The 72089-nt window shown below is 40.7% G+C and overlaps 1 protein-coding gene and 2 long non-coding RNA genes across 3 annotated transcripts; all 3 read right to left on the reverse strand.

Annotated features, from left to right (window-relative positions):
- Positions 1 to 10518: 10518 nt before the first annotated feature.
- On the reverse strand, positions 10519 to 13772 carry LOC307131343 (extracellular calcium-sensing receptor-like; the record flags this gene model as incomplete). The annotated part of the gene is made up of 6 exons (XM_079824942.1): positions 10519 to 11432; positions 11534 to 11657; positions 11760 to 11987; positions 12197 to 12988; positions 13165 to 13456; positions 13558 to 13772. 6 exons carry the CDS (start codon positions 13770 to 13772, stop codon positions 10519 to 10521), a joined length of 2565 nt encoding a protein of 854 aa, XP_079681068.1.
- Positions 13773 to 26941: 13169 nt separating this feature from the next.
- Positions 26942 to 36995, reverse strand: LOC307131368. The gene is made up of 3 exons (XR_013817163.1): positions 36925 to 36995; positions 29211 to 29264; positions 26942 to 27032 (listed from the first exon to the last, which is right to left on the reverse strand). It is a non-coding gene; the product is annotated as an uncharacterized lncRNA (long non-coding RNA).
- A 121-nt stretch (positions 36996 to 37116) lies between these two features.
- LOC307131367 lies at positions 37117 to 45226 on the reverse strand. The gene is made up of 3 exons (XR_013817162.1): positions 45015 to 45226; positions 37836 to 37900; positions 37117 to 37175 (listed from the first exon to the last, which is right to left on the reverse strand). It is a non-coding gene; the product is annotated as an uncharacterized lncRNA (long non-coding RNA).
- Between the last annotated feature and the right edge of the window lie 26863 nt (positions 45227 to 72089).

Genomic DNA, 72089 nt, shown 5'->3' on the forward strand with positions numbered 1-72089 from the left:
TTAACTTATTCCCGGATTATTGAAAGTCTTTTTTATTTGGCCATATACTGTATCACTCTGCAGTCTCTACACGTGAAGTAAAATAATTTCAAGTTCATTTATTTATTTGAAAAGTAATGTATCTGTAATATGATCATGCATGCTCAATTTATAAAAGTAAAACTAAACCATTTATTTTACATGTTTTGTAGCCTTCCTGCTCTGTTAGCGGACTCTTCGCAAAGTTAGCATAGACATAAAAACAAACATCTAATACTCTATAAGCAACACTGGACAATTGGATAAAATAATATTATTTCTCGCTATATGTGAACAAGACTGAAATTATATTATTTTCTGTATCTTTTCTGTATGCCTATCTGTCATTTTCGCACATGAATGGTTCTTTCATTGCGTTGGTCATAATTTATCTTTGGCTGCATCTTCCTAATTCGGAATATAATCAAAGATTACATATGTGGACGTGTTCAGAGAAATTAGCCATTGAAAAAATATATTTTAACTAGCCTACAAGTAGGCTAAATGAACGAAATGACTGATAGGACGAAATTCACTGAATTCAAAGTCGTCAAGTCAGTAAAATGAATCTACAGTAGCCTATCACTGCTGCGTATGGGTGAAGTTACACACAACACAACGTGTATAAAGAGAGCTTATTTTATCTATAATCAAGTGCATAGCAACCATTATAGCCCGTGTTTTACAACTATTTGAGCGAATGCAGACTGAGTGACATATCATTCATAAACAGACTACATGCGTCCCACAGCGCGCAGCCTCCTCATTGCTTCTCTGCATTGGTTATTGGTTATGACACAATAAAGTGCTCTTTTCATCACACACCCCCACAGCAAAAACCGCACATTGCAACCAGTTTCACAAAATTGTTTGGTGCCATATGATTCCAAATTTACGGGGGCCAGAAGGGGGGCCAAGCTTGTTGACACAGGGGCACCGGCCCCCCTGGCCACCCCCCTAGAACCGCCACTGACAACACCACAATCGCTTAGACGCCATTCTGCTCCAGCGTATCAACAATGGCGGACTGATGACAGCTCGCTCAGGGCGGGTCTGTGTTGAAACGCTGCTGTCAATCAACAATCGTAGGGGGGGCGTACACCGTGTAACGTCACACGGTCAGATGGCTCGATTTGAGACAGGGGAAAATATATAAGGATATTAAAAAAAAACACTGGATGTATTTTTATCATTATAGGATGGTTGTGTACAGGCACTGCCAACACACATTTCCGTATAATCAACTTGTAAAAGTGCATGTACCATTCTATGACCCCTTTAACGCTTTAACATCACCTGTGTTTAAACTACAATGCTAAAAAACGCATGAAAACGACAAGCTTTCGTGACTGCGCAGCACAGCCCGACACGTCACATGAGCGTAACTGCAACAAAGACATATTAACGTTAGTCCAAAATCGTTACCAGTTGACATTTCTACTGTTTAATCGTGTCTACCATCATATCGCTCACCCCATAAGCTGGATATATATATATATATATATATATATATATATATATATATATATATATATATATATATATATATATATATATATATATATATATATATATACTGTATATATATATATATAGTTTTAGTCCACGACCACTTGTTATATTTATGCCTCACCTTGAACTTCATCTTCTTGGTGCAACCCGGCAGCCTGATTAGTCTCCGTGATTGTGTTGGTTGTGCTGCTTGTAGTCGCAATATTGGCATTGACAAATTTATCCAGCGATCCTCTCAGTGACTTCTGAAATTCTTCTTTCTTTTTAATTCTTTTCCTTTTCTCACCACCCGACTCGTGTTTACGAAATCGGTCGCGCTCTCGTGCAGCACCCGACATTTTTTCCTCAGTGAGGGGCTCACAGTGGCGCGACCACGCAGAACGTCATATCGAAATTTGAAAAATAACAATAATAATTTGCTGATTTTTTTTCGACGTGGCCTTGATTATGCATTATTGAGAGACAGTAGGAATTGTATTTATTATCGATGTTGGGTGGAAAAACTGTAATAAAAAATAGACATAAAATTCATAAAATGCAGGCCAGGCGCGAGGCCCTCTAGAGGCGCGAGGCCCTGTGCGGTCGCACACTTGGCACAGCCCTTGCGACGGCACTGAGTACAGTAATGGCTGAATATGTACCATTTGTATCAGTACCACATAGATACATGCAGAGAGGGACACGGGTACCTGTGTGTTTGTGTGTTGGGGTGTGTGTGTGTGTGTGTGTGTGTGTGTGTGTGTGTGTGTGTGTGTGTGTGTGTGTGTGTGTGTGTGTGTGTGTGTGTGTGAAGTTGTGTGTTTTGAGTAATGCCAGCCATCCATGCTATGCATTTTTTGTTGCAGAAAATCTTGGACATGGATGGAGCTGCACAGCCTCATGAATTGATTTACATTGATGAGGCTGTTTCAACCTCAGCAAAAGTAGACGACGGGGTCGTAATATAATTGGCCAAAGGGCAACTGTGCACGTCCCGGGCAGCATGGGGAAACATCACAATGTGTGCCAAACATCAAGCCAAACTAGGCCCCTACAATACGCAACACATACTCCCGTTTCTCGATGCACTTCATGATGCAGTTATACAGGACAGATCAGAGCAGCCCATGTTTGTTGTTGTCTGGGATAATGATAGGGCTGCTCTGGTCCGGGACTGGTACACCAACCATGATCAATTTAAAGTTGTATACTTGCCCCCTTAAACGCGATTTCTAAACCCTATAGAATCATTTTTTTCCGCTTGGAGATGGCGCGTAAATGACCGACGACCACATGCCCGCATGCCTCTACTACAGGCAATGGAAGAGGCATGTGGAGACATTGAGGTAATGTCAATCCATGAATGGATTCGACACACAAGGCGTTATTTTCCCTGTTGCTTAGCAGGAGAAAATATCGCTTGTGATGTTGATGAGATCCTATGGCCAGACCCAAACAGACAATTGCCCTCTTTATCTGTATTTACAGTAGTGTATTTTTGTTTTATTTTTGTTCTTGCGTTACTGCATTTACTGTACTGTGAAGTATAGGGGAACACTTTATAATAACGACACGCTATGAAGCATTAGTTAAGCATTAGTAAATTGTTAATTCATCATTTATAAAGCATTAATAGACATTACTAAGCAGTTTATAAATACAGCTATAAATGCTTTATGCTTGATTTATAATCATATCTATAATTTGTTTAATAATTGTATTTTCATACTTTATAAATGATCAATTTATCATTTCTAAATGAAGTATTACATTATTTAGAAACCAGTTATTTAGGAGTTGTCAGTGGTTCATCAGATAATTTAGAAAGTGTAAGTAAATGATTAATAAACTATTTAAATGTACATTTATACATCGTATTATTTAGACATATAGTAATAGTTACTCAGTGTGTTAATAAATGCTTTATTAACATGTATTTCTACTGTAATTCATGATTAATTCAGGTAGTTATAAAACATTTAGTAGTTGTCAGTTAACTATTTCTGTGAGTTTATCTAAAGTGGGGACTATTTATGCCTCGTAAAGCTTTTACAAAGGAGATATAAAGGCTCAGTTCTCTTCTGCACTGCTGTTCTCTAATGTTTTAAAGTTACTACTGTTTTGACACTGCAAAATATTTTATTATATTATTATTGTTTTATCTAAATTATATTTGTTGTATTTTGGCACTCCTGTAATCCAGTGTAATCCACTGGTACATTTTTATTCAGCAATGTTTACATTTTACAGAAATTTATTTTTATAACAGATTGCAGAGGCTTAATTTTGACTGCAGTTATGTTTTCTGGCGGTCTACAGGAATACTATTTTATATGACATTGAAGAAGTTTAATTTTAATTTTATATTAAGTTACTAGTTGTACAGTCTCCATTTTTGCATTTTTAAATAAATATTTATATGTGTTATATTCCTCTGTGTTGTGTTTGTTTCCTTTTTTCTGTTCAGAAGAGAACTGAGCCTTTAAATCTCCTCTGTAAAACTTTAGATGAGCTCACAGAAATAGTTTACTGACTAGTAAATGTTTTATAACTACCTGAATTAGTCATGAAATCACAGTAGGAATACATTTTAATAAAGTATTTATTAACACACTGAGCAACTATTACTATATGTCTAAATAATAAGATGTATAAATGTACATTTAAATAGTTTATTAACCCTTTACTTACACTTTATAAATTATCTGATGAACCACTGACAACTCCTAAATAACTGGTTTATAATGACCGATAAATAACGGGTAAATAATGTAATAATTTATTAATTATAAATTGATCATTTATAAAGTATGAAAATACAATTATTAAACACAGTATAGATATGCTTATAAATCAAGAATAAAGCATTTATAGCTGTATTTATAAACTGCCTATTAATGCTTTATAAATGATGAATTAACTGTTTACTAATGCTTAACTAATGCTTCATAGTGTGTAGTTATTATAAAGTGTTACCGAAATATTTAAAACATGCTGTCTTTAAATTGTTTCTTCATTAATTTGGAGAGTAACTGAAATTATTGCAATATCAAAATATTAAAAACTCCAATGTGTTTTTAATTGCGATTGTGTGTGTGTGTGTGTGTGTGAGAGAGAGAGAGAGAGAGAGAGAGAGAGAGAGAGCTTATGTCTGTGTGTCTTTGTGCGGGTGTGTGTGTGTGTGTGTGTGTGTGTGTGTGTGTGCATGCGTGTGTATGATTGTGTGTGTGTGTCTCTGTGAGTGCATGTGTGTGTTTGTGTGAGCATGTGTGTGTGTGTGTGTGTGTGTGTGTGTGTGAGAGAGAGAGAGAGAGAGAGAGAGAGAGAGAGCTTATGTCTGTGTGTCTTTGTGCGGGTGTGTGTGTGTGTGTGAGTGCGAGCGTGCGTGCGTGTGTATGATTGTGTGTGTGTGTCTCTGTGAGTGCATGTGTGTGTTTGTGTGAGCATGTGTGTGTGTGTGTGTGTGTGTGTGTGTGTGTGTGTGTGTGTGTGTGTGTGTGTGTGTGTGAGAGAGTGTGTGTGTGTGTGTCTCACCCCTTTATATATTTTTTCTGCATTTGTGGCTGATTTTATTTGCCAAATTATATACAAATACTCTCTGTGGCAGTCATACCTGTATGTTTGTGTGTGTGTGTGTGTGTGTGTGTGTGTGTGTGTGTGTGTGTGTGTGTGTGTGTGTGTGTGTGTGTGTGTGTGTGTGTGTGTGTGAGCATGTGTTTTCTACATTACATTTGTGCTCAAGTACCAGGCCTTCATTTCTGTGTGAAAATGTTCATATGTATTGTTTTTTTTTTGTTGAAAAAAATTAATAAAAAATTGTGCATTTACCATTCAATTTTCAATTGGGGTCATATTGATAAAAAAATATATTATCACGTAATGCTAACATTAACGACCATTTTTGATTAAGGCAATGTATGTTATATAATACATATATATATATATATATATATATATATATATATATATATATATATATATATATATATATATATATATATATATATATATATGGGTAGATGACAAATAAGGGTGAAACAGCATTTTTTTAAACAAAGTTCTAAATTGCTTGAGAATTGTATGAATTTATAAAGTTCAAATACTGTTGTTTTTGAAACTGTTAGAGGTTAGCAGATTTTTTTTCTCATTATGTCATTTATTAAGCTTTTCTCACAGCTCCAGGCAAAATATGTCCTGCGGTGTGACATGACATTACTATAAAATTCAAATATTGAAATATTATTAATTTCAAATACAAATCAGGTATGTTTTAAGTTTAACAAGTATTCTTAAAGAATGATCATTAAAATTCTGCATATATTTTTTTTCACAGCTGTTTTTCGATTATATTCTTTGCTTGTGCCATCTTTTACCACTCACTCCAGTGGAAATATTGTGTAAAATTAGAAAAAATATTTGAAAATGTTTATTATTTTTTTATATAGTTATATTATGCAATGTTTTCAAATGCATATAATTATGTAAGCTAGTTAACATTGTAAAAGTCGTTTAATTGTGTTTGAAGTGATATCACACCACAGGACATCCCGTCACACCACAGGACGAAATGAGACACTGTATGAACATTTATGGTGAAATTTATTGAATACTTTTGTAACAAACAAATTAATTTGCATCTCTATTTGAACATGAATGAAAATACAACATATCAGTACAATCTTATTACTTAGTGTATTAATTTGAACTAAAAACATAGTGAACAAGACATACTGAATTTTTAACATTTTGGAGGCGTCAAATCAGACCCAGTCATAAAGACCATTCATTTCTATTTTAACTTAAAAGACTAAACAAATATCTTGTTTCTCAGGAGAAAGTCATTAAAGTCATGCTAAAACAATTAAAAGCGTGTTAAAATCATCAATTCAGCTCTTTAAACAAAGATTCCAGTGAACAAGAGAAATTTGACATTCTGGAGTTGTCACTAACAAAAGATCAGACCATAAACATGACAAGCTGTTAGAACCAATATTTTAAACAAAAAAAGATGCATTCAAAATTATTTCATAGGAGAAATGGCAAACTTATGTGTTGAACATGAGCCAGTCCATGTTCGTTAACTTCGCAACTCGACCATGGGGCTCAGGCTCTGAAATCTTACCAATTATGTCACTCCGCGAGTAGTAAATGGTATCTTCTTTGCCAGGCCACTGGAAGGCATTCTTGTTTCCATGTTGAACCATACAGTTCACCTGTATTTCCTCTCCCTGAATATTCAACACTTGGCCCACATACCGCTTCTCATCATATTTTACTATGATGAACTTTCCCACTTCAAACACTTGGTCTTGGTCGCTTTCAACATCTTCATCCAAGAAGGACAAGGTAGGGATAGGGGTAATCTCTTGAGCTGGACTGTCACCAGCCATTGTGACTTTTGTAACCTTGAAGCAGCCACACACTTTTGGGTAGCTGCAGAAGCAACTTACTACCCTATGAAACACCTCCCCTGGTGTTGTAGAGAAAATCTGGTGTGTACCTAGTATGCCTTTCACAGCAGGGAGCACAGGAGGGAGCAGTTTGTCAAATTCTTCTATGTCCTTTTCCTCTATCCATTTCATTTGGATTTTCATCTCCTCTTTGCCGGACAAGAAGTCAAAGAGGGCCTCTGCAGTTTGCAGATCAGCTCCCCTTTGGACAGCCTGATCTGCCATCCGCTTCACACAAGCTCCAACCCCATCAGGAGCTCCTTTTCCGTGGCCCCGTTCACTGTAATTCCATGTGAGACACTGGAACCCCCAGGTAAATGGCAGCGTACTCATTAGGAAACAATTTGCCTTGTTGCGATACTGTGTCACAGGACCATCACTGATGAGGTGGAGTGACTCAAACTGTGTGTCATGCTGCATTTGGAGGTCTTCAATGACTGGCTGTAAGTGAGCCCATACAGCACGCTCATCATGCCTCAGAGATTTTGAGATGGTTGCAAAGCTCTGAATGGCCATTTTGGTGTAGGCAACCACTGTATGTATGGTTACTTGGTTTCGATTTCCACCAAAGTGGAAAGATTGAATTTCTGTGTTCAGTTTGCATCCATAATTTTCTGAGAAATCAACGTGCAACACCAAATCATTTTCTTGCAATTTCTCCTTTAACTCCCTCATTTTGGCTGATTGGTGCATCCAATTGAATTGATGGGATGCAATTGACTCCAGGTCACGCTGGAAGGTCTCTGCCATCTTTCCCAGTGTTTCCTCAACCCCTTTTTTAACCCAGTTCGTGAACACCTTTTCCCCTACAGTCACCTTCACCCGCTCCCACTGCTCCCACCTAGCGAATTCATCAGGATTGTGTGAGTTGAGACGCACCTCATCAAAACAGCAGTTGGTGCACTGCCTGTACATACATTTTTGTTCCTCTGTGTTTAGTAGATTAGACAGGCTTTTGGTTGAAATCATGCCTTTAAAAACCAAAGAGTCAATCAGTAGGCGCATGTTTTCATGCTGGAAGCATGCACAGGTATTTCTATCTGTTGGCCTGGTCTCTGTTATGTGCTTGGGCCTGTAGCGAGCAAACTGCCGGTACGACATTTGCATTGTGAAGCTAGATTCTTGGTTGTATTCAGAGTGTAGCTCACTCATGGTTTTGGTCAAAACCCGCCGCTGTATTTTATTGTTTTTCCGGCCCACAGTATCCCTTTTCCCTGCCAAGAGCCTGCTGTTTTCATCCCTGGAAAGAAAGTTGGTGACTTGCTGTTTTTTTTGTGTCGCAGCTCTTTTCGTAGAAGATCTGAGGGTAGGTTGACGTGCTTTCTTAGCTTTATTCCAGCGATGCTTTTGAACCCTCATTTTACTATTGGCTTTTTTCATGCCATTGAGCATTGCTTTTAGCTCCTTGTTTTCTCTTTCCAGCCTCTTAATTTTTGCTGTCAACTTGGGTGGACAAACCTTTTGGTGGGGACTTGGAATTGGGGAAATAGAACCATGAGCAGGAGAAAGATGAACTGGACTAAAGGACACATAAATTTCTTCGGGTGATGGGGGAGTAATATCCAAAATGGCTGCCAGATCCTCCTTCTTCTTTCTGTTCTGTGCCTTTGTCTTCTTCCATTCCTCACGAAGCTTTGCTCTCTTATGTTTTGGGAGGCTGGCTATATTTCGTGGTTGAATTTCTCCTTTAGCTTTCTTTTCTTGATATCTGTTGATGTAACAGAGACAGCTGTTACATGTTTTCTATACAAGTGTACGTCTTAGAGAATGTTTCACCAACTCAATTTCCCTATTATAAACTTATTTACTTTCTCCTTCTCTCCCTAAGGATCTCCTCATGCCTGGCTTCATCCTGTGCTAACCTTTCCCGGTACCTCCTTGTCCTTTCTTTGCTCATGCCTAAAAACTGTCAAAAATCACTTTAAAAACAATGATCAGTGACTGTTAACATACACATACAACAAACAAATGAAAACAGATATATATTTATGTTTAATGTATAATATAGGTATATTATGTATAATGAAGACAGATATATATTTATGTTTAATATATGTATAATATATATAATATTTACAATATTTGTTTAATATATATATAGAGACAGATATATATTTATATGTATGTTTAATATTGCAAACATAACAGACTAGAATCTAGCTAGACATCTGACTTAATTATGTCACACTACAGGACGGGCTGTCACACCACAGGACTCTTTCACCTTTGCCGCCATTTTGAGTCCTTGCTATACAAGACTGACCTTGGGCCTTTCAGTAACTGAATAAGTTCATTGTTTTAAACCTGAATATGATTATTTTTTTTTAATATTTTTCTTTTTTCTCGAACTAGATCAGTCACACCACAGGACTATCAAAAATGGACACGTTCATGGTCTGACAGAAATGATGAAATTTATCAAATTAATAAGAGATTAACACTCACCTTTCAACCTCTTTAGCACATCCAAACATCTGGGGGATTTCCTGGTAGGGGGCTTGAGTAAAAGACCCTTATGGATGTCCATGTAACTGCCAGTACAAAAATCTAATATCCTATGTCACACTGCAGGACAGCATTTGTGTTTCAAAACTAAATGTACTTTAAATATTATTTTAGTACTTTTTAGCATTTTGAAAACTTAAGTTAATTAAGTAAATACATACAAAATAATGCCAAGGCATTTATTAGCTGCTCCAAACATATCTGCTTTATTTTACTAATATTTACATTTGATGAGTCATCAATGTTACAGTCACACCGCAGGACATTTTGCTATTCACCTTGAAATATGAACAACACCAAATACATTTTACGTCCCAAAATCATAATATTGAAATAAAATGATGTTCTATGCACCACTGGCATGTGTTGTTTTAGTTGAGAAATGCAGTTCAGTAAACATTTACACTTAATTACAGAAAAAACATGCGTCACGTCATCTGCCCATATATATATATATATATATATATATATATATATATATATATATATATTACCACAGTAATATTTAACCAGTCCGTAATATTGCTGAGGAAAGAATCATGATTTTGGGGTTATTCGTGGTCTGTTGAATGTACTTTGTTGATGCATTTACAATTTTACATTTAATTTTAATGTTGGTTGAATGGTGAGTTAACAATGGTTGAATGTTGAGTAGAATAATGTCATCCCATTTTGACCATAAAAAAGTGTATTATTGCCTTCATTGAGTGAACATTTCACTGATTGTTTACAGTTTAATGCAAGTTACACCCATAATTTGCTCAAAGTGTCATGGGGCGTAGGTAAAAGGTGAATATGATTTACCTGTTGAGAGGGGGGGTTCATCTAAAAGCTGAATGCCAGTTTATGTGTGTATACAGGTATTGGATAAAACAGTTATCCAAAACAGAAATGTTATTTGTTTTATTATGTACCAACATAAACTTTAAAGCTGTTCAGTAAGAAACATGCCATCGTCATGATAATAATCAGCATAACTTGGTTGGTAAAAGTATCTATTATTGATATTTGATCTACATAATTCTCAAATATATTTTCTTTAAATATATTACTCTCACAGAGCACTTGAGGGTACTTTACTCATCAAATGCTTTTTAGAATTCTTGTCTGGTTTCAATAAAATGATATAGCATTTAGGAACAAATATGCAAAATAACATTCCATATGTTGAGGCTAAAATGGCAAATATCTCCACTGCCACAGTAAATTTTCCTGGAGAACTAGCATAAGCTGGTATAAAAGCAATCCAAACAGCACAGAATATGAGCATACTAAATGTAATGAATTTGGCTTCATTAAAGTTATCAGGGAGTTTGCGAGCCAGAAAAGCTAAAAAGAAACAAAGAATAGCAAGCAGTCCAATATAACCCAGCACTGCCCAGAAACCTACAACTGATCCCACATTACATTCTAGAATTATCTTTTCTTTGAAGTACTTAAGATTTTTAAAAGGAAAAGGGGGTGATATTGTTAACCAAAGCACACAAATAAGCACTTGTATAAGAGTAAAGGCAAAAACACTGAGTCTCTGTTGAGGAGGGCCAAACCATTTCATGACATTACTCCCTGGAAGTGTAGCCCTGAAAGCCATTAATACCACAATTGTTTTCCCCAGAACACAGGAGATACAGAGGACAAAAGTGATGCCAAATGCTGTGTGACGCAACATACAGGACCACTCAGTGGGTCGACCAATGAAAGTAAGTGAACAGAGAAAACACAACATTAATGAAATAAGTAGCAAGAAGCTCAATTCTGAGTTGTTGGCTTTCACAATTGGGGTATTTTTATATCTGAAAAAAATGGCTGCAATTATCATTGTTATGAATGCACCAACAACTGAAATAGTTGTCAGTAAAATTCCCATTATCTCCTCATAAGACAAAAATTCTGTTTCCTTCTTAACACATCCATCATTTTGCAGATTTGACCAGAAGTCTTGATGGCACCGCAGACATGTTACAGAATCTGTTATTGGATGGGATTATTAATAACAGAAAAAAACAATGATTTGTGTGTCTTATTTTCTTTCTTTATGGAAATAGTTTAATTTTATGGAATAATTTTACCTGTAGTGTTACTGATCTCTCCCTCTGTGCATGGTATGCAGTCATAACAACATATAGGTTTTCCTTTCTTTACAGCCTTCCTAGTACCAGGGGGACAGCTCTCACTGCACACAGACACTGGTACCTGTGACAGAATAATTTTTTTTCATTGCCATTTACAGAAAATAAAATTCAGATCATATTTTTTTCTTAATTTGGTGTAAAGTCCACACCGCTTTTTCCTCACCTTTGTGGAATTATTTGCCCATAGAATTGTTGCCATATTGACAGCTAAACGATCCATCCCCAGAAAAGAAGCATCATAAAGTCCAACAGTAACAAATTCGTAGTGTTGTTTTCTACTTGGTTGCCAATTTATTATCTCATATTTTGCCACTGGATCACCGTTTTCATCAAAGTAAACCTCTTCGCCATCTTTAGTTTTGAAATGCACCTTTCTCAGGTGCTTCAGAAACTGTAAAAAAAATTGACAAAATATTAAATATTTAAAGAAGTAATTTACTAAAAAAAGTGTTTGACACCATAAACATCTAAACTCAACAGAATATATATACTGTACATATAGTGCGTATTATGAAATTAAATGAATATGCAGTGTACACGTGTACATCCTTAGAGAATATTGTACTTTATATTGTAGTTGTAATTAAATAGTTAACCCACTGTTAAAGGATCAGGCTGTTTTTGTGAGGCACATTTTTCCTTGCAGCCCAGAAGGTCATGAAGTGTATGAGCAACAGCATATACTCCTTTGTACACATTGCTGAAGATGGGCATGAGTGACATGTCTGTGAATAAGTTTTGCACTTGTGACAGTTCCTCCTCGCCTGTACATGCAGTTGTGGACACTGAATCGTTCTTAGTGAAGTATTTACACTGAAACAGGGCTTCCCAGAACTCAGTAAAAATAGCACCTCCTGAGGACTTCAGTGGTTTTATATCTAGAATGAATTCTTGCAGACCTGTCACTTGTGTTTTGGGAATAGCCAGACCAATTGCTCCTTGCAGAATGTGGTGCTTATCCATACTGGCAATGACTGAATCAGAGATCCAAGCTTCAGTACCTACCCACTGGTAACCAGTAATATTATATTCAACAAATTTATGCAGCAGAACCTCCAAGTCCCAGTGAGCAAGAAATCCAACAATCACTCGTGAAGTGGAGCTTTTAATCTGCTCAATTATCCTGATTACTTTATCTTCAGGGTAGGTTCTGAAAAAAGGAAGAGAATATTCCAAACAGATACCCATTTGTTCAGCCACCTTTGTGAAAGTGGCCATCCCACTGTTACCATAATCATCATCTGTTCTTAAGGCTCCCACCCAGGTCCATCCAAAGTGTCTAACCAGTTCTGCCAGTGCCCTACTCTGGTAGTGGTCACTTGCAATAGTTCGAAGAAATGAGGGATATTTGACTTTGTCACTGAGACACTCACAGGTTGCATAGTGACTGATCTAAGAGAAACAATACATTAAGTCATAACACATCCAGTATAATTACATTCATTGCATTTATCACCATCTATTATTAGGTTAAAACATAGATTGCTAACCATTTTTTTTTTATATTTTTTAATCATTTAAAACACTATATTTTGATAAATTGTAAAATGTGATGTATAAAAACAAACCAATGGAAGCTTGAATGGTCCAATACTCTTTGATATGGCCATGCATGCTGAAGAAGTTGTGTCTCCTATAATGGCTTGCACTTCAGCATGCTTTGTGCAGGGCCCTTCAACAGATGTTTTCTCATGCCCATTTGTAAGTGCCATAGCTGCTCGAACACCAACTGCCACTGAGCCACATGTGTCATAGATCTTGTAGCCTAATGAGACCCCAGGTAGCAAAGTGGAACTGTTATTAATTTCCTCTATTGCGAAGAGCATGGACTGTGCATACTGGAAGTCTCTGAAATTAAGACTTGTTAAAAAAACAAAGCAATTTTTTTTATTATTAATCATGTAGCATAGCATTTGTATTTACAACATCTTATAACATACTGATTCTCAGATTTTACTTACCTGGTGCATTTTAGTGGAGGTGGCGTGACGGAATATGTCAGTTGCCTGATCTCCCAGCTGCTATGGAAAGAGAAAACCCCTCCAACTATGATGTCCCCATCTCTCCATAGCTCAGGGTGTACAGGCTCTCCTTGCAGAGTACAGACAGTTTCATTAGCTTTAGAGAAGGTCATGATGGCTATTACCATTTGCAGCAAGGCAACCAGTGACTCCATTCACCCATTGAATAAATATTATCATATGTAAAATGTCTCAGTGCTGATATTTCAGCTAACAGAAGGACTTTGAGGTTTTTATAGATCTTAAATCTGTTGGGAAATGACATAAGTTAACCTCTTTAGAGGAGGTGCCACATTTTGACATGAACAAAGTATTCTTGGTGATTTTTTTGTATGCTGTGGCCTTTAGTTAGTACCCACCCAGCTAACAAAAATATGTTCTTAGAGAATGTTTTGCTAACATTCCTATTAAGTTATGAAAATTTTAATTCTGTTTTAAACGTTCAAAACACATCCCATTTTTTAATGTATTAAGGATGTTTTTTCTTGGTTTATGTGGACAGTAGAGGAACATTCCATTCTATCAATTTGAAAATGTTATGAAAATGCTATTTTTGAATGTTTTATGAATGTTTTTAGCCTGGATGCCAGCCGAACTTAGCCCCGCCCACAACATTTTTACTCGGGCAGTTCGGTCTGGACTTGATCGGTAGAGAAGTAATTATGCCCGAACAGAAACTGTTCGGACCAATGAAATTGTCAGGGTGGGCTTTAGACGATGATGGACAGATGATAAACAGTATAGTAATCATCCACGTCACCAAAGGCGCTTGGGTTGAATTTGTTCTAATCCTAAACGGAGAACTTGTTCGTATATGCATTCACCTTTACTATTTCTCTCAGAAATGAGGATCGTGTTGGTAAGTACTCTGTGTATCCTTAAATTCTTTTTTTACAACACCGGCAAAGATCGTTTACACTCATCTTTTTCTTCTAACGTTAGGCTACTTATTCCAGCGTGCGTGCAGACAGGGTTGCCAAGTTTTTACAACAAAACCCGCCCAATTACTAACGTTCCTCAAAACTAGCCAAAAACAAGCCCAATAGCTTTCCAGGGGGATTCTCCGGGGAAAAAAGGCATTTGGGGGGTAAAATATGTGTTATTTTGGCAGGGCTGCCTGCTAAAATTCGCATTCCTGGGTCTGTATATCCCATAATCGGGGTCGCTTCAACCGGTAAACTTGGCAAAACAGTGCAGTTGAGTTCTGTTGACATTTGACAACTAACGTTATGCGTCGCTCCGTTGCTCTGATTGGTTGTAGGTCTATCCAATTGAGGTCTTTCCTGGTTCGGTTGAAACACGCCCCATAATCACAGCCCAACGGAACAGTATCAGACTCAAATTCTGACTAAAATTGAGTATGACGACGTCAGGCTAGAATGTTTTATGAATGTCCACTGTTCACGTTCAATTGAGGCAGATCATTTTAGCTGGTGAGAAGACATGCACATAAACTATGATGGAAACACATTTACTGAATAAATCCCTCGATACGCAACAGCAACAACAACAACAACAACAACAAAAAAAAACTCATGTGACTTCCTCAACAGAAGATGTGATAACTGGACTCATTGGAATTATCATAGGGTATGGTTGTAACATTTTTAATAAACTTTAACAACTATCCCTACCCCAAACAGCCATAACAAAGCTAACTGTTTAGCATGTGTGTTTGAAGTTAGCATAAATACAGAGTGTGGCAGGAGAGATCTGAATATAGTCGCGCAAAGGGCGCAACTACTTAAGTTAGAATAAATACAACTTTAAGAAAACCGACTACGCGACTCTGATGTCACACAGAGAATGATTAATACACTTATTAAAGCACGCAAGTTGGTTGCACTAGTAAGGAACAGAATGACGTGAAAATTGTACAAAAGAGTTCTTTATTAATACAAAAATCACCTTAAAAATACTCTGAACATATCAGACAAGACACCATCAGATCATAATGTTATTTTGTCAGAAGAGGAATACGTTATCACAAAGTCAGTCACCACAACTTAACATTTTCTCAATCAAAAGCTTTGGGCTGAGGGCTAATGGGCCAGGAATACAGCCACACAATTCAAAGTAAGTTCTTATCACTCACACACAAAATCCGTGTGTCTCACTGCACACAGCACCCAGTGTTCAAAATACCACCAACACGCGGAGAAAGCAAGGATTCCTGGCTGAAGCCCTCAGCACCTAGCAAAAGAAGCCTTGCAAATGCTCGTACACACAAAATCAAAAACAAGAAATCACAATGAGAAAATAAACCAAAAATAAATCAACTCAGTATAAATACAAAAAAAAAAGAAACAAAACAACTTAACAGCACGTCATTCAACCCATATACAAATAAAAATAAATGAAAGAAACAAAAATATGTTATAGGACAACGGTGATTCCTCGCAATAAATACTAGAAGGGAAGGATCTTGAACACCTTAAAAAGAAAACAGTTGTTAAACACCCACATGAATGCCCAATGTGTTCTCATCTCAGTCAAAAAGAGACTTACCCGACGACGGAATCAGCTCAAATCACTCTGAATGGTAACACTATAGATCGCTTGAATTCATTCTGATCCTGCAGCGTCGCATAACTGATGTACGCCTGAAACAAGCTGCAAAAATCATACCCACTCGTCAGATTAAAAGCCTAAACCGTCTACACAACTTGCTGCAGTAACACTTACCAAGAAAATTTGCCTTTTCAGAAATACACAAAAGCTGGCGTACCGCTGCAGTCAAACCACCAGCACGTTGGGAACGAAAGGGAACCCCCGAGGCAATCGGAGATGACGCATGTCAACAGGGAGGAAAGGAGGCCAGCCGGAACTGACGCGCCACAATAATTAAAGGGGAATTTGTAGACGGCAATCTTTTCTAATAAATAAACGTAGGAGGAGAGCATCCGGTCACAATCGCATCAAATTAAACTAGAGAAATAGCTACATCAGATCATGTAAGTTAAATAATTGTACCTACAATTCAATGATTGCTAGGCAAAAAATAATATAACGGGTCTTAATCTGCCACTGGGTTATCAAACAGGACTTGTGCAGGACCAGAGCATGTGAGCAGAGCGGTAATATTTCCTCTGGAGCGAAGTGCGCCTTTCTGAAGATTACGCTCCACCTACTCAGTCCACTCAGGGCCGCTCAATTAACCCAGAATGCCCTTGGTGACATGCTGGTTCAAAAATATGAAAAATAAATGCTGCCCACAACTTCCATCATTAATGAATAACTACACAGAAACAAATGAGTAATGTATCTACCCTTACAAAACCATGGTTTTACAACACATAAAACAAGCAAAGAAAAATTATAATGAATAAATAACATGGTTATTGTAGTTATTCCATGGTAACCACAAATTAACCCTCTCGAGCGATCGTCTCTTTTTTTCGGTTACACTTTATTTCGATAGTCCACTTTAGACATTCTACTAACTATAAGTAACTTTGCAACTACATGTCAACTAACTGTCATTAGAGTATTAGTTGACTGTCAGTAGACTGGTAGGTTATGGGTAGGTGTTAGGGTTCGGGTTAGTAGAATAAGTTGAATTGTAGTTGCAAAGTTACTTATAGTCAGTAGAATGTCTAAAGTGGACTTCAAAAAAGGACCTCTAGCTTAGTGAATATTTGTCTCACAAACATGAGACATATGTCTAAAGAAATGTCAGGTTTCAAACAATGTAAACCAAATCCAAAACAAATATGCTGTGTTTATGTAATCTGGTTGAAAAGTGATAGATATCAGTTTTTCGCGAGCCACTTCATTATCCACTAATGCGACCACACCCACGGAGCATACACTCTTTCAGATTCAAATACTGACGATCCAGAGTCGACGCCCACACATCAACTCATACAAACAAAAAGTGAAGAGCTGTAACGTTACTTCTGCTACATCGTTTTGAGGTGTTGAGCTATAATTCTCCTCATGAAAAGCTGTTCATTTCTTAAAGCAACGGTTTCAGGGCTGATTGTAAGGTAGGCTTTATTCTGTTAAGTTTATTCTGTTAGCATCTGTGAATATTAAACGCACAAAGACCGTTTAAATATGAATCCTGCTGCAACCTAAGATGTCATACACGCAAGACTGTTTAGACAAGATTTACTTGGCCTGTTTTGGACAGATTATAATGTGTTTATTGTAAAAGAGCCTAGTGTCACAGTGTAGCAAGGTTCAGGATAGTGTAGGAAGGAAGAAGACAGGGTCGGCTCTCAGGAGACTCGGGTAAGTTTTATTTCTCTTATCTCTGATCCAATAACACATAAATATGCCACAGCGTTCACGATAACTCAAACTTATCAAAACTGCTTCAGACACTCTCCAGAGCTCTTTAGGTTCCTCCTGCTTCCCGAGTCTCCAGTCAGTCTCTCTCCCCCAATGTGCTCCTTGAGCTGGTTTTATGCCATCTCCACTCCCATTAGTGGAACAAGACACAGGTGTTAATCATTTGAACTTGATCCACTTAGGCCGCTCTTGTCTCCCAACTCTCTCCCGTCACAGACCTCGCTAAACCACGCCCCTCCAGGCACACACAGCAATAAAGCTTTTATTCACAAATGTGTCCTCAGATGCTATAAATATAGTACCAGTCAAACGTATTTTTCTTCATATTGATGTTTAAATATTATAGCCTAATCACCACCTTGGAATTATAAGGTTCTATCTGCATTCTGACTGGTTTGGAGATACCCATTATTCAAAAGTCTTGTGGACACATATCTATTGTGTGTTTTGAGGCCTTAATTTTAAAACATTTTTTTTTTTGTTTTCTCAAAAACCATACATAAACATTTTTCTCTCAAAAATACAAGCATATACATACATGTTGCTCACATATTATGCTCTCTCACACACACACACACACACACACACACACACACACGCACGCAAAAACACACATACTTGTTTTTGTGGTATAGAAGGACTTTGATGGCCAAACCAGTATGGTGGTGGTATAAAGGGACACCCCTTTCCCAATGCCCTACAGTGGTGATAAAACTATCAAAAATTTTGTTTTAATCTGCAGATCACAAATCTGACATTCAAATATTCTATACACACAACAGAACAGAAAATATGACAATATGATATTTTGGTGGTACACAAGGACATTCCCGCCCATCCTGAAATGTTCCCGCCTATGACATAATTGTGATTTTTGGGGCCCGACCGTATTATGAGGACACTCGTTTTACAATACACAAAATATGTCATTTCAGTGGATTACAGGGACCAGTGTGTTTTACAGGCACATGACCACACACACACACACAAATGCGACAACACAGTGTATTACCAAGACTTAGGTGATTTAAGAGGACTGGATCTTAAACACAATACACAACTGCACAATCCAACATTACGAGGGCCAGTGTGTTTTACTGGTACATGACCACACACACACACACACACACACACACTAACCTGAAAACACTGCGTATTACCAAGACTAAGGTGATTTAAGAGGAATGATCTTTAAACACTCCTCCTTGAACTGCCACCTTAACGTGGTGGAGGGGTTTGAGTACCCGAATGAACCTAGGAGCTATGTTGTCCGGGGCTATATGCCCCTGGTAGGGTCTCCCAAGGCAAACAGGTCCTAGGGGACGGGTCAGACTAAGAGCAGTTCAAAAACCCCTTATGACGACTAGGAAAACGAGGACCGTGACGTCGCCCGGTACGGCGCAGCCGGGGCCCCACCCTGGAGCCAGGCCTGGGGTTGGGGCTCGTATGCGAGCGCCTGGTGGCCGGGCCTTCCCCCACGGGGTCCGGCCGGGCTCAGCCCGAAGGAGCGACGTGGGGACACCTTCCCGTGGGCCCACCACTCACGGGAGGGACCGTAAGGGGCCGGTGCGGAGAAGATCGGGCAGCAGTCGAAGGCAGGAGCCTAGACAACCCGATCCCTGGACACGGAAACTGGCTCTTGGGACATGGAATGTCACCTCACTGGCGGGGAAGGAGCCTGAGATTGTGCGTGAGGTTGAGAGGTTCCGACTAGAGATAGTCGGAATCACCTCTACGCACGGCTTGGGCTCTGGAACCACACTCCTCGAGAGAGGATGGACTCTTCACCACTCTGGAGTTGCCCATGGTGAGAGGCGGCGGGCTGGTGTGGGTTTGCTTATAGCCCCCCAGCTCTGCCGCCATGTGTTGGAGTTTACCCCGGTGAACGAGAGGGTCGTTTCCCTGCGGCTTCGGCTCAGGGATAGGTCTCTCACTGTTGTTTGTGCCTACGGGCCGAACGGCAGTGCAGAGTACCCGGCCTTTTTGGTGTCCCTGGGAGGGGTGCTGGAAAGTGCTCCGACTGGGGACTCCGTCGTTCTACTGGGGGACTTCAACGCCCACGTGGGCAATGACAGTGACACCTGGAGGGGCGTGATTGGGAGGAACGGCCCCCCTGATCTGAACCCGAGTGGTGTTCAGTTATTGGACTTCTGTGCTAGTCACGGTTTGTCCATAATGAACACCATGTTCAGGCATAAGAGTGTCCATCAGTGCACATGGCACCAGGACACTCTAGGTCGTAGGTCAATGATCGACTTTGTGGTCGTTTCATCTGACCTGCGGCCGTATGTCTTGGACACTCGGGTGAAGAGAGGGGCGGAGCTGTCAACTGATCACCACCTGGTGGTGAGTTGGATCCGATGGCGGGGGAGGAAGCTGGACAGACCCGGTAGACCCAAGCGTACTGTAAGGGTCTGCTGGGAACGTTTGGCCGAGCCCCCTGTCAGAGAGATCTTCAACTCCCACCTCCGGCAGAACTTCGACCGGATCCCGAGGGAGGTTGGAGATATTGAGTCCGAATGGACCATGTTCTCCACCTCCATTGTCAAAGCTGCCGCTCGGAGCTGTGGCCGTAAGGTCTCCGGTGCATGTCGAGGCGGCAATCCCCGAACTCGGTGGTGGACACCGGAAGTAAGGGATGCCGTCAAGCTGAAGAAGGAGTCCTATCGGGCCTGGTTGGCTTGTGGGACTCCTGAGGCAGCTGACATGTACCGGCAGGCTAAGCGGACTGCAGCCCGGGTGGTTGTGGAGGCAAAAACTCGGGCCTGGGAGGAGTTCGGTGAGGCCATGGAAAAGGACTATCGGCTGGCCTCGAAGAGATTCTGGCAAACCGTCCGGCGCCTCAGGAGGGGGAAGCAGTGCCCTACCAACGCTGTTTACAGTGGCGATGGGCGGCTGTTGACCTCAACTGGGGATATCGTCGGACGGTGGAAGGAATACTTTGAGGATCTCCTCAATCCCGCCATCACGCCTTCCATTGAGGAAGCAGAGGCTGGGGGCTCAGAGGAGGACTCGTCCATCACCCGGGCTGAAGTCACCGAGGTGGTCAAGAAACTCCTCGGTGGCAAGGCACCGGGGGTGGATGAGATCCGCCCTGAGTACCTCAAGTCTCTGGATGTTGTGGGGCTGTCTTGGCTGACACGCCTCTGCAACATCGCGTGGTGGTCGGGGACAGTGCCTCTGGGATGGCAGACCGGGGTGGTGGTCCCTCTTTTTAAGAAGGGGGACCGGAGGGTGTGTTCCAACTACAGGGGGATCACACTTCTCAGCCTCCCCGGGAAAGTCTATGCCAGGGTACTGGAGAGGAGAATACGGCCGATAGTAGAACCTCGGATTCAGGAGGAACAGTCTGGTTTTCGTCCTGGTCGTGGAACACTGGACCAGCTCTATACCCTCTACAGGGTGCTGGAGGGTTCATGGGAGTTTGCCCAACCAGTCCACATGTGTTTTGTGGATTTGGAGAAGGCATTCGACTGTGTCCCTCGCGGCATCCTGTGGAGGGTGCTCGGGGAGTATGGGGTCCGGGGTCCTTTGCTAAGGGCTGTCCGGTCCCTGTACGACCAAAGCAGGAGTTTGGTCCGCATTGCCGGCAGTAAGTCAGACTTGTTCCCTGTGCATGTTGGACTCCGGCAGGGCTGCCCTGTTCATAATTTTTATGGACAGAATTTCTAGGCGCAGCCAGGGGCCGGAGGGTGTCAGGTTTGGGGACCACGCGGTTTCGTCTCTGCTCTTTGCGGATGACGTTGTCGTGTTGGCCCCTTCTAACCAGGACCTTCAGCATGCACTGGGACGGTTTGCAGCCGAGTGTGAAGCGGCTGGGATGAGGATCAGCACCTCCAAATCCGAGGCCATGGTCCTCAGTCGGAAAAGGGTGGTTTGCCCTCTTCAGGTTGGTGGAGAGTTCCTGCCTCAAGTGGAGGAGTTCAAGTATCTAGGGGTCTTGTTCACGAGTGAGGGGAGGATGGAACGGGAGATTGACAAACGGATCGGTGCAGCTTCTGCAGTAATGCGGTCGATGTACCGGTCTGTTGTGGTGAAGAAAGAGCTAAGCCGTAAGGCGAAGCTCTCGATTTACCGGTCAATCTACGTTCCTACTCTCACCTATGGTCATGAGCTTTGGGTCATGACCGAAAGGACAAGATCCCGGATACAGGCGGCCGAAATGAGTTTTCTCCGCAGGGTGGCTGGGCGCTCCCTTAGAGATAGGGTGAGAAGCTCAGTCACTCGGGAGGAACTCGGAGTAGAGCCGCTGCTCCTCCACATCGAGAGGGGACAGCTGAGGTGGCTCGGGCATCTGTTCCGGATGCCTCCTGAGCGCCTTCCCGGGAAGGTGTTTCGGGCATGTCCAACCGGGAGGAGGCCCCGGGGAAGACCTAGGACACGCTGGAGGGACTATGTCTTCCGGCTGGCCTGGGAACGCCTCGGTGTCCCCCCGGAAGAGCTGGAGGAAGTGTCTAGGGAGAGGGAAGTCTGGGCATCTCTGCTTAGACTGCTGCCCCCGCGACCCGGCCCTGGATAAAGCGGAAGAAGATGGATGGATGGATGGATGGATCTTTAAACACAATACACAACTGCACAATCCAACATTATAAGGACGTGTGTGTTTGATGGTTCATGCCCACAACACACACACACACACACACACACACACACCTGAAGATATGGTGCATTACCAAGACAATGGTGATTTAAGAGGACCGGATCTCCAATACATTACACAAAAAAACTTACAACATTACAGGGACCAAAGTGTTTTAGAAGTGCTTTAATTATAACTTAAAATATTAACATAAACATTGAGTTTTTCCAGTTTTACCATGTGATACCATTTTAAGAGGAAAGTGACACCCTCAAACATAAAAACATGTTTCAGAAAGCATACAGCATCATTACAAAGCTTCGGAAAGATAGACAAAACAGCCCATTTGGAAACAGGCACATCTGAAATCAGTCATTAAACAGCTTTGATATATATTAAATTAACCCACTCGACATGCAATAAATGCTGCAGCATATAGAGAAACGACTTATAAGGGACGCTTTACCCAAAAAGACAATTCTGCACAATTGTCGAGTCAGAGTTTCAAAGCAGCTTAGAGGAAAACAGTGATAACAGGAAAATGATGTATTATTATTACATTTATTAAAATGATATTTGATTATGAAGTTAGTTTGGGCTGTAGAGCAGCTCTAGAAGAGTATAGTGTCGTCGTTCAGTGTTGATTGAGTTATGTTGTACAAATCATCAGTTATTCCTTTAGTTAATATCATCTATAGCAGCGGTTTTCAATAGGTGAGGCGCGCCTCCCCTGGGGGGCGCCCAAGAGCCACAGGGGAGGCGCGACGTGAAGAAAAAATAAAAATAAACCATATACTCGCGTCGCGGTATACTGGGTAAAAGCTACGCGGGATACTCGCGTCGTGGTACAAACGAGTTGACTGATTAGTGACAAGTAGTAATGCTGACAGATTAAGCAATGGCTCCTTCTGGCTCAACGTGTGCACATGTGCTCAAGGCACAGGCCTACTCGAAAACTGAAGGATTTTATGAATGGCACCTGTTTTCAACACAAACACTTTACGCAGAAAGAGTGTTTCTTGTACTTAGAAAAAACTGCAATACAATTATTTTTTTAAGGGGTAGGCTATGTTTATTTTTTTCAATCATTTTAAAATTAATTGGAGAATTAACTTGAATGTGCCTAATAGCCTATGTGTTGTAGCCATTAAATAAACGCATTTAGTTTCATATGTTAAAATATTATGTTATTTTTTTCCATCTATATGTTGATTATGAAAAGTGAACACCATGAGTAAGATAGGATGCATCGGGGACATGGAGTGGGTCAGACATGATTGACCACTTCATTAAGTTTCGTTTTGTAGAAAGACTCTTTAGTTTAAAGTGAATTTCGTTTTGTATAAATTGTATCTTAATTTTAATAAATGTTTATTCAACAAATTGCCTGGATTTAATAAATAAGAAGCAAATATAGCCGCGATCAATTGCATTGCACGCGTGAACTGGAGCGCATCATAAATTCATATCTCATATCTCTAATTTTTTATTATAAATTAATCGAAACTCAGTTTATGCCTCATAGACATGAAAAATATTTAAGAAAGCTTTACATTTCTTTAAACGAAACTATTCAAAACGAAAAGAAATAGGCTAGCTAACGTTACTCAATGTAATCCGAATGGCCATGATGTGCATTTCTCTCTGTAGGCATGTTCAATACGGAGATGGCGATCTTCAACTTAATTTTTGCAGCTGACACAGACAGAAAAGACTAGTGTAGGCCTACTAATACAAATCAATGCACGAAATCAAACTTTTTTATTTTAAATTTTTATTAAGCTTTAACAAAAACTGGTCGATCTCAGCTCGAATGTGGACTTGAAGCAGAGACTGGCAGAAATGCCGATCACGCGTTTCTGGTTGTCTGTGGAGAGCGAGTTCCCTCAGATCTCCACTAAGGCTATGCAAGTCCTAATCCCCTTCACCTCCACTTGTGTGAGTGTGGGTTTTCCGCACTGACCATGATTAAAAATAAATACAGATCAAGGCTGCAGGTGAAGGACAACTTGCGTTTATTTCTCTCTGCAGTGCAGCCCCGCATCGAACACCTCTGCGCGTCAAAAGCGCGTCCTCATTGTTCCCACTGATATGGGCGGTTATTCAAAGTTCAAAATTAAAATTCAAATGACGTGAATGACACGTGCAAATTACATGAATGGTGCATTTTGTTTATTGTTTAAATCTGAATATGATATTAAATAATTTTAGCCACATACAAATCTTGTATGTGGCTGAAAAAAAATTGTAATGCAAATCTTTTTGATCTGATAACATGCCTTCAATGCAGTTGACTGTTATGTGTTATGCGCTCCGTGAACAAAAAGCATTGTCGTTCATAGATCAGAGAGCTGTCCATTGTGCTGATTTTGTTCGAGACGATGTGCATTAAAATGTGCGCTTAAAGAGATAGTTCACTTTAAAATGAAAATTCTGTCATCATATACTCACCCTCAATTTGTTTCAAGCCTGTATGAATTTCTTTCTTCTGCTAAACACAAAGCAAGATATTTTGAAGAATGTCAGTAACCAAACAGTTAACTGGTCCCATTGACCTCCATAGTATATATATTTTTTCTTACTATGGAAGTCAATAGGACCAGTTAACTGTTTGGTTACTGACATTCTTCAAAATATCTTGCTTTGTGTTTAGCAGAAGAAAGAAATTCATACAGGCTTGAAACAAATTGAGGGTGAGTAGGCCTATATGATGACAGAATTTTCATTTTAAAGGGGCTATATGCGTTTTTCTGAAATTTAAACTCGCAACTGACACCTGTGGCCAAAAAACAGAACTGCTCTTATTTTCTGCTCGCTCTCGCAGCGGTGGTGACGTCACATCCGCAGACAGCGTGGGAAAAAACGACCCGCCAGAAAATAGGAAAAATAGGATACAGGCTTATAGGTGCACCCACTGTGAGCGGACACGGTGTCAGTATGCTCATCAGGAGAAGTTTGAGTCATAAATGGTAAAATAAAAAGGCTATTGTTACGTTTATTTTGGGGAAAAAGTTGCATATAGCCCCTTTAAAGTGAACTATCCCTTTAAGACCCAGACACAAGTTTCACACTTGTAACATTCAGCATGTTTTGTTGACTTATGGTTAGGCCTACTGATGTTCTGTGATTTTTAAAAGTAGCCTCAAATAGGCCTGCATAAAGTTGGAAGTTATTTGCTGTTGCAAAGATTTATGAATGCACTTCTTAAAAAAAAAAAAAGGAAATAAAATACAATATGAAAAATTATTTACATTTTATTAGTTGTTATTGAAACTCATCATTGCCAGGAACACACAGAAGATGGCATTTACTGCCGAGGCGTGTGTGGGTTAGAGCAGGCGGACAGGATTTTGGGGAAGGGGGGGCTCGGCTGTCCTTACCTACTCTAAGGGGAGGCTCACATTCACCCAATTTGAAAACCCCTGATCTATAGCATGGGTGCCGGAAGCAAAAAAAAATGTGGGTGGGTCCTCTCAGAATATTTTTACTGGAGTAGACGGCATTTACATTAAGTAGAAATATACCGCCTTGTTTGCTAAACGTCTGGTTGGGCCAGACAAAAAAACGGAAATCACCGTATCAGTGAGAGCAGCAATAGTGCCGGGTGAGACGCATGGCATCAAGTTGACGCAAATCGACCCGCGGTTCGAATCCACCTTTTGCCGAACTCACTCTACTCCCTTTTTCCATCACATATCAGATCGTAAAGGCATTTATTTCCAATAGAAATGAAGAAAATATTAGAAAAGTTTAAATTAATCATCTAACGTGTTTAATAATGGTTAGGGGTTGGTGCACAGACATGTGCTGAATTACAGACGGTAAAAGTGAGTGGGTCCTATATCATTGATCGTAAAAAGTGGGTGGGTCTTGTCCCGCACACATACAATGGTTCCGACGGCCATGATCTATAGCAGCTCTGGAGAAAACACTCATGTCATCGTCCAGCTCACTTCAGTTCTCATATAGTGCCAATGCAGTCAGATCAATAATAGTTTTGAAACGTATAATAATACTATTTCTTTCAAGAACAGTTCAACTTCTAGATGTATAGAGTGAGCTCTTAGTATGTTCTGCTGCCCTACATAAGTTTAGCTATAGAATGAACTAACAAAACCAACAACCAAAATAATAATCCAGCATCAAATGAGACACATGATGTAACATCACTTATTTTAGGCTTTGCTTTTCAAGGTAATTCCTCGATTTCTTACAAAATATCGTTTGTCCTCTGTGCTTTCCCAAAACAGGATCCTCAGCGGTCTTACAGTGCGGTCTTTCAGTCAGTGTGGCCAGTTCTCCTTTGGCTATATGAGCCTTAAAATGTTCAATTACAGCTGTAACTTCAGCATTTGACCAGCACACGTTTTGTCCTTTCAGTTTCTGCCTCGCTGTCATTGTCTGTACAGAAGAACACATGCTTTAGTAAGCTCTGACTATATGAGAGCTCCTGTACTTACACTGATGGAGGTATTCTGATTTAAACCTCAGGTACCTTGAGAAACTTCAGTGGTTTTCTCAATGGGCATCTTCTGAACACCTGGAAGAAATCAGTTATACACTGATCAGAAACTCAGATATAACGCAAACCTGTATCTAGATCTTAAAACTGAATATACACCTGATATCTAAAAAAAAAAAATCACATTTCAAATGACATTCAAATTATTATTCTGGAGAAGAAATGTTATATTAAACACCTCCTTTTTAAGTTTTTGACCAACATGAACATGATCAACTTATTGGTATAGGCCAGAATTACAATGTTGGTGCAACACTGATTCCATTAATGTTCTTCTAGAAAAGTTTCACTATATAAAAGTGCAAAAATCTGATTATTGATAACTGATTATTACAATTAATGGCAAAAGGAATGTTTAGAAATGTAAACTGATATTACCTACTGACACACTGCAGCATTATATATTATAGATCTAAATATACACACACACACACACCGTATATATCTGTCTTAAAACCACTGGCTTAAAATGAACATTTCTAACGCATCATCTTACTCTAAAGGTACAAATTCTGTTGTGTACCTTATCAACATTATTTAATATTAAGCCATTGATTTTGGGCTGTTGGCAAACATAATTCTAAAGTGGAAACCATCTAAACATCAACAGACAGGTTGTTCATGTTTATACGCACTTTACTATCATTACTAACATTCAACAAAGCATGTATTGATGGATTTTGTTACCCTTGTTGTAAAGTGTACACTATTTCAACATTACCTGATGTGTTATTAACATTTGTAGACTCTTTATCAACATGACTTGTCATTAACAAAGCATTTATTATTATTTAATGAACCTACAAATGTTAACACATCAGTTAATGTTGAAATAGGGTACACGTGATAATAAGGTTCTCAAAATCCAATAATATACATGCTTTGTTTTAATAATGTTGATAAGGTATACAACAGCATTTTTACCTTTAGAGTAAGATGGTGAGTTAGAAATATTCATCCGTAGTGTGTGTGAACTGCTGTGTAAACTAATGTAAATATGTACAGTAAGATAACCTTACAAAAACAGTAAAGCTACAGGCATTGTTCATGATTAGTTCATGTTAACTAATGCATTAACTAATGTTAACTAATACAACCTTATTGTAAAGTGTTACCATAATAACTATAATACTTTTAGATCACTATTATTAGAATTGTTGCTAAGATACTAATATACTACTACTGTCAGTGAAAAATTTATATTTTATAATGATTATTTTATTTTACAATACTTCCTTCTTAATTTCTTCGCTTAAGCTGTTATACTGGCAGAAGCCTGCAGTTTCAGTGGAAACAGGTTTATAAACGCATCTTATTACAAATGGGGTGAAATACTTTAAATCAGCTGTCCACAGAAAGTTTGGATATAATGCAAATGTGCTAATAGAGTGTAAGTGGTGCTCGCTGCATGTTAAACTCAAGGCACATGTAGAGATGGAGTTCACTGCATTCATTGGCTGTGAAACGAGGCGTGGACAATGCCAGATCATGAGCTGATGGAGTGAGGAAAGTGTGCGGTTCAGTTTGAAACACGCAGCACAACAAACTGTAGACTTACTTCATTATCGTCTTGTGTGATTTGATAAGGGCACGAAGCTATATCGTGCTTTTGATTTTAATTTCATTTTAGAGACGCTTTACCAAAGTGCATGCCGCAAGATACAAAGACAAATTATGTTATTACACAAACACATTTGGAGACGGAATTAAATCCGGTGACTCAAAGCACTTCAGGAGGTGGTCTGAGACGCATTCCAGATGAAACTGGACAAGTGTAAATGCAGATGGTTGTTGAAACCGCATATGGTTTACCACAACTTTACTCCTCACAAAACTGCCAAATTATAAACAAGTGAGAGCGTGTTTTAGGCTATATGACATGTTCTAGTCAGATATGACAGCGCTCATCTTCATTAAAAGTAGTGAGAATAAATTATTTAACCAGTGCTGATGCTACTCTCTCTCCTATTGATCTTGAAATTAGCTGATGATAAATAAAATGCTTCTCATAGCGGTAGTTTTACGATGACGTGAACACCGTTAAACCAGCGTATAGCGTGGAAATAAAATGCAAAGGCCCATTTATGTGGCCAAGTGTAAATGGAATTGTTTTGACAAATCATATCAGTAAAAACACATGAAAAGGTTCTTACTAGACTAGCATTTTCTAAAATGATGCAATGCTCTTTTTATTACCATCTCAGCACAGCCTTGATCATCCAATGAGAACTGGTCCTTCTCAGGGCTCACCTGAAAGCAAGGTAAAGAAAGAAGAGATAAACATTCAACTACAGACAAAGATTCAGAGATGATCCAAATGAAGCAGCACAGACACTGGACTCCATCTGATAATAACAATGAGGCCGATATATATTAAGACTAATAAATAATGGATTATTTCCTGCAGCTTCAGATGTGTACTGTTCACCATGATGGTTGTGAAATGTTTGAATCACTTTGAAAAGGAAGACACAGTCAAGGTGCATCACAATCAGCGCGGTGTTACAGGGAGAGTTTGTTTGTGCATTTGCAGCATTTTGTGGAATTGTAAGCTGTAATATTTTTAAAATGTTGTGTATATCTGATTTATCTCAGACAGGATGAGTTACTGAACGCTGCAGTAAAGTGCTTCACTGTAGGCCAACCGGTGATCATCTCTTCCACACGCGAGCTCAAACAGCAATGCAGGACAATAATAACTGACTGTCATATATACATAACATTATAATGAGAAGACTATTGCAATAAGACGCTGTGAATTCTTTGGGTTTAGTTGCTGTGTTCCAGCGCTGTTGTGGGAAGAACGCGCTGAACAACAGGAGTTCCACATTTTGACAAACACAGTCAAGTGCACTTGTGCATTTGCATCAATGTGTGCAGATATAAGTCGTGATAGTAAAGTTATGTAGTATAAACCTTTGATTTCTCTCATATAGGATGGATTAGGATCAGTTAAATAACTCAAGCAAAGCTCTTCATTGTACCGCTGATGCTCATTGGCTTCAACGCAGAACATTAATAACAATAATTGGGACTGTCATATATAAATTACATTATAATGAGAAAACTATCTGAATAAAACGCTGTGAATTCTTTGGGTTTAGTTGCCGTGCGTCCACAACAGGAGTTTCAATACGTAACTTAGTTCAAGTTCATCTATGCATGATTTTGTGCAAGTAGGAGTTGTAATATTGTGTTTATTTTTTATAAATATCGAATTGATCATATATAGGTTGTGTTCCATTGAGCTAAACAAAAGCGCTTGGGTTTATGGGTGTTCATTCAGCTCTTCAGCTTTAGCGCGCGCACCTCAAACACACGTTATTTGAAACCATCCTATTAAACACGCATAATATTACTGTAATTTTAAAAATGTTAATATGTTTTCAAAAGTATTGATGCATTATTTATCAGAACTAGTACTTTTATTGTTCTTGTATCATTTTCATCAACAATATGAGTAAAATAATTATAAATTATAATAATCCCTTATTGTCCATTTGATTTGATTTATCCATGGCACAGGCATTTGATTCTTTATGTAGCCTAAGTAATGTTGCCCATGACTTGTTTGCATTTTAATTTAATTTTATTTATTATTATTTGTAAGGCAATAGATGTTTTGGGTAAAACTTTACAATACATTTGTTATTGCATTAACTAACATGAACTAACAGAGCAAAACTTTTGTTAATGTGAGTTAATAAAATATGTGAGTTGATGTTAGTTCACAGTGTGCACTAAATGAACAGATACAACACTGGATCATAAACATGTTGAGATTAACGTTAACTAAGATTAATAATCCTGTAGAAGTATTGTTCATTCATTGTTAGTTCATGTTAGCTAACACTAACAACATGAAAACTTATTGTAAAGTGTTGTCATTTTTTTTTTTTATAAAGAAAGTTAATTAATTTAATTTTTACAATCATATGATAGCCAATAGAATGAATGGCTACTGTACTGTATAGGTTTGATTTATGTTGAAGTGTTTGAGTCATGGCTTTTAAAGGTCCCGTTTTTCGTGTTTATTTGAAGCTTTGATTGTGTTTACAGTGTTCAATATAACATGTGTTCATGTTTCGCGTGTAAAAAAAACACAGTATTTTTCACACAATTTACTTATCTGTGTACCGCTGTTTTCACTGTCCTCAAAACGGCTAGAAAGATTTCGCTGTTCTATGAAGTCCCTCCTTCAGAAACACGTAACGAGTTCTGATTGTGCCAGCGGTTCCCGTGTTGTGATTCGACAGCAGCTTAGCGCATGCAGAGCGAACGTTACCGGAAAGGTCGCGCCTCTCACCATAACCAAATACCAGGATGTAGTCCTAACCAGCCGTTCGCTGTAGGCTTTGAAAGGGAACTTCTGTTAAATAAAATATCTCGCTTGGCATTGAACTTTGAGCTTTATAATTTCACAGGTATTATATATGCTCTATCATAGTGTTTCTCAACGGGGGCGGTACCGCCCCCCAGGGGGCGTTCAGAGCACAACGGGGGGCGTTGGAAGCAAGATTCTTGAAAGGGGGGCGTTCAGGTGTTCCTGGGGGGCGTTCACAAGTTTATACCAAAGATCCTATGCAAAGATCCAGGCAAGACAAAATTAAACATGTATGCTAATTACTTGCAAAATAATGCCTACCACATTATAAAATCTGCCTGTTTAATGCGACGTAAACTATATCGTTTATTTTACAATGACTAAAGCGCTCAATCCGGTGGTGGCTAGAATCCAGCGCTGACTGGAATCACGCAGCGGAGGAATGGGAAGTTGACAAGCCATTAAAAAAGTATTGACTTAAGAACCACAATAAATCATGTTCATATTCACTCCGGTGATGAATTTTATTTGTATAAAGGTAAAACTTTTACATTTTTAGGCATCAATGCAATGCCTAATGCCAAAATGTTTTCTTAAAAGCCCTATTCGCACGGGATTTATTGCCTGGTGACCTCTAGCCATTTGTAATAATTGCAGAGGTTGTTTGTGATCTTAATCCAGTGCGAATCGGCCATGTCTGTAATTTATAAAATTACCCCGCGAATGACCTACCATATTCCGCCGAACACACCCTGTGATAATATTAGTCCTATGCGAATCGCCATCTCTGTGATTTGGCCAGGATTTGGAGGGTCGTATATAACTTTTGCAAGGTTTTTGTTTCCTATGCGCATTTGTATCCACATTTCACGAAGAACGAAGGCTGCATTCATAACGCACACCGTTATAAATCCCTGTGCGGCTGTGCACATTATACTTTCACTTTAGAATTAGAGCCAATTTGGGAGCGAATTGCTTGAAAGGTGTGTTCAATATTATTATTAATGAAAAACACAAAAACAGAACAATACAATGACAAGCTCGCTTAAATGGGTGCTTTTTCATTTAGCTTTAATCTTCTGCATTCAGATAGTTAAAAAATAATTAATACTACAATAATTTAACGGTTCCTGTGTGTTTATTCTTGCTAGAAGCTTTTGTTTTTATTTTACTGATCATGAACACGAATTAATCATGACAAACCAAATTAGTTTTAATTTGTAGACTATTAATTAGGCTATAGCCTACCATTGATGAAAGCTGATACCAAGGAATTTAGGCCTATAATTATAATATTTATTTTATTCATGAAAAATCATGATTATATAATTTTTTTATTGAAAGTAGGCCTAAGGTTAATGATTAGAACCCTGTGAAATCCATTAATAAATAAATACAAATATATATATATATATATATATATATATATATATATATATATATATATATATATATATATATATATATATATATATATATAATTTTGTTTTTATTTTTTCAAATTCCGCAAATTTTTCCCCCTAATTCCGTCTTAATTTTTCTGGATTCCGTTTTTTGGACTCCATTTTAATGGTTAAATATTTTTTTAGTAATAAAAAAAGCATGTCTAATTAATTTAAATAATGAAACCTATCAATTTTGCAAAAATTACATCTTTAGAGCCTTATGAAATAGCCTGTTTTCCCCCATCCAATTCCGTTTCATTTTTCAAATTCTGTTTTCAAATCAAATGAAGACATGAAATATTAATTTAATTTAAATTTATTCATATGAAATTAAACCGTTTTTTTGTCAACGTGCTGCACTGAGCTTTATTGATAAAATTAAAACATGGAAGAGAACGTGATAATTCCTTAAAAATATAAGTTTTGATAATATTTTATTAGTAGTAGGCCTATTATTGCATTGAGACTTGTCTAAATTTTACTGTACAACAGTAATATATTTCTGTCAAATTAAACCGAACTTTTATTTTGACGGGTGGCCGTTTTCTCAAATGAACGGGAAAACGGGAAAAATGTTCAAGAAGTTCCTCTCAGAGGCTTGAAGATGAAGTTCATGTCAGGCTACAGAGGCTGAAAACACAGCGAGTGCTTCAGTGTGTGTGAGAACCCGCGTAATAAAACCTAAGTGCAAACATTACCGCTTTGTACACACACATATGATGGTGCAACAACATTATGGGGACTCTCCATAGGCGTAATGATTTTTATACCGTACAAACTGTATTTTCTATCCCCCCACCCATAAACCCAACCATCACAGGAAACATTCTGCATTTTTACATTTTTAATAAAACATTGTTTAGTATGTTTTTAAAGCGATTTGATTTACAGGGACATTTAGAATGTCCTCATAAACCACTTTGATGTTGTAATACCAGTGTAATTGGTAAATGTCATTATACAAATTTGTGTCCTCATAAATCACATAAACAAGCACACACCGACACACACACACACACCATGTCCCCCCACCAGTAATAATGGTGGTAGATATTTCATTTACAGTGAGTATGACAAACGAGAAGAAAGCAAGAATGACGCGTCAGAGAGAGTCCCTCAGAGCAGCAACGGTCACGTGATCTCTGTCTCGGAGGACGAGGTTCGGAGGGCACTCAAACGTGTGGATGTCAGGAAAGCTGCTGGGCCGGATGGTATTTCAGGTCGTGTTCTGCGGTCCTGTGCTGATCAGCTCGCAGGGCTCTTTACATCCATATTCAACGAGTCCCTTGCTACATCTGTTGTCCCCACCTCCTTCAAACGATCCTCCATCATCCCTGTACCTAAGATCAGTAAACCCTCTTGCCTAAATGACTATCGTCCAGTGGCTCTCACATCTTTAGTCATGAAGGTCTTTGAGAGACTCATTAAAAACAACATTTGCTCCTCCATTCCTGACACTTTGGACCCTCTTCAGTTTGCCTATCGTCCCAATAGATCGACTGAAGATGCCATTTCTCACGTCCTTCACTCCTGCCTCACTCACATCGACAGCAAAAGTGGGAACTATGTCAGGCTGCTATTTATTGACTATAGCTCAGCCTTTAACACCATAGTTCCCATTAAGCTAACACACAAACTCCTGGATCTAGGCCTGAATTCTTCTCTCTGCCTCTGGATTGAAGATTTCCTCACTGGCAGACCCCAGGCGGTGAGAGTAGGCCAGTTCACCTCCACCTCCATCACCCTGAGTGTGGGAGCTCCACAGGGCTGTGTGCTGAGTCCCCTGCTCTACTCTCTCTACACCCATGACTGTTTGTCCACACACAGCTCCACCTCTATCATCAAGTTTGCTGATGATACTGTTGTCCTGGGTCTCATCTCCAACAACAATGAGACGGCATACTTGGACGAAGTGGAGCAACTGACATCATGGTGCCAGGACAACTGTCTCTCTCTGAATGTTAACAAGACCAAAGAACTGATTGTGGACTTCAGGAAGAGACAGCATCGGTCATACTCCCCTCTCATGATCAGCGGGACACCGGTAGAGAGAGTGAGCAGCTTCAAATACCTGGGTGTGAACATCTCCGAGGATCTGACCTGGACTACACACATCCAGACACAGGTGAAAAAAGCCAGGCAAAGACTGTACCACCTGCGCCAGCTGAGGAAATTCAGGGTTTCACCAGCCATCCTGAAAACTTTCTATCGAGGGGCGATAGAAAGTGTCCTGACTCAGTGCATCACAGCGTGGTACGGGAACAGCACCAGTCACGACTGCAAAGCCCTGCAAAGAGTGGTGCGCTTATCCGAGCGCATCTCAGGCTCAGCTCTCCCGCCTCTGCAGGACATCTACACCAAACGCTGCAGAGGTAGAGCTACCAAAATCATCAGAGACATTAATCACCCTGCAAACTCTCACTTCACCCTGCTGCCATCTGGTAAGCGCTTCCGTAGCCTGATGGCAAAGACTGAAAGACTCAGGAGGAGTTTCTTCCCCCAGGCCATCAGACTCCTGAACTCAGTCACGTGACTCACTTCACCCCCGCACACACATAAACATCCAGTCTTTTAACATTAACATCCACATACTGCAATTGCACTGCACTTTACGTCCCTATTGTTACTGCGTAACAACCTGTAATAAACCTTGCACATTATACTTCTTTATATATACATATTATATATTTTATGTTAACCACTTATTTTTAAGTCTACAGTTTATCTCACTTATCATATCCACATATTTTTTATATTTTTATTTTTATCTTATTTCCTATTTTTATCTTAACTTGATTTATTTATAATTCTACTTATGTTAATACTTTTTATTCTAATTTTATTCTATTTCTATTTAATTTCTTGTAACTGTTATTTGCACTGTCCATGGAGCGGACCTGTTTACATTTCACTGCCAGTTGTATATTGTGTATATAACTGTGTATGTGACAAATAAAAACTCTTGAATCTTGAATCTCTTGAATAGAGGAGAGAGGGAGAAGGAAAACGATGGTTTTGGGAAACGAAGCCCAGTTCAGTTCGACAAAGGTCATTGGACAGGTTGGCCAACCATGTATGGAGGTGTGTGCAGGAGAGAAGGGGGAGACAACGACTTGTCTGGCAGCATTCAATGCAGAAGGCAGAAGTTTGTTTAATGCAGTTTAAATTTATGTGGCTACATAAAATTAAAATTGATGATAAATCACTATTTCCCTTTGCAGTTTGACTGGCCCATTGGTTACCTGAAACAGCGGCCCATTTTACCTGAAACAGCGGCCCATTTTACCTGAAATAGTGGCCCATTTTACCTGAAACAGCTTATCGTTAGCCTCATAGCATAATTGCCTAAGTCCAAACACATTGAAATATGATCTGGGCAATTATGCTATGAGGCTAACGTTATGCAAAAAAAAGTTGGCACAGCTGATGTTTTAAGAACTGTAGGGCTTGAATAATTATATATTTTTTACATAATTTCAACACAACATTATCAAAAACAGTGATTAATAATCATAAAAACACATGGAAAAGGCATATATGGTATTGTATTATTGTCCCAAGCGATTTACCAAAAAGTGGCCCAATTTACCTGATATCACCCTACAAAAAAAGTTACGGATTTAATAATAATATTAATAATAAGGACAATAATATTGTGAATAATATACATATTATTATTATTACAACAGAATAATAATTAGCATACATAGCTCTTTTTTGGTTGGTGTGTGTGTGTGTGTGTGTGTGTGTGTGTGTGTGTGTGTGTGTGTGTGTGTGTGTGTGTGTGTTTGTGTGTGTGTGGAGAGGTGTGGGGGGGGGGGGGGTGGGGGGGGGCGTTAAGGGACCTGGATAATGGATAGGGGGCGCTGGCCCAAAAAAGGTTGAGAACCACTGCTCTAACAGCAACATTACACACTAACTAAAGTTTGAAAAATGGGATCACGAAGAACAGGACCTTTAATGATGAGCCTTTTGTTTTTGTAATCAGGCTCTCAAAGTATATAAAATTTGGATTTAGATTAATCGGCCAATATATCAGTTATCAGCTTTCAAATATAAAGAACGATCAGTTATCGAACTCTGCCCAAATGTTTATATTGGTGCATCCCTAATTTTAATTTCCAAAAAGAAAAAACAATACCTTCTGTACTCTCTGTATCTCTGACTTCTGACTGGGACAGAGTGCGGAGGGATCAACCTCACAGAGAGTCTACAAAACATCAAATTAGACATGAAACACTGATGTAAATATGTGAACAGCCTAGATCTCACACGTGTGTTTGCTTGGTTTGCTCATTCTCTTACAGCACAACTCTCACTTACCTCATGTAGACCCACAGTAAGAGCAGCACAATCACCACTGCCTGATGACAGCTGGGTCTGACGGCTTATCTGAACATATGAAATAAAGCGTTACATACAGAAACACTTCACCTAAAAACATAATATATGGAATATAGCAAAGGGATAATGTACAGTCAGCCAGTAATTAATACAAAATAAACATGGACAGGATAATCAGATAATCATACATAACTACCCATCAATAAATATTTGCACATAAAATATTGATTTGAGATAATATACAAGATTACAAAATAGTTCAATTTCAAATCAATATTTCAAGGTAATTTTAATGTATTTTATGCATCACATTAGATGCGTGTTCATTATAGTATGTCATGTTGTGTGTGTGTGTGTCTTACAACAGTTTTATGAGGACACCGTTTTATGAGGACATCATAAGAACATGTTCTTGATGTTTGACTTTGACTCAGTGTGTTGTGTTAGTTTGACAGAAGTCTGGTCTATGAGGACACTAGTTTTACCGGGACACTGGTCACTAGACACATTTGGACGGCACCTGAGCTCCAGTATTTGTGTGTATGAGAGTGATACGAGACACTGCGTCTGTGCTAGTTGCACAGTAAGTGATCCTGACTCACTTTTTACACACAATCATAATTCAGTGACTGATAACTCTGGCAAACGATCTGTTTCTGAGCTGAAATCTATTCTATTCTTTAAGGAATAACTCAATTATTACATTACCTTCTTGGATACCTTTAGAGTTGCTGTATCTTGTTTGGTTTAATCTGATTCTTCTCAGTTATCATCTGGAAAAAAAAGAAGAGCAAATAAAAATCAAAACAAAATAAAGACAAATAAATACTCATTTTAGTATTACATATTGAAAGCCAATTTCAACCGAGGGTCCTATTTTTTTCTTCTTCAATTATTATATATATTATAATAATTATAATAAATATTTTTCGGTATTGGTATTAGCCGAAATGAGCTGTGAATTATGGGTTATCAGTATCGATCCTAGTATTCCATATGTGCACCACAGTGTCCCGGTAAAACTAATGTCCTCATAGACCAGGATTCTCAAACTAACACAACACACTGAGATCCTTCAGTCAAGACAAACATCAAGAACATGTTCTTATGATGTCCTCATAATACGGTGTCCTCATAAAACTGGTGTAAAGCCACACACAACCTGACATACTGTAATGAACACACATGTAATGTGATGCATTAAAGCCATGAACATTAACTTGTAGGGCTGCACAATACATTGCTTTATCATTCATACCTATTCATGGTAGTGACATTGGAGTATAGCCCTATGTGAAGTCAAGCAGGCTATATGGATCATAGTTGATCTCTTATAGCACATATGTCAGAGTCAAGGCCCGCGGGCCACATCCGGCCCGCGAGAAGGTTTTTTACGGCCCCTGGGATGATCTTGATTTATTATTAGAACCGGCCCGCAGACCGCAGCAAGCCGGCAGCCCGCAGATCTTTTACACGCACCAATACTACATTTCCCACAATGCAACGGTGACGCACCAAGCAGTAGGCTGCTTCATTTCAATATTTATTGGCACAGCAGTCGTCAGCATCACAGTAAAATTAACTTTCAGATACCCATCAAAAATGGCAAAACGGAAGGTGGACACTGAGAACCGGGGGTTTCAAACAAGGTGGGAGTCGGAGTATATGTTCACGGAGGTAGCTGGAAAACCTGTGTGTCTTCTGTGTGGAGAAAGTGTGGCGGTACTGAAAGAGTATAATCTGAGACGACATTATGAAACGAAACACGCGGACAAAAACAAGAATATGGACATGGAACAAAGGCTACAAAAGGCAGAGGAATTAAAACGAGGCCTCAAATCTCGACAGGCTCTGTTCAAAAAAGCCAAATCACAAGGCCAGGCTGCTGTCAAGGCCAGTTTTATTTTGGCAGAAGAGATCGCTAAATCAGCCCGGCCATTTACGGAGGGGGATTTCATCAAAAACTGCATGATTAAAGTTTGTGACGAAGTTTGCCCAGAAAAAAGGCAACTCTTTTTAAATGTGAGTCTGAGCAGAAACACCATTGCCGAGAGAGTAGACCAGTTGTCTATCAATCTAAAAGAGCAGCTTGTGAAAAAGGGAAAAGATTTCATTGCATATTCCTTGGCTGTGGATGAGAGCACCGACATTTCTGACATTGCCCAGTTGTCAATTTTCATCCGCGGAGTGGACTCCAGCCTAAGCGTGACAGAGGAGTTTTTGGCTTTACGTCCTATGCATGGCACAACTACGGGGCATGATTTGTATGAAGAGGTGTCAAGATGTGTAAATGAGATGGAGCTGCCTTGGGAAAAACTCGTGGGTTTGACAACCGACGGAGCACCTGCGATGTGTGGACACAGGAGCGGACTGGTGGCGAAGATACGGGAAAAGATGCAAGAGGAAAACGCGACAGGTGAGCTGACAGTTTATCATTGTATCATACACCAGGAAGCGTTGTGCGGTAAAGCCTTGAAAATGGAGCATGTAATGAGCATCATCACGCGCACAGTTAACTTTATCAGAGCCAAAGGTTTGAATCACCGCCAGTTCAAGGCATTTCTGACGGAGTTAGAAACGGAGCATGGTGATTTGCCTTATCACACAGAGGTGCAAGGTGCTTCAAGATTCAAGGGGGTAATAAGCAGAGTGTGGCGAGTCGTGCTCTCCCTCGTAAAGACTGGGGACCAGCTCGTCATCCTCAACAACCTCTCAGGGCAGACCTCGGGACTGTCATCAATATAAGAAGTCCGGTGGTCAGGTGCCCAGTCTGCCTCCACGGGACAGGGCATGTCAAACATTTGCTTGCCCCACCCCGTTATCCTCAAAACCACTCCATCCCCGCCGCCTCTGGTGATTCGGGGGGGCAGTGGTTTCCAGTGAAATGTTAGACGTTCAGTGTTTAAATCCTGCTATCATCCAGGACATAGAACGTCTAACATCCCCTCAACAGGAAGTGTTAAAATTGTCACTCTCAGAGTCTCAGGCAGCGTGTGAACTTCTGCCAGGCGTTTCTGCATGGGTGTTAAGCACAGTAAAAATTAGTAAACTAATTTATTTGTCGTCCTCCGTGTTTGAACGGCGTGGTCTCCACTTCCGTGAAGGCGGAGTTGGCGTTCGTACTGTCACAAGTGACAGCAGTTACTTCCTGGTCCCCAGTAGGGTGGGGGGGTGTCCAATCTTAGATCTTCGAGTCTTAAACCGTGAAGCAGTTAAAGTACTCAAGGTTAAGATGTTACAGTGAAGGCGGTCGTGTCGCATATTCAACATTGTGATTGGATTCGGCACGATTGATCCGAAGGACGCATGTATTCGCATATAAAGACTGCCACAACACAGGAAGTTCCTGAGTTTCGCTCTTGGGGGCAAAAGCTTACCAATTTCGGGTCTTCCATTCGGCTAGCCTTGTAACCGCACGTATACGAAATGTATGGATGTATTACCGGCTCCATTGGGATTCCGGGGCATTCAAATTTTGAATTACAGAGGCGATTGCTAAAATTAGCACAATCACATGAGATGGTGCTTCAACACAGTGTGTTAGCTCATCTAGTTTCTCTAGGGTTGAGACTCAACACCAAGAAAAGTGTTCTTTCTCCTGCCCAGAGAACGACTTATCTAGGGTTTGTTCGGTTTTTGGTCACCAAGGTGGCTTGAATCAAGACCATTCAGTATTCCCTGAGCAAAGTCAGGCTAGACCAAGATCTTACTGATCATCAGCACCAGAGTGTTAGGTCTAATGGCATCAGCATCCACGGGTTTCCCTTTGGGGTTGTTGCACATAAGACCGTTTCAGTTGTGGCTCAAAGCCAGAGGACTTAGGGCCAATCCTCAGGCAAATAAAGTGGCGCGCCATGTGGCTTCGTACACTAACTATGTGGTTCAGACCCCGGTTTTTGCCTTGGGTCCCACTCTAGGCGTACCTTGTCGTCGCAAGTTGCTAACGACGGACGCTTCCCTGACGGACTGGGGTGCGGCCTTAAGTGGTCGTCCAGCCCAACGGGAATGGGAGGGTCATCAACTCAGTTGGCACATCAACTGCCTCGAGTTGACGGCTGTATTTCTGGCCCTGAAATACTTTCTCCCCCAATTGAGGGGCTGTCATGTCCTAGTGCGGGTGGACAGTACAGCTAAATATCTCATATATAATCACCAGGGGGGTCTGTGCTCACGCTATCAGAATAGCGAGACAGATTTTTCTCTGGGCTCAGAACAAGTTCCTGTCACTCGAGCAGTGTACATTCAAGGGCGGTTGAATGTGGGAGCAGATTTACTGTCCAGACAGAGTTACAGATGGGGGGGTGGAAACTCCACCCAGAAGTAGTCAAGCAGATCTGGATCAGATTTTACAGAGCTGACCACAGGGAGTGGACCTCTTCGCCTCTTCTCAGACAGCGCAATGTCCCTGCTTCTCTCTGTCACCCAGCCCCGCTGGGTCTGGATGTGATGGTTCATACATGGCCCAAAATGCGTCTGTATGCCCTCCTTCCAGTCGCTCTGCTCCTGGGAGTTCTAGCCGGGGTTCGCCAACAAGGGTCTTGCTTCTTATCAATAGCGCTGCGTTGGTCGAACAGGGTTTGGTTCTCGGAGATAGTGTCTCTCCTCAACGGCTCGCCTTGGGCGATTCCGGCGAGGAGGGACCTTCTGTCTCAGGCAGAGGGCACGATATTCCATTCCAGGACCGACCTGTGGAACCTTCATGTTTGGCCCCTGAAGGGCACCAACTGAGGGACACGGGGCTTTCGCCTGCAGTTATTGAGACCATCCTAAGTGCTAGAGCTTCCTCCACTCGGAAAGTTTATGCTAATAAATGTGGTGTCTTTGAAAGGTGGTGTACGACACAATGTAGATTCAGTCAACTGCCAGGTAACTTCAGTTCTGGATTTTCTGCAAGAAAAGTTGTCATCAGGCACCTGCCCCTCCACTCTCAGGGTTCATGTGGCCGCTCTTTCGGCTTGCCACGCCTTGGTGGATGGGGTGCCGCTCGGGAGACATCCTCTACTCGCTCGCTTCATTCGTGGGGTAGGCGGTTGAGGCCACCTGTTAGAACCAAGATCCCTTCATGGGACTTAGCTTTAGTCCTCGAGGGTCTGGTTGAGACCCCCTTTGAAACATTAGCTTTCCCCTCCACTCTCAGGGTTTATGTGGCCGCTCTTTTGGCTTGCCATGCCCTGGTGGATGGGGTGCCGCTTGGGAGGCATCTTCTGCCTGCTCACTTTGTTGTGCCAGGCAGTTGTGGCCTCCATTAAGAGCCAAGATCCCTTCATGGGACTTAGTTTTAGCCCTCGAGGGTCTGGTTGAGACCCCCTTTGAACCTCTAGAATCAGCGTCTGACGAACTTCTGACTCTAAAGATGGTTTTTCTTATGGCTATAACTTCTCTGAAAAGAATTGGGGACATGCAGGCTCTGTCAATATCGCCATCCTGCTTAGACTTTGCCCCAGGTTTGGTGAAAGTGATTTTGCATCCCCACCCTGACTACCTACCTAAGGTTCCTTTGTCGACTGTACATCCTGTCACTCTTGAAACCTTCTGCCCTCTGCCGTTCACAACGCCGGATCAGGAGAAACTTCATAGACTGTGTCCAGTCCATGCTCTTGAGGCCTACGTCCACCGCACTAGCCAGTGGCGTAAGTCAGAGCAACTGTTTGTTTGCCATGGGGGCCGTAACAGAGGTTCTGCCACCATCAAACAATGTCACATTGGGTCAGGGATGCTACTGCTCTTGCCTATGAGGCGCGCGGTCAAGCTTCACCTATAGGATTAAGGGCTCACTCCACCAGGGGAGTCGCCTCTTCTACTGCGTTAGCAAGGGGTGCTCCCTTACAAAGTGTTTGTGATGCGGCAGGTTGGTCCTCTCCGCACACATTCTTAAGACTTTATAGCTTGGATGCTCATGCCACTCTGGGCTCTCATGTCCTTGAGTCGACATCACAGGCTAATGCCTGAGGCTTCTTGCGTTCTTGTGCACACCTACACAACCGTAAGGGGTCCAGGCACCATCAAGCACGGCGGCGTGGGTATTCTCGTTCCCATTTGCATAAGCTTATGCAGCATTGAGTGTAGCTTTTGAAAGGGAACACTTGGGGTTACTTGACTGTAACCCTGTTCCCTGATAAAGCGGAACGAGATGCTGCATTGCTAGGCCGTGCTGATGATGCTTCAGGACTGGTCTTCAAACAAAGAAGATCTGGTTTGCTCCAGCTGAAGCTCATCTATTTATAGCCTCGTGCAGCAGGTGCGCCTATGACGTCACCAGCCGAGGCTATAAATACCTCCCGGGTCAATTTCATTGACGTGTTTTCACACTATTTTCACAGCTGGTTATGTCAAAGACATCCCCATTTGCATAAGCTTATGCAGCATCTCGTTCCGCTTTATCAGGGAACAGGGTTACAGTCAAGTAACCCCAAGTGTTTTCTTTGATGAACCTGAACAAAACATCACACAGAAGTCGACTTACTGCTGAACACCTCCACTCAATTCTGAGGATTTCCTCAGCTCAGAGCCTTACCCCGAACATTGATGAACTTGTGGAAAAGATGGGACACCACCAAGTATCAACCTCAAACAAGTGAACATTACTGTGCAATCACATATTTAGAGTTTTTACTCAGTTCAAGTTTAAAAGTTAAAGTTTAATATTTGTTTTCACTGCATGTTACTTCTCCTTAAACAAAGTGTTGTTTTTGATTAATAGATTTTTGCACTTTATTTTATTGTATTTCAATCCAATTATATTTTAAAAATATTTCAGTTGAGTGGATGATAGAAAATTGCTATTATTGTTTTTTTCTTTGAAGTAAATTTAGCCCACTTTTGCTAAAATAGAAAATATAGGCTACTGATGGTGCCTTGAATACCGGTTTCTTTCATTTAATGTTCATGTTATGGGGATTTTTATATAAAGGAAATTTGTCTTTTGTGTCTGTTGAAAATTAAAGATTACTGACAGAGCCATAAGAAAATATTGCTTTATTTATCTGATCATATTGGAATATATTTGTTAGGTTTTCAGTAGGTTCAATTAGGTTCACTAGACTATATGCGTCATTTAAAAATTTTTCAATGAACATTCGAACAGTCCGGCCCTCGGCTTGTAGCTAAATTTTTTATTTGGCCCTCCGTCCATTTGACTTTGACACCCCTGTCTTATAGTGAAAACAGCCTAATAAACTGCTGCGGACTGTCATTAATTGCAATAAAACATCCAAATACAAAGAAAAAAATCAGTTTTGTAGCTTTAACCAGGAATAATTATATCTGATGTATACAGTAAAGACTATGCAGTGTTATTTTACAGTTGATTACTCTATATACCCTTATTACTGTTCCTAAATGCTATTAGACTTACCTGGAAAACATGAGGCACTGTTAATTTCATATTTTTGTTCCATTTTTGTATCTATGCTTGCAGTTTATCATTTTCTATGCAGACGCACACCCCTACAAAATCACACCAATCATTCTAGAATGATTAGTTATTTCCAAATAAAGCTATTTAAGTCATCTGGTGAAATTGTTTTTCATATTGCATTATATATTGCAGGGAAAAAAATCAATATTGCCATATCAGTTTTTTTTTTAAATATTGTGCATCTCTATTAACCTGGGTAACATTTAAGCTTTAATATTACCTTTAACAATACTCTGTAAATAAAATATAATGTACCAGCTTTATTAAACAAGTTTTAAATGACGAGCATCGCTGATTCTCTGTAAACAGAATCACTATAAGTGTGCTAGCACCGTTAGCATCACGCGCTAGCTGCTTTCTAAGTGTAAAACGAGCTGGGAAGAGCTAACAGGACATGCAAAAATAAGCCAAACGGACCCACAGGCTATTAGAGAAGCATTATAACATTATTAAACAGTGTTATAACTTACCTTTAAATAACAGTTGCCTTCATCAGGTCCGCAGTCCTCTCATGTCCGGTCCAAACAGGAAATTAACTTGCCCCATACACCTCTGACTACACCACACTTATCATAATATAAACGGGATTTTATCATATAATTAATATATTACTTGCAAAAATACTTAAATAATTAGTATTTTGCATTATGTTGCTTATTATACAGACTTATGCTGAAGCTGAATGAAGCTCCGCCCACCGGCGCCATCTTGTTTTCACGATTTCCCGCCTACCGGAACCGATCTGTCCAATCAGAGGCCTCAAAACTTACACTTGTGTGTATTATGCAAATTTTTGATGACGCAGGTGTTATACCGGGACCTGGCTCCAGGGGCGCACTCCCGAAATCAGGGATACACTGTGTATAGTAAAATTTCAGGGTTTTGTGGTATGTAAGGACATCGCGCCAAAATTGGAGAGGGTGCTTCTGGGACATAGTAAATGGCATCCACACTGCCGGAATTATGAGGACATGGCCCCTGTCCTCATAAGTCCTCGTAAACCACAAAAACAAACACACACACACACACACGCACGCACGCACGCACGCACGCACACACACACACACACACACACACACACACACAAGTAACCTGTTACTGCTATTTCTTAATCCTTTAAATAGGCTATAAGAAACGTATTACATTTATATTCAATTACATGCTGTTATCCCTTTACAGTTACTACTCTCATAAAATACTTGAATTACATGTTGACTTTTAAACCTAAAATAAACAGCAGATATTTCAGCTAAATTAATGTCTTTGTGCTGAATATTAATGGTCTCCCTCTCGTTTGCGTTCTGTCTTTGTTCAGTAGAGTTTAAAGCTGTCAGGACGCGCTTTTATGCAAAATGGAAATACTCGCGTGAATTCGTAGCATTTACAGATGAGGATATAACTACAGTTCTCTATAAAGTTTAGTGGATATGACCTGTAAAATTAACGTTTTGCTCTGAGGACGCACACGCATGTCAAAGCGCATGACAGGGTATGTTAAACACTAATGCATTCGCTTGAAGCTTAAAATAAAGAATTCTCATGTTTTGGACTCTTGGATCATGTGCCTTTCCCGCAGCATCTCACTCTGTTTCCACTCCACTATTTTTAGATGTATTTTGTCCATTGAAATGCGTTATTTAGTGCTGTAATTTGGCACGACTGGTTTAAGCTTTACGTACAGAGAGCAGACCCGACTAATCGATAGTGAGAATCATTGTCGATGATTTTCATTATCAATTATTAGCGATTTTATCGACTAGTTGTTGCAGCCCTAAAGGAGAATTTTTCATTTCATGTTGTTCACTGCAGTTTTTTTGTTTAGTTTTTTTTATATATTTACAGCAGTACATTAAAAGCAATTGGCTGGACAACCTAATGACTCTGGTATTTATTTTGTAGTTGGCAGATATGTACTTGTACTGTGGTACTGTTATTTTCTTAAAGGTGCAGTGTATAGTAGTTATGCGGATCTATTGACAGAAATGTAATATAATACACATAACTATGTTTTCAGTGGTGTATAAATTAATATACTTAATGTACTATTATGTTTTTATTACTTAGAATTAACCACTTCTATCTACATACACGTGGGCTCCTTACAGTGAAATTGCCATTTTGCGGCGTCATGTTTCTACAGTAGCCCCAAACTGACAAACTTCTCCACAGAGCGCTAGTCACTCTCTGCTCTCTCCGATGACAACATCTCTGTCCTGTATTGGCCACCGTAGCTTCTCTATGTACTTCAGAAGGGAGGGGTGAGCGGTGGGTGGTTGCAATTCACAACCTCACCACTAGATGCCTCTAAAAATTTACACACTGCATCTTTATTATTAAACCAAATAGTTATCAGTGTCGTTAATATCTATTGTATCTATTGACTGTCTGCTTAAAATCCACTGACTAGTAGCCTATGATGTTGGCCTGTAAGAGTCATTCAACGGCATTTCTTAGTTTTTCACTTAATTTTGATGGGCCTAATGTGGCAACAGATGACTAGACCCTATATGAATTGACCTCAAAGTAAACTGACCGTCTACTGAAAGGTAATTTATATGCAACAAACAGTTAGTAGAACACTCATTAAAATCCTTGTAAAACTCATTTAACGGCATTCCTTAAATTTTCACTTCATTTTGATAGGCCTAATATGGCAACAGATGAATATATGAATAGACCTCAAAGTAAACTGACAGTCTACTGAAAGGTAATTTATATGCAACAAACAGTTAGTAGGGCACTCCTGATATTTCTTCCATATGACTAGGGAACGAAGGCATCTGCGCGTTACCCTGATCATACAGAATGGTTTTCCCCTCGAGGAAAACCCCTTGATTCCCAGCTACCACTGTAAGGGTCTCATGCAGCAGGCCAAGAGATATTCTGTTGGACGCAGCCGCAATGAGCCCCAGCAGTCCTTAAACTGCTTCACAGTGATGCTGTGGCCTAGCTTCATTTTAGAGACCACCGCCCGTATGGACTCGATACGTTCGGGAGACAATTGTGCCCACAACGTAGAGAATCCCATACGACTCCCAGGAACACAGTTCTCTGAGAAGGCGTCAACACGCTACTGCGTGTAGAGTCTCAAAGGGCTAGGCCGCCTGGAAGAACCCGATATTGGTATGCTTTGCCCCAAAAAGCGAACCTCAGGAACTTCCTGTGACACAGAAGGATGGATACAGGGAAGTATGCGTCCTCTTCAGACCCATCGTGACAGACAAGGCCTCAGACTGGATCTGAATCACAATGGAGGAATTGCTAAGCATCTTGAATCTGAATCTCCTCAGAGAACGATTCAAGTACCTCAGGTCTAAAGTTGGATGCAACTCGCCATCCCTCTTAGGAACTATGAAGTACTGGCTGTAGAACCCGGACTCCCTGTCTGGCGGAGGAGCACATTCTGTGGCCTCCCTACCAACAGGGAGTGAACTTCCTGTTCCATTACCCGAACCTGCCCAGGGACCACTGCCGTCCAGACCACCCCACTGAACTTCAGGGGAAGGTAACCGGACTGCAGTCTGTATGCCCCTTTCTACAGTCGCAGGCCCCAAGCTGATATATTCGGAGGCATAACCATGCGCCGAGATAATCTGCTAAGGGAACCAGCCTCTCGAGGCCGGTCTCGGGTGTCAACCGAGCCTCCTCCCCGACCCCCTGAAGCGGCTAACCGGCAGGACGAAATCGAGAAAGATTTTCGGTTTGCGTACGCGTTTGCTGGACCACCGCAAGTCTTGCTAGAGGCGGCTGATGTGCGAGTTCCCTCGAAAGGGAACATTTAAAAGACAATCTACAGATTTTACCCTGATGAGCGTAAGTAGATATGTACTTGTAAAGTAACTTATAGTCAGCAGACTGTCTATAGACTATCTATAGGAGGACCATCAAAATAAGAGTGTTACCTAATTATTTGATTCTGGGGTCCTTTGGAGGATTCAGAGTAAAAATATTTTTTTATTCTTGCCTGTCCGATTCCATAAGTATTAGCTAAAACATAATTTATTTTATCTGTTTATTATATTACCAACACAGCCTAATGTAGGCACCCTTTACTTATCTGCCAAACGTTGTGGCAGTAAAAAAAAAAAGGAGTTTTTTTTGCTGTGTGGCCGGATGGAGGAGGGAAATAAATTAACCGGAAATCGGAAATGTGTGTATATAAGGAGGAGTTACAGGAGGAACGGGAGGAAGAAAAAAAAAGAAAGAGGAGAGAGAGAAGGAAAGAGAGAGGGAGAAAACCCGCATACCTGAGGAAACCGCCTAGTTGGTGAGACTGAACGCATCACTGCTGTTTGGGCCAGTCGGGGTCGCTGAAGCGGACGCGAGTTTCCATAGCGATCTCTGTAGTGCGGCATGCACTCACGGCTGCTGGTTGCAGAGTGACGACGTCTTTGTGGCTGACGAGAGCGAGTGAGCTGCTCAGGTGAACGAACTCCCTGTTTAAACTCCCTTAGCGTAATAGACTCCCACAGACAAAAAAAAACAGTTTCCTTCCTGCCATTACCGGCCCGAGCTCAGCGCTCTTCACGCACACACACAAACACACGAACTACACCAACACGCAAACATACCTGAACTTTCAAGCACGCCCATTCATCACATCACACCAAAGACAAAGACTTTTGTTTAACTCCAGGTGTTTGGGTTGATTTAATGTGTAAACATTTTTGTAATATTGTAAAGACCTGATTGGTTGAATTTCCTTTTGTTATTTAATTTGCTCGCATTGAGAGACTGAACGGTTGAAGGTGTTGAATCTGCCGGGAGTATTCTAAGCGATACTTGCATCAATTTTGACTGTTATTTTTTCTTATTTATCTATTTATTTATTTATTTATTTATTTTTGTTTTCATTGAAATTATTGTTTTCATTGTGTTGAAAAATGAGTGTTTTTTTCTTTTAATTTAAACCAAGGTGATCTCTACATATATACTTTTCCTTATTACTGTTTCCACCTCTTGTCGAGGGAATCATGTGACCCTTATTGGGGTTTAATTAATTGTCCTAATTATTTATTCACTTTTTCTTTTTCTTTTTTTGTGATTTTTCTACATTCATTCTTTTGAAAATATGGAAACATTTCATAACATGAAACTGAACTTCTGGATTATTTTTGCTTTCGTGTTAGTTTGGAAAAAATATAACCATGAATATGAGATATTTGTTTGAGACTGATTTATGTTTGTAATCGGTGGCTAATAGAGACCTTCCGGGGGTAAAAAAGCAACAGATAACATTTATATTTCGACAAGAGTAAGCTTGTCTGGCGCCCGAACTGTGTATAAGTTAAAGTAGATATTATATTTAATTTTTTTTTGGTCTGCCACCGCTACAGAAGTGGCGCCCGAACAGGGACTTGGTGTTTAAATACTTAAAAGAAAGAGAAAAAAAAAGAAGTCAAATTTATGTATGTGGGTTAGACTTGTTTATTGAACACTGTTACAACATTGTCATATTGTTGTTTTATGCATGTTCTGATTGTTTCCTGACACACATACACCTTCCATTTGACATAACATTGTACACACGTCATTGTAATTGCAGATATGACCACTACACCATCCCCTATGTCCACTTATGTGGATATTGAAGCTCCTCCAGACGTTGCAACCCCTACATGGCCAACTGTCACACATCCTCAGGTTACCCCTGGTCATCCTTTACCACGTGTTCCATACACCCAAGTGCCTTCTAGAACCAGCTATCCTGAATCACATGTCCAGTTTAGCACTCCAGTACAAACTCTTTCCTGGGAAGAGGGGCCAGGCCCCATGCAGCTATGCACATCACCTGACCTTTCTTCTTCTTTCTCTGTGACCCAGCAGGATTTGCCCGGAGTACTCCCAACTCCTGGAAGAGAAATGCACCAACTTACTTCAAGGGTTCAAGGTAATTGGGATACAATACTGGATTTTGTAAAAACTCAGACAAAAGCAGTCGGTGAACTTACCCAGGGGCTGAAAGCAGCTTCTTCCCAGCACAGTGACCAAATTGATAACCTCTCTACCAAAGTGAGGGACAACCAGCAGCAAGTTCTCACCCTATTGGCCACGGGCGGAAAACAGGATGAGTCTGAGGCTGATCAGTTAACAAAAGCCCTAAAACTCATGATATCAGGTGAACTTCAAAAAGTAGAATCTACTGTGGTATCTGAGGTACGCTTCATGGTGGATCAGCTCCAGCTGGAAGTTCAACAAGACCTAAAAACCATGCAACAACACTTTCAAAAAAGCCATGATCAGCTGACAACAGAAATACAGCAATGCAACAGTCAAACTGCTATTCTTTGTACCAACTTAAGGAAGTTTGAGACTGAGATGACTGACCGATGTAAAACTCAAGAAAAGAAGATGGTGGATCTACTTAAGGAGAGACTACCATCCCCTCCTGATTCTACTTCGCTCCCTTCCCTTCCTCCCTCACCCTCAGGGCCTGCACCTGTACCTGCACTCGCACCTCCATCCGCTGCTACAGGGGTAAGAAGTGACCATCTGAAATTAACGTTTCCCACCTTTGGAAGGTCATCCGATGACCCAGATCCATTGCTATATCTGGCCCGCTGTCAAGACTTTCTAGCATTACATCCCTTGGTTGATGCAGACCTGCTGGCCACCTTCCGAACTGTCCTGTATGGAACTGCCCGTGACTGGTGGGAAGTTGCCAGATCCTCTATAACAACATGGAGTGACTTCGAATCCGCCTTCCTCTCAGCTTTCCTCTCGGAGGATTATGAAGATGAGCTGGCAGATCGGGTCAGAAATAGGACCCAAGGTGAGAAGGAGTCCATCAGGGATTTTGCATTCTCGTACAGGGCTCTCTGCAAAAGGTGGAAGCCTGCCCTAACAGAGAGTGACATGGTAAAATTGATCCTTAGAAATATCAAGCCCTATCTTGCCAGCCAGCTACGCAGCAGAGTAAGTACGGTCGAAGATCTAGTGAAGCTGGGTCACCAGCTGGAAAAAGATTATGCGCAGCAAATCCAATATGAGGGACGTAAGGCCATAAAACCACCTACAATGCCACAAAGACCAATTTCTAGTCAAACCGTGGAGAAGCCTCAAGTACAGTGTTGGAGGTGTAAAGGTTACCACTCACCTGGAAACTGCCCACATTTTACGTCTGCTTCTCCTAACCAGCCATCTGGACAGTATCGTGCCAACAATAACAAGCATTCCTTCCAACCTTTGAAGTCTGGGGGTCCGCCTCGTCAGCCAGCTACCCTTTCCAGCAATGCGGTGTCTGCAGCAGCTACACCCTGGCCATCTATGACCATGGAAGAGTGTACCACCACAGGTTTCAATACCCCAAATCAGCCATCTGCGGTACCACAACAATTAGTAATACCCATCAGTATTGGCACTTGGAGAGGGAAGGCTATACTGGATACGGGCGCAAGTTACACCCTCCTCCATGAAAACCTTTGGTCAGAGCTTAACCCACAAGTCAAACTTCACCCTTGGACTCTTGGACCACTTTATTTAGCTAATGGTGTGGCAGAAGTTCCACTAGGCTGGATAAATTTGCCCATTATTATCCATGATAAGACTTACTCAGTGTGGGTGGCTGTCCTCACCTCCAAAGCCCTTGCTTATGCAGTGATCTTAGGTTTGAACTTTATATTCTCTAGTGGTCTGCAGATTAACGTGACAGACAGGAAATATTCATTCAAGTCTGCCCCTAATGAAGACTATCCTTTTCAACCAGGTCAGGCCAGTATCCCTGCAGTGAAACTACCACACCTGGAAAAGAGACCTCATCACAAGAGCGTTAAGCAAAGCCTCTCCCTGCTTAGTTCCATTCCTCCACCCACACCCCCATTGCTATCATGCCCACTTGACAACTTGGATGATCAAGAGTTAATTGACCTGGCTGTAAGTGGTGCTCACCTGCCACCGGACGGAAAACACCAACTACGGCAAATCTTAGAGTCCAACTCCGAGGTGTGTACCCTTCGTCCAGGACGGACCGATGTTCTCCAACACCACCTCTATATCACCCATCCAGTGCCCATTAAACAGCGACCGTATCGCATGAGTCCTTCCAAGCGAGCTGTTGTGAGAGAGCAGCTGGAGGAGATGCTACAGGCTGGTATCGTGGAACCATCTCACTCAGCCTGGGCTTCACCTGTGGTTCTAGTTCCCAAAAAAGATGGTAAAATGAGATTCTGTGTTGATTACCGGAAGGTTAATGCTATAACTGAGAGTGATGCATACCCTCTCCCGAACATCACTGAGATTCTTGAATCCCTCTCTGGTGCGTCCATCTTTTCGACCATCGACCTTAACAGTGGCTACTGGCAGGTAACAATGGACCCAGATAGCAAGCCCATGACGGCCTTCATCACTCCATCAGGGTTATATCAGTTTAGAGTCATGCCCTTTGGGTTAAAAAATGCCCCAGCGACCTTTCAAAGATTGATGGAGACAGTGTTGAGAGAATTGCGAGGTAACATCTGCTTTGTCTATATTGACGATATTATAGTGTACTCACCAAGCATGGACCAGCACTTCCTCGATCTCCAGACAATTCTCCATCGATTGTGGACAGCTGGGTTGACAGTAAACCTGAAGAAGAGCAGGTTTTGTCTTCAGGAGTTGACATTTCTTGGGCATGTGGTGAATATTCATGGTATCTCCACAGACCCGAGTAAGGTGGAAGCCATCCGTGCATACCCTGTACCCCGTAATATCAAAGAGGTTCAACGCTTCCTTGGACTCTCCGGGTGGTACCACCGGTTTGTGCCAAATTTCTCACGGATCGCGGAGCCCATTAATGCCTTGAAAAAAAAAGGTCATGCATTCAATTGGTCACCCCAATGTCAACAAGCTTTCCAACTACTAAAAGCATGCCTTACCTCACCTCCCATCCTCGGACATCCTGACCTTGAACGTCCATTTATTGTGTATACGGACGCCAGCGACACCGGACTGGGTGCTGTGCTGACGCAGCGCCGGGACCAGGGCTCAGAGCAGGTGATTGCCTATGCAAGTAGGACTCTAAACAAAGCAGAAACAAATTACACCGTGACAGAGAAGGAATGTCTTGCTGTGGTGTGGGCTCTAGAAAGGTGGCAGCATTATTTAGAGCCCAAACTATTCACTGTGGTGACCGATCACTCAGCCCTGCAGTGGGTAATGAGCTCTACAAAAACCACCAGCCGACTTATCAGATGGGTTCTTCGACTGCAGAAGTTTGATTTTGTAGTTGAATACCGGAAAGGTAGGCTGAATGTAGCCCCTGATGCTCTGTCCCGGATCCACACCCCACCCGGATGTAGCGTGTATACCAGTCGAACTGAGGAGTCAGACCTTCCAATCTCTGCCGCTGCCATATGGGAGGAACAACACAAAGACCCTGATGTCATCAGAATATTCCAAACACTGGCAGGACATGGTGATCATCTGAAAGATCAGTATAAGGTAATAGAAGATAAACTGTACCACACAACACAGTTGAAGAGTGGCCACTGTCATTATCGGATATATATGCCCAACAGTCTGATTTCGACAGTCCTGAAACACTATCATGCAAACCCATTAAGTGGTCATATGGGTATTTACAAAACCTACCAGAGGCTGCATGAGGTGGCTTTTTGGCCGGGGATGTGGGCGGACGTTAAGAATTACGTCAAAAGGTGTGTGAAGTGCCAAACTCTAAAAAGCGAAAATCGTAAACCTGCAGGAAAAATACAACAAATCAGCACCTCACATCCCAACGAAATGTTAGGGGTAGACATTATGGGACCAATGCCCCGCAGTACCCAACAGAATGAGTACCTTCTTGTCTTTGTGGACTACTTTACCCGCTGGGTGGAGCTGTTTCCCATGAGGAAGGCCAATGCACAAACCGTTGCGACGATTTTCAGGAGAGAGATTCTGACACGATGGGGTGTTCCGGACTTTATCTTATCTGATAGAGGTTCCCAGTTCCTTTCTGCTGTATTTAAGGAGTTGTGTGGTAAGTGGAGTGTCTCACAAAAACTCACCACTGCATACCACCCACAAACTAATATGACAGAGAGAGTAAACAGGACCCTCAAGTATATGATTGCTGCTTACGTAGATGATAACCATAAGAAATGGGATCAATACTTACCTGAGCTACGATTTGCAGTCAATTCAGCTGTCCAGGAGTCCATTGGCATGAGTCCCGCAGAACTCCACTTGGGGAGAAAATTGCAAGGACCAATGGACAAACTGTTGCACGGTAGGAATCTCTCTCCCGATCTACCTTCCTATGATGTTGTCAATAATCTTGTCCAACTTCAAGTAAAGGCAAAGGAGTGCTGCAAAAAAGCCCAAAAAAGACAGCTTAGGAATTACAATAAAAACAGACGGGAGGTGTTCTTTAAAGAAAAGGACCGAATATGGTTAAAGAATTTTCCCCAGTCCAGTGCACATTACTTCAGTGCAAAACTTGCTCCAAAATGGAAGGGTCCTTACCGTATAATAAAGCAGCAGGGTCCGTTGAATTATCAAGTGGCATTGGAGTCCACAGGGGAAGATGTTCGCACTGTGCATGTGACTAATTTGAAACCATGTTACCCCACATCAGAGGAGTTGGAAATCCAAGAGAGGCAACGAATCCTGGAAATTTTCCAAGAATCCGCTAGTGAGGATGAAGATTTCTTAGGTTTTTAATCCCCACTTCTCACTTTTTGTCTTACAACCATGGGTTGTTTTCTCCAGAGGGGGAGAGTGTGGCAGTACGAAAAAAAAGGAGTTTTTTTTGCTGTGTGGCCGGATGGAGGAGGGAAATAAATTAACCGGAAATCGGAAATGTGTGTATATAAGGAGGAGTTACAGGAGGAACGGGAGGAAGAAAAAAAAAGAAAGAGGAGAGAGAGAAGGAAAGAGAGAGGGAGAAAACCCGCATACCTGAGGAAACCGCCTAGTTGGTGAGACTGAACGCATCACTGCTGTTTGGGCCAGTCGGGGTCGCTGAAGCGGACGCGAGTTTCCATAGCGATCTCTGTAGTGCGGCATGCACTCACGGCTGCTGGTTGCAGAGTGACGACGTCTTTGTGGCTGACGAGAGCGAGTGAGCTGCTCAGGTGAACGAACTCCCTGTTTAAACTCCCTTAGCGTAATAGACTCCTACAGACAAAAAAAAACAGTTTCCTTCCTGCCATTACCGGCCCGAGCTCAGCGCTCTTCACGCACACACACAAACACACGAACTACACCAACACGCAAACATACCTGAACTTTCAAGCACGCCCATTCATCACATCACACCAAAGACAAAGACTTTTGTTTAACTCCAGGTGTTTGGGTTGATTTAATGTGTAAACATTTTTGTAATATTGTAAAGACCTGATTGGTTGAATTTCCTTTTGTTATTTAATTTGCTCGCATTGAGAGACTGAACGGTTGAAGGTGTTGAATCTGCCGGGAGTATTCTAAGCGATACTTGCATCAATTTTGACTGTTATTTTTTCTTATTTATCTATTTATTTATTTATTTATTTATTTTTGTTTTCATTGAAATTATTGTTTTCATTGTGTTGAAAAATGAGTGTTTTTTTCTTTTAATTTAAACCAAGGTGATCTCTACATATATACTTTTCCTTATTACTGTTTCCACCTCTTGTCGAGGGAATCATGTGACCCTTATTGGGGTTTAATTAATTGTCCTAATTATTTATTCACTTTTTCTTTTCTTTTTTCTGTGATTTTTCTACATTCATTCTTTTGAAAATATGGAAACATTTCATAACATGAAACTGAACTTCTGGATTATTTTTGCTTTCGTGTTAGTTTGGAAAAAATATAACCATGAATATGAGATATTTGTTTGAGACTGATTTATGTTTGTAATCGGTGGCTAATAGAGACCTTCCGGGGGTAAAAAAGCAACAGATAACATTAATATTTCGACAAGAGTAAGCTTGTCTGGCGCCCGAACTGTGTATAAGTTAAAGTAGATATTATATTTAATTTTTTTTTGGTCTGCCACCGTTACAACGTCACCATCATAATTTTTTTTCTCCCTCTTCTCTTTCTCCTCTAGTATTGTATAAGTCTGTATGTCCCGAGCCTCTCCATAGCGGACAGCAGAACTGTTTACAATGTATGCTAATATTATATGGGCACACAAACTCATAAATTTGGTGTATGTTGTAAGCATTTTTACCACAGAAAATACACTAAATTCTAACTTATTTTGATCAAATGGTTATTGAAGATATGCCAAGGCTTTTTAATTGTTGCAGAATTTGCAACAATTGAAAATGTAAAAATATGGAAGGATATCGCGGACAATTTTCAAAAGGAATTGCAAATTGTATTTGCAATTGCGTTTTCAATTTGTGGAGGCATAAAATGTGACATAATCCAAATGCAATTGCAAATCGTGCATTTCCATTTGCATTTTCGTGAACGCGCAACGAAAATTTCAAATGGAAAAGCAAAGTCTGTTTGCAATTGCATTTCCAATGTCTTACAAGTTATTACCCTGCCATTTTGGAATAGCAATAGAAAATCACCTATTTGCCATTTCATTTCCTCCGTGTCCTGCCACAACCAGCACTAAATTCAAATGGAATCGCAATCCCCTTTGCACTTGCATTTCCGATGTCTAATACAGTCAACTGTCAATCAGGTTTGAGGGTGGGGTTTATTGGTGTAGTCTGAAAATAGGCCACGCCCTCAAGTGTTTGAAAACAAAGCACTTTTTCATCATTATTCATTCCTATGAAGAAAACGGGGAGAAATATCCAATAAATGTGTCTATTTTACAACAACAACAAAAAAGTCATACTGTGTAGTTTGACCTGGAACTAAATATATTTTACTTATATAAAACATAACTATTTGTCACCTGCTAACCAAACAAAAAGAAGCCAAAAAAGACTGATCTGGTTGCAAGGATTAGGGATGCTTATATTGACCATTTAACCGTTTACCAAAAGTAATTTTGACAGATTATTATAGCTACAGTTAAACGGTTTAAAATGTTAATTATTATTATTATTATTTTTTTTGTTTGCTGCATGGTAAAAGCAAAATTTGCGATATACGGTGTGAAGTTCAGCTCAATATATCATATATAATCTTTAAAATAGGCCTATCCTTTTATTGAAACTGGTGCAAATAGACATTTCACCCGCTGGTACTTTCGCTTTTGCCGCAGAGACCCTTGTGATAAATAAATGTGTTGTATTTATGATAATCCGCGCAGATTTCAGATGATAAAAATAAATAATAAAAGAGCGATAAGTCGCGAAAGACAACTGAATTACTGACAGGATGGGTTAGCGCAACGCGGAACGCGCTAAACGGCCAAATAAACACAGAAATATATCAAAATGCCAAGTCGAGTATTCACATAAACACAGTAGATGTAGGCTAAGCACTGTGTGCGTTCAGACACACAAATGTATAACTCGACCTCACAGTGAAAGCCCTGCACAATTAATTCCAAATTGCATATTCCATATTTATTGTTTGCTGCATATTTCCCTTACGAGAGTACTCTCGTATTGCGTTTGCTAAACGCTTATGGGGGTAAATTCCTTTCCTCGAGATATTGAAGCAAAATTTGTATCCAAAAATACCATGTACACGCAGTGCAGCTGCACAGCTCTCAGCAGGAAGCAGCTGCGTGCTGATTGGCTGTGCCGCTGCAACTGCAGCAACCTATGGCGAGACCGCGGGGTGGGACGGACCAATCAGGTCCTTCTAAATTCCCGCCACAAGGGGCAACAGAATTTGCATAGCCAAGGGTATATAAGACCCTGTCTCGCAAGGTTAGTCAGATTAATTCTTCTTCAGCGAGTTGCCCTCGCTGAGCTCTGGATCGAAGCCGCCGTCGAAACGCTTCCAGCGGAATCCCTGCAGCCCTGGGGACGCCGGATTCCAGTCTCCGCCTTCAGCCGTCTGCTGTTCCAGCTGTGCCATCCAGCGTCAAAATATCCTTTATACTATGTATATGTGTGTAATGTGTGTGTGCGTTGCTGGCTCTCCCTTTCTCTCGTTCCGTCGTGCTGAGAAGCGCCGCGGACAGAGAATGTTATATCCCCGCCGAGGACATACGGAGCTCTCCCTTTCTCTCGTTCCGTCGTGCTGAGAAGCGCCGCGGACAGAGAATGTTATATCCCCGCCGAGGACATACGGAGCTCTCCCTTTCTCTCGTTCCGTCACACTGAGAAGCGCCGCGGACGGAGAATGTTATATCCCCGCCGCGGACATACGGAGCTCTTCTTTTCTCTCGTTCCGTCGCCCTGAAAATGGCCGCGGACAGAGAATGTTATACTGCCGCCGCGCGGATAGCGCCGCGGACAGAAGATGTGCACTTCTGCACACGAGTGAACTCAACCTAAGCTCTCCTCACTCTTCCTTCTCTCTCGCTCCGCCGCCCTGATATGGCCGTGGACAGAGAATGCTAGAGTAGACAAGCGAACTCAGGCTGCTGGATATATCAAGAACGCGCTTACGTCACGCTGAGAAGCGCCGCGGACAGAGAATGTTATATCCTCGCCGCGCTAATGGCGCCGCGGACATACGGGGCTCTCACTCGCCTTCCCCTCTCACTTCCGCCGCCCTGAAAATGGCCGCGGACAGAGAATGTTATACTGCTGCCGCGCGGATAGCGCCGCGGACAGAAGATGTGCACTTCTGCACACGAGTGAACTCAACCTAAGCTCTCCTCACTCTTCCTTCTCTCTCGCTCCGCCGCCCTGATATGGCCGTGGACAGAGAATGCTAGAGTAGACAAGCAAACTCAGGCTGCTGGATATATCGAGAACGCGCTTACGTCACAGCCGTTCTCGCTGCAGCGCACGCTTGCTGCCAAAGGTAAACAGCCTTATATGGCAGCACGCGCTCTCTGCACAGCGTGCGTTCGCTGACTAGACCGCGTCATAACACGCTCTCTCCGTCTAGAGCATAACGGTGTCGTAAAATGGCTGCCAAGCTTGCGCCTTACTTTTCCCTCAAATATCACTTCTCCCAGTCCCCCTCACTGCATGAAAAAAGGTGTATCCGGACCAGGATACTCCTGTATACACTGCTGAAATTCGGAAGAATCCAGGAGTATACTGGCCGGATAGGTCAAATTCCATGGATCCGTATATGTCCGTATACATCCGAAATGGTACCAAATCGGATGTATGTTGTGGCCGTATACTCCCATGCTACAGCCATTTGTTGCCATGGCAAATAATCCCATCAAGTTTTTCCCAGGAGACATTTTCACACCTCTAAACAGCTTTGCCTTCCACCCCCTATTGGTCCTTCATCTCAAACTGGATTGGTTGTTTTTTTTAAAACCACTCCCAAAACCCAGACTGCTATTGGATGACAGGACGCATTGAAAACCCAGTCAAGTGACTTTATTGGTTACTTCTAAGGCTAAGGGTGGGCTAGGTTTTGTAGCATAGGGACTTGATTGGTTATAGGCCAGCTATGCAGATTTTGCTCATTAATATATAATATATATAAAAAATAATCCCCTCTCCCTCCCAAAAGAAAAATACACACAAAACAATTTGAGAAAGTCTGAAATATTTATTAAAAAGGTATAAAAAAAAAAAAAACATTCTTAACAGCATTACAAACGAACATTAAAACAATGGTGAAACAAAAACAAGTGAACTAAATGTATTTAAAAGGGATGAAAATGTAAAGGAACAAATGTAAAAATATAAACAGTCCAAAGAACATAAATATACGTTAAAATGAATTGGTAAAGAAACAAAAAGGGGGGAAAAAAAATGAACAAAATGCATTTAAAAGACAGAGATGTAAAGGAATAAAATACACAGTGAACATAAAAAGGAAAAGAATAAATATACAAATTAAACAATATAAAATGAGAACAATAAATTTATAAGACAAAAAAAGTGTATATAAAATATATTAAAATACATATAAATATTCCAAGTAAACAATATAACCAAATAAAAAGAACAAAGAGCATTATAAACATACATTAAAATGAATGGGGGAAAAGATAAGTGAACAAAATGTTTCTAAAGGAAGGCGACGTAAGAGGAACAACAATACAAAACATGGAGATCAAAAGCAACATGGACATCTAAAAAGGAACAAACATACAAAGTATACAATATAAAACGAGACAAAGAAATCTATAAATTAAAAAGTGTATATAAAATATATGTAAATGTTCTATATATGGGAACCAATAAAAGTATAAGTATATAAACATAGGAATAAAGAAAATATAAAATGGAACAATTGAATATTAAAATTATAATTATAAAATAATTGTGACCAACTCTAACACAATGTTGTTTGAGTTTTGAAAATTTTTTCAAACTGCTGTGATGGGCTGGTGATGTGATGCGTAGCGTGGGTCAGTCTAGTCTGGTTTGTAGTAGCTAGCCTAACCATCCACACTGGTCTTCCATCAACAACAGCATCATCATCTTCATCTTCATCAGGTCTATAGTTGCGGTCTTCCACAGGTTCTGTGTTGGTTTGTGCAACCCTGGACCTGGTCTCCAGCAACTGCAAAACATGACAGTAAATTAACCACTAAAACTCAGAGAGGAGTATAGTAACATTCTGGAGGGAAAAAGCTTAACCGGTTTCTTAACTTACCCATCTCTTTCTCTGACGGTTCTGTGTGATGTTCTTCATAGTGTTTCTTTTCTGGGCCTTTTCAGACTGAGCCAAAGAATACTTCCTCAGCAAAGTCTCACAAAATAAAATACATCTTGCAACCTGCCAAATAAATCATGAATAATATATAGTTAATGCCAATAAAAGTAAGTAAAACAATTCAATTAAAATGTATTTGTATAGCGCTTTTCACAATACATATTCAGGGTTTTTCCTGGGTCAAAAATGGTCTTCGGTGGTGGCTGACAGACATGGTCATCCACACACACACACACACACACACACACACACACACACACACACACACACACACACACACACACACACACACACACACACACACACACGGTAAAAAAAAAATACCCTACCCACTTGATCTGCAAGCGCAATACTGACAATAAATTTGAAATAAATTCAAAGAAAGTTTGTAACTTTTGCTTATCTTATTTTGATACCTTGATGTTTGTTTTTGTTCCTCATTTTTACACTATTTACTGATAATTGTTTGTTTTGTTAATCATATCAATATTAAAAAATAGTATTAAAAAAATGAACAAATAGCCTAATTTTCTGCCATATACAATCAGCTAGCTAACAACAAATATGTTCTGGGTTCACCTCACTCCAGTCTAAACTAAATGATTGTAGGCTATTTATTTTACTACACATTGTCCACATAAATAAGCTGAAAGACTGTTGATAATTAAAAATAATTCTTACTATCCACTCTTGCTAAATTGGGTAAGCACACCTGTATTCTCATTTCAGGTGTTGTTCTGAGTAAATGATTAAACTAATTTGTGAGTTCAGTGTTGGACAGATCAGTTGTTCTAACCAGTCGTTAAAATGATTCAGTTCAAAGGAGTCATTAGGTGGCGAATCGGACATTAGCAGACGCGTTGTGTGTGAATCCCGTCTTTAGAACATCGCGAAAGATTTGTCAACACACAGAAAACGCTTCATAACCAGATCGGATTTGTTTCCTGTTTATTTAAAGTATGCTTTGTGTCAGCTGGTCAGAGAATCAGTCAATGTTTTTTGAGCGCATTTCACACCCAGTGGTAATTAAAAGAAGACGTCTGATTGCGCCACGTGCAACATGGATTCGGTCTTCCGACCTTTTGATTTTGATTAACGTAAAATGTGAAACATTAGAAAGCTAAGAATGCTTATTTTGAAGACAGAGAGCGTGCGAGCGGGATGAGCTCACTGGTCGTTCTCTCTGTCACTCAGTTAACTCAAGTGCAGCACTCATCTGTTCTACATCACTCATAAATCACAATAACTCATCAAATAAGGCTTTGGCGGGACAAAAATTTGTTTTGGCGGCCGGCAAAAAATTCTCAATGTAGGAAAAACCCTGATATTGTTTCAAAGCAACTTCACAGAAAATGCATGCGTCTACATTACAGAAAAAAACAGAGAACATTAAAATAATGACAACATATTTAAGATTACCTTTTACACATTCAGGGTCAACATCTGTAAAAGTTCTTCAGGATCATGGATCCAAAACTTCTGGATCATGAGGGGGGAAGAAACATGCACACACACAAATGAATATTAATTTGTTTGATAAAACATTAATATTAATTATCAACTTACGGACATGGACTTGCAAAACATACTCACCAGGCCCATACAAAAACTTCACAGTAGATCCAAAATCCTGGTTTGCCTAAAATTCTTCAGAGTCCAAGTATGGTGGTCTCCTGTCCTCTCTGTTGAACAAGTGTACATGACAGTGTTCTCAGATTACTCATTCCAAAACTCTGTTACATTTTATGACAAGCTTGATCTTAAAACTAGCTGACAGTAGGGATGGGCATTATGACCATATAATTATACATACATGAGAAATTTTATTTTACAATAACGATATCACAAAATATTTATTTTGATGGATATTTTATTAAAATGCTACAGAATAATACTGCTTTAAAAGTCTTCACTGTATGATATTCAATTAATTAATATCACTTAATTCTTAAAGAAGCAGAAGGTCTTCTCTATTCTTTTGTTTTATTAAAATGATGACAAAGCTGCAGCCCCTTTAAGAACGGATGCACAGAATGACACGCATCCGGGTTTCCCCACGTTAACTTGAACTGTTTGACTTTATTTAAGCCATAACTGACTGTTTAAATCAAGTGAATACCTCACATAATAATTGATTTCGGGATCGCATGCTGTCTGAGAGAGGCTTATTTTAACACATGCATGTCCCGTTCATTATTCTACATTCATGCATGTTTCCTTGTCAAAATGTCAAAAACTTTTAGTACAGTCAGTGCTGCGTTATACGCTATATTCACATTCCGCAATATAAAAAGGTAATGTTAAAGTTTACAGCAAAATCGCTAACAATAGTCAGTATCATCAGATCGCCATAACACCCAGTCCTATCTTAACAATATTACAACACAACAAAACACAGAAACAGAATATGTAAGTTAATCACGATTAGCATATGACTTTAATGCACTAACGTTATATCTTGATGAGCAGTAGAAACAATATAAAGGGATTTACGTTACCTTCTGCAGTCTGCTGTCCACCATTGGAAACTTAGTCTGTTCGTATTCATGTTTTTTCGTTCTCAGTCGACATCCCACAATCAAAATTCGTCCAAAATAAGATTTTAACAGGTTTAAATGGTCCATGCAATGCCATTAATAGACCGACGTGAAGATTAGAAGCCGCGATCGCGTCGCGTCCCCGCGAACCACGAGCAACGGCAACGGGTGTATAATTCAAACTGAAGGCGCGCACTGTCATTGGCCAGATTTCTGGATGACGTTCAGATTGACCAATCACGCTCAAAAGAACACGGAAAGAGAGCATAGCCTTGCAAATAAAGAAAAAAATTGTTTTAAACCACAGTTAGAAAATGTGTATATTTAGTTTTATTTGCTGTTATATTTAATTAATTGGTCAAATGGTGTTTTGTGGTGTGGGCAGAGGCCTGGAAGTTTCAACCTGGAGAGCAGTGCAGATTTGTACTCTTTAAAAACAATTATTGTTTTATATTTAGTTTGCTATATAGTTTGTTATATTTGTATCCAGAATTGAATGTAAAACCAGTTTGAATGTAAAAATACACCTTCACTGTAAAACAGAAAATTAAAGTAAAATATCTTAATTTAAATAAGGAAAAATCTGTAAACTAATAGTGTTTTCTCTAAAACATTTAATGTAAATTTCTGTGAAGTTTTTTAACTTTATTTGACTTAAGATATTTGACTTTAATTTTACGGTTTTTGTTTTGCAGCTGTAGCTGCTGTTTTTTTAGGTTTTTATTTTTACAGTGTAAATATAAAACTAATAAGATTTACTTTAAAATGACAAAGAATAATGTTAAATTTTTAGTATGGACATAAACATAAACCTTTAATATAATAAGCTAAATATTGTATTACAGTTGTTAATTTACAGATATTGTTTGTAATTTTGCATGAATTTGTTATTTATGAAAACAGAAAAATAATACAGTGATGTTCCTGTATAAAAAAATGAGAATTACTGTAATTTGTCATTAATGATATAATCCTTAAAATAACAGTCAAGTTGTTTATTTAGATATTGTTTGTAATTTTACATCGTTTTAAACATAATTCAAAATTACAAGAAAATACTGTAAAAGTTTTTTTCTGTAAAATTAGGATTATTTTTATTGGTTGCCTTATTTTTATTGGTAACCTTATTGGTTGCACCTACATCTATTGTGAGTGGTGGATTTCAAACCTCAAAACGCCCCTCTTTTGCAGCGTGTTAAAGTTAAGAATCTTGGAGTGACACTTTTTGTGAACAGTTGCAGAGCTGAAAGATCTGCTTGTGTTTCTGTGTTTCTTGAGCAAGTGAATCCCTGCTCTTTTTTATTCCATATTTTTATTTTGAGCATATCAGTTTTTGGTGTTTTTAAAACAAACTTTTTCATTTTCCACATTTCATCTCCTTTTTATTTAATTCTATTATTGCCTACAATTTGTAAAACTTTGCAAAAATTGTTTGGGGATAGTCTAAAATGTTTGGTTAATTATCCTTTGTTAATTCCATTACATTTCTTTGTTTATTTCATTACCTATTCAGATTTTTTTGTGAACGTATATGTTCAGACAGGGTTTTTATTTTGTACTGTTTTTATAAAAAATATTTGATTAAGAGACTCTTTTCATGCAGTGGTTTTAAGGCCCTGACACACCATTCTGATGGTTTGGCCCAGACCCAGGCAACGTGAACCAACCCCACAGTCGGCTTTAGTCATTGCTAGTTCAGTTTAGTGTTTCAGGGCCTTAAGAATTCTTTTTTCTGTGCAAAAAGCTTGTTTGCTGTAGCCTACAGTAGACCAGAGATAATTCTCAATCCTGAAGTCCTCCCCTGCCCCCCCTCCTTCTGAGAACAGCCAGCACTAGTGTCAGTCATTAACATATGAAAGGTCTTCTTCACACCTAACAGTCCTCAGTCCTAGCACACCCAGCAGTGTTTCAGCTGTATATGTCCGTGAAATTTCACGGATTCCTGTATACGTCCGCATACGTGAGGTTTCCGGGTTTTTCTGGAAATATACTGTTCCGTGTTACTCTGATCCGCTTTTTCCCACATACATCCGGTAAACATCAAATTACACAGGAGTATACCATGCCCGGATAGTGCCGGATTTCAGTGTTTTCATGCAGTGCCTATTCAGGCGGCTGGAGTGGTTCAACAATGTAGGTAATGTGTCCACTACATAGTGTGCACTCCTGCATAAGCACTGTTAATTCAGTGCCACAAAATCACTCAATAAACCTGATATTCTCCCAGTTCCCTTAGTTCAGGTGACTGGAGATATAATATTGCAATAACTAGCCTGTGGTCAAACATGCTCGGTTGCACATTAACGCTGTTATGCGTTTACCTCTGAATTCGCTCGCTGGTGTACGCCGCGAGTATTCTAATGTAGTGGCGCCCATTATATAGTGCGCGCCACCACACATTATTTACAATGAATCAGAGCTTTTCTAGTGGCTAGGCAGACCCGCGCCTGCAGAGCACACGCTATCCATTAGCCCTGCCGCTAACGTGCACGTGGACTAATCCGCAAGAATGCGTCCACTTTACAGTAACACTATCCAAACACAGTGTTACGAGTTCATCTGTAGGCAGTGTGCCATCATCAAAGTTGTACCCCTACACTTAAGCACTTCCCTATGTTCCCCAGCTCCCTGCACTCAGGCGGCTGGAAACATTATTGCCACAATCGACGAGCCCGCAAACAAACGCGCTCGCCTGTACACATGCACCATTTCCCCGGCGACACAATTAAAGCGTTCGCCGCTATTCTGCGTTCTCCGGCCCCCTACACTCAGGCGGCTGGGAACACTATTTCCACAGTCTACGAGCCCGTGAGCAACGTGCTCTCCTGTACACAAACACAATCCCCTTGGTAAGCACCACTTCCACGGCGACCCAAATAAGGCGTGCGTCACCATTCAGTGCACGCCGCCTCTCACAGTGCTACTAGCACAATGCAACCGGGCTAACAGGTCCCTGTTACTCAGTGACCCGCCCCACAAATTAATTCAACCCTTGGCTTCTATAACAAGGTTACTCGCTACAGTTCGCTTGCAGACCTGGTAGAGACAGCGGTGAGAAGTGACATGAGTCACGTGTTTCGAACCGAAATATCAAACTGTTAAATAAAGGGAGCGGTGGAAACCGTGCACCCCTCACAGAGCGAGTCAGGCTTTTACAGTCGCTACTTCCTTGTGCCAAAAGAAGGGTGGTGGTCTCAGGCCATTCTAGATCTCAGACATCTGAACAAAGCCCTTATGAAGCGCCCGTTCAGAATGTTGAGAATGAAACAAATCCTCACGCACATTCGCCCGGGAGATTGGTTTTTCACTGTGGATCTAGAGGATGCCTTTTTCCACATACAAATAGCCCCTCATCACAGGCCATTCTTGAGATTCGCCTTCGAGGAGAAAGTATACCAATACAAGGTGCTACCTTTTGGTCTATCTCTGGCTCCCCGCACGTTTACGAAGTGCATGGAAGCGGCGCTAACCCAGCTGAGGCTTCAGGGAATGAGAATTCATATCTCGACGACTGGCTCATAATAGCTCAGTCAGAGATACAGTTATTAAACCACAGATCTTGGCTTCTCAACCATTTAGAATGCTTGGGACTCAAAATCAACGTGGCAAAGAGTTCATTGTCTCCCACACAGAAAGTTTTGTTTCTGGGAACAGTATTGGACTCACTGCAGATGAGCGCGCGACTGACGTCATAGCTCGCACTCTGTTCAGAACCGAGCGGTTTCCCTCAGGTCCGGTGCACGCATTCCTCTCAAACACTTTCAGAGGATGCTGGGTCTCATGGCCTCGGCGGCGCCAGTTCTCAGACTAGGTCTGGCTGCAGCACTGGCTGAATCGCCGCGTTCCATCTCACACATGGCTCTCGGGCCGATTGCAAATCAAGGTAGACCACAGCTGTGTGTTGGCTCTGGCTCCTTGGAAAAATCACGTCTGGTACCAGACGGGCGTGAGTTTGGGCACTGTTATGAAGTGGAAAGTTATCTCGACAGATGCATCCAACCTAGGTTGGGGAGCCCTTCACGAGGGCAGGCCAGTCTCCGGTCTCTGGTCAGACTCGGAGAGGAGCCTTTACATAAACTGTCTAGAGATGTAAGCGGTCACGCTATCGCTAAGGGCTTTCCTTCCGTACATAAAGCACCACCATGTCCTGGTCCGAACGGACAGCAGGTCGGTGGTAGCCTATATAAATCGCCAAGGCGGTCTGAAATCTATCGATCTGCACACAATGGCGGAAGAAGTCCTAATATGGGCATATTAGGGCGACTCATGTGCCAGGTATTCTGAATTTGGGTCCGGACATGATGTCCAGGGGCAAAGTGTCCCCTGCAGAGTGGTCTCTTCACCCACATGCAATTCAGACAATTGGGGCAGGTTTGGAGAGGCAAAAGTGGATATTTTCGCCTCACAAGACACTGCTCAATGCCGAATATATTTCTCCAAGCACAAGGATGCGTTGGCCCACGTATGGCCCAACCTTCCTCTTTATGCTTTTTCCCCAATCTCAATGTTACCTCAGGTCATAGAGAGGATCAGGGAGAGCAAATGCGCTGTGCTTTTAATAGCCCCGCTTTGGAGAAATCAACCTTGGTTCTCACTACTGAGTCAGATGTCAGATACAGATTCGTGACCGATCCCGCTGAGGAGAGACCGAAGGCGGAACGGCAGATCTGGCATCCCCGTCCCGATCTATGGGCGCTTCAAGTCTGGCCCATCAACGGGTACATGAGAACCTCTCTGAAAATGTATTGAATACTATTACTGAAGCTAGAGCCCCCGCGACCAGGCGGCTCTATTCAGGCAAATGGTCAGTCTTTTCGGACTGGTGTAAAGCGCAAAGTCTGACCCCACGTGATTGTGAAGTGTCAGAAGTGCTTACATTTTTACAAGAGCTTCTGGACGCGGGTCGTTCCCCCTCCACGTTCAAAGTTTATGTGGCTGCTATAGCAGCGTATCACATTCAAGTGAACGGATTGTCACTAGGAAAGAACGATCTCATTGTTCGCTTCCTTAAAGGGGCTAGAAGGCTTCACCCACCTCGCCCCCCTTCAGTCCCTATATGGGACCTGTCCAGGGTCCTGCATGCCATGAAGAGCTCTGCATTTGAGCCTCTGCATTCGGTGAGCTTAAAGCTCCTGTCACTAAAGACCGCTTTTCTGCTGGCGATCGCGTCAGTTAAGCGAGTGGGTGATCTGCACGCGCTCTCTGTGAGCTCCTCGTGTCTGGAATTTGGGCCAAACGACTCCAAAGTCGTCCTCAAACCAAGACATGGATATGTACCTAAGTGCTTTCAACTCCGTTCAGAGCACAGGTCATTTCACTCTCAGCACTTTCATCACCGTTAGATGAAGAAGATGCTAATTTGCTCTGTCCTGTCAGAGCGCTGAGAATATACATAGAGCGTTCCGCTGCTTACAGGCAAACTGAACAGCTCTTTGTGTGCTTTGGCGGCCGCACCCGAGGGTGCGCAGTTACAAAGCAGACCTTGTCACGTTGGATAGTGGATGCTATCTCACTGGCCTATGAGTCTAAAGATCTCAGCTGCCCTTTAGGCATCAAAGCCCATTCTACTAGAGGCATGGCCTCTTCGTGGGCTTGGTCTACTGGCATTTCTCTGAATGATATCTGTGCGGCGGCAGGCTGGGCCTCCCCATCCACTTTTATCAGATTCTATAATTTAGTTGTTCCGGCCTTACAAGCTGGGCTTCTTGCTGTGTAAACAGATTTAACCCCTTAAGGCTCAAAAAGTCCGGTCTGGGTTAAATATTGTATAAGTCATAAGCACATTCCTTATACGGCTCGAATTATCTGGCCATTCATTATTCCTGGCCCGACTATGTCTGGTCTATACATTATATTATTACACGTATATCGTGTTCATTCTCATTAAGGGCCCGACTCAGGTCTGGCTCATTTTGGGACTTTTTGATATCATATTACGGGCCCACCTAGGTTGGCCTGGGTTTGGTGTCGTCGGCTTTAGAGCCGTTAAACAAGCACAGCGTTTTGCATTGGTCCCCCATAAGCGTTTAGCAAACGCAATACGAGAGTACTCTCGTAAGGGAACGCTTCGGTTACTAACGTAAACTCGGTTCCCTAAGATGAGGGAACGAGTATTGCGTTTGCTTGCCGTGCTTGCTTACTTGCTCAGGAGTCGCTTCAGTCGATTAATCTGACTAACCTTGCGAGACAGGGTCTTATATACCCTTGGCTATGCAAATTCTGTTGCCCCTTGTGGCGGGAATTTAGAAGGACCTAATTTGTCCGTCCCGCCCCGCGGTCTCGCCATAGGTTGCTGCAGTTGCAGCGGCACAGCCAATCAGCACGCAGCTGCTTCCTGCTGAGAGCTGTGCAGCTGCACTGCGTGTACATGGTATTTTTGGATAAAAATTTTGCTTCAATATCTCGAGGAAAGGAATTTACCCCCATAAGCGTTTAGCAAACGCAATACTCGTTCCCTCATCTTAGGGAACCGAGGTTACGTTAGTAACCGAAGCGGTTTTTAGTCATACTACTGTTGAAATGTTAATGAAAAAAATAATAATAATAATAATAATAATTTTTTTATAATAATTTTATATAATTTTTTACTGTGGCTCTTTTGGAAAAATGCTTTAACCAAAAATGAAAAATGTCTCTTTGGTCCAAAAAGGTTCCCGACCCCTGGCTTAAATTAACAACTAGTTAAGTAGAAAAAAACTTTATTCGGGGACAGCCTTTGCCTACTTCTCATATCACTTCACATATTTTCGAGCCAGCATGCACAAAGGGCATTCTTGTGCGAGCGGCGCTGAGTGGAATGAGCGAGCGAAGGCTGCTCTTTTTATTTGACAAAAAAAATTTGTCTGACGCCGGAGATTAAGATGAAAACGGATTCAGTATGTTTTCGTTTTTTCATCTTAATGTATTAAAAAGTGAGAAATATTTAGTGTTTATTTATTTTATGCTTTATATATAAATTATAAAATAAATATATAGGCTACAGAATATACAGAAAATCAGATCATCCTCCTACGAAACGAACATGATCTGCGATTGAATGTCACTAATGTAATTTTATTTTATTTTATTTTTTGATCGCTTGGATCTTGAGCACAGAATCATATGGACAACACACCACTCACATCATGTCAAGTTTCTATAGATTATCTGATTTTAACTCATGATAATTTTATTTATCTATAATTTTAATTACTGTGTCCAGGATCGCTGGAATATGATGATATCTGTCTGATACATGGCCTACCGAATGCAGTCATGTCAGTTTTCTTATTTGCTGTTTTTTCAAAATAGGTGATTTTCTATTGCTATTCCAAAATGGCAGGGTCATAACTTTAAGACTTTGAAAATGCAATTGCAAACAGACTTTGCTTTTCCATTTGAAATTTTCGTTGTGCGTTCACGAAAATGCAAATGGCAATGCACGATTTGCAATTGCGTTTGGATTATGTCACATTTTATGCGTCCACAAATTAAAAACGCAATTGCAAATACAATTTGCAATTCCTTTTGAAAATTGTCCGCGATATCCTTCCATATGTAAAAATGCAATTTAGCAAGCATTCTCAGTTTGGATTTGTTTGGACTTTAGTCGGACAAAAATTAATTGTCTTATATCTTTGCAACACTTTGATGAAGAGTGTTGCTTACTTTTGTTATGGAGATCACTATCAATATCTTGCCTAAACTATTTGTCATTGTACTACTATTATAGTGCCACCTAGAGTTGATTGAACCTGATTTGTCTGAGTAGCAGATTAGATCCCATCAAGTTTGAAAGCCAGGAGAGGAAAATCTGTACATACAATAAAAGCAAACTAGTTAAGGATTGAGTATGCCAAACCACCCAAAGTACATTTGAATATACTATAAAAGGCAGGACTTTCCCTTTGTCAGGTTTTTTACCCTACATACATATTGACATGGATGTGTCACTGCTGCTACTGTCGCTGGTGGTGCATGGCATCTCTTTGCCATCTTCAGCACAAGTTTGCAGACTGCTTGGTCAGCCTGCACTATCTCTACTTTCTGTGCAAAAATACATCAACATTGGGGCATTTTTTTCATTCCACAGAAGTGCTCGTTGAAAGATGCATCCATTCACTTAATTTGTTTAATGTTATTTTTCAGTATATATATATATTTTTTTGTCATAATTATTAGTACAAATATTTTGTCCCAAGGAGAGACATGGGATGAGCTATATTTGGTACAGGAATGTACATACATGTATGTACACATGTACGGTGGCCCAGTAGTGCACAACACAACAAAATTAAAAAAGCAAACTTAAGTTCACAACACAACGAAATCAAACCACAATACAATGAATTAAAGCCACAACACAACGAATTAAAGCCACAACACAACGGAAACAAGCCACAA

Source organism: Gobio gobio (genome assembly GCF_949357685.1).
Source record: "Gobio gobio genome assembly, chromosome: 9".
Lineage (NCBI taxonomy): Eukaryota > Metazoa > Chordata > Actinopteri > Cypriniformes > Gobionidae > Gobio > Gobio gobio.